At 37.5% G+C, this 72089-nt stretch overlaps 2 protein-coding genes across 2 annotated transcripts; one reads left to right on the top strand and one right to left on the bottom strand.

Annotated features, from left to right (window-relative positions):
* The first annotated feature begins 32353 nt into the window (after positions 1–32353).
* LOC131856720 (uncharacterized) lies at positions 32354–44980 on the top strand. Its single transcript, XM_059208618.1, has 2 exons — positions 32354–32677; positions 44909–44980. Exons 1-2 carry the CDS (start codon positions 32354–32356, stop codon positions 44978–44980), a joined length of 396 nt encoding a protein of 131 aa, XP_059064601.1.
* Positions 44458–62854, bottom strand: LOC131856719 (uncharacterized). Its single transcript, XM_059208617.1, has one exon. The coding sequence runs from the start codon at positions 62728–62730 to the stop codon at positions 45088–45090; it is 17643 nt and encodes a 5880-aa protein (XP_059064600.1). The 5' UTR covers positions 62731–62854; the 3' UTR covers positions 44458–45087.
* Positions 62855–72089: the final 9235 nt, after the last annotated feature.

Here is a 72089-nt window from a genome sequence, read left to right as displayed (position 1 = left end):
TGACCTCAACAACTATGGGATTTGCAATAAAAGTAGGAGAAAATGATGATTCGGATGCCATTTCAAAGAAATACCTGGATAATAGTCGTCGGTTGAAGGGTTTTGATTACTTTTCAAATGACTACTGGAAATTCTTTGGAATGTCTTTACTTGCTCTTGATCACCTATGATTCGCCTTTTCTTTGCTCTGGTTTGCTCGAGTGCTGGGTGAGTGAAAATGAATCCATTTTCCCTTTTTATCAATGAGTAAACCCTAATTTATCATTATCATAAATGTATAGCGATGTGCCCTACCGGATGCCGGTTTCATAGTTTTATGTCGAGTGAACCTCCATCAATGATTAATACCACTCTCCAGATATCTTCTAGATCTCTTCCAGGGAATATGCAAGATTTGCAATGAATTTGCCAACCCCTAAGGCATATGCCTCAGTTACCAGTTGAATTTCTTGTCGGTGCAGGAATGCTCTGGTCTACCGATGGAGTTATAGGTACAGTTACCGGTGTAGTTGTATCTCCACTTGGTTCTTCAGATTTTCTAACCCATCTCTTGGTGTGATCTTGTTGTATTTCATCTACCTTATGCTTTCATTTCTCATTTGTTTTATCATTGCTAACCAGTGTAGACTTGCTTCTGTAGTACTTAGCAATATGACCTATTTTGTTGCATGCATAACATGTAACATTGTTCTTTTGAATTGCTTTGACATATCCGGTGTCATTCCTTGACCTACATTGATTAGCCAAATGACCAAACTTTCCACATGCATGACATTTGACATTCATTTTGCAATCTTCTGACCGATGACCATATTTCTTGCAATTTGTGCATTGACCAAGAACTGAATTGTAGTTTTGATTTGCTCTATTTCTACATTGTCTAGCCATATGCCCAAATTTATTACAAACAAAACATCTACCATTGAATTTGTAAGCATTATATTGCCTTACCGGTTTCCTCTGGTCTGATGAGTTCTGCATACTAGTTGTTTGATCTTCATTTGCAGTACCGTAGCTTTCACCTTGTACAAATCCAAGTCCTTTAGAATCTTCACTCTGCCTCTGTCTTTTCAATAAGTCATCCAACTGTGCAGCACTAATCCTGAATTTTTCTTTATACTCACTTGCAGTAATCAGATCATCTCTTAGAGTAGTTGTTTGTCTTTCAAGCTCTTGTTCATTATTTCCAAGAGTGTACCAAATCAATTCTCAACAAATTATTCTCATGAGTCAATCTATCATATTCATCAATTTTTTTCTTTAGAGATATAACAAGATTTTCTTCTTTCTTCTTTCTATCCTCAATATCTTTTGATAACCTCATAGTTAGGTCTTGCATTTCATTCTTCATGAGCATGTTTGCTTGACTTAGCTTCTGACATTATTCCTTAAGTGCATTTTTCTCTTCATCATCCTAGTTTTGCAAAAGTTCCTTTCTCTTAGCTTGAGTAGATGATAACCTTTCTTGTAGAATAAGAATGAATTCATTAGAAGAATTCAATTCATCTTGTAGTTTCAAGTTCTTCATCCTTTCAGCATCATAGTCCTCAAGTGCCATCTCAAGTTGCTTCTCCATAGCCATGTTCAATGATTTCAATTTCAGGATCTTCCTCAAGCTGTTAAACTTCCTTCGAGGTACTAAGCTCTAATACCAATTGTTGGAATACAATGAACCCAAAAACATTGAGAGGGGGGGTTGAATCAATGTTCTATTGGTAACCCAAGATTTTAACCTTTTATAACATACACATATAAACCGGTAAATGAAGAAACATATAACATGAACCAAATAAACCAGCCACATGAATGAACACCATAACATAAAGAATTTATACATGGAAAACCTCAAAGAGGAAAAACCACGGTGGGATTTGTGACCCACAATATCAATTCACTGGCCATATGAAAGATATTACATAGCATGGGGGCTTGCACATGCAAGAAGTCACACTGCCTAGAGCACACTGCTCAATACAAAAGAGTCTCACTGACTACAAGCTTCTGCTGAAATAAAACAGTATTGGTGAACTCACAAAATGCATCTGCAATGTCAAAAAGAGTTCTGGTTAAACCTCTGTTCTATACTGGTTCATAAACCCTGAACCTTCTACCAGTATCTCCTTTCCTCCAAGAATGCTTTACAAACTATCTACTAATCATAGCATGATATTACATTCGCATACAAATGACCTTCGCATCACACAGTTCTACCACCATGTCATATACATTATCCTCTATCTTGTCCTATATCAAAATGACCTAACAAACTGACTTATATACCCTTTACAAACAATATGCCTTATGTCAGCTTACAATACAAAAGATATTCAATGTCGACCCAATACAATATTTACAAAATGATTTTACAATAAAACCTTTCGGATACAAACTGATGTTGGCTTCACTGAAATGCTGGATGTTGGTGTCGATGCCTGTACCGGTGCTGGTGATGACCCTGAATACTCAATGTTGGTATCCGTCAATATATGCCTCCAAGTATCGATATATGTCGGTATATGCCTTCAATAGAATCTTGTTGCCATCAATGACAACATGTGATTCCAATGAGTGTCAGTTGCCAATAAAATCTGCTCCATGTTGACACGTGGTGCGCTCAAACCTCCTCTCATCTAGGAGCAACTTATCGGTCTCAACTTGGCGGGGTCATAACTTTCCGCTTGGCGCTCAAAATCTGAAACCGCTTACATCGTCAAAAAAGGTCTTGAAAAGATATAGTTTCAATCCCTTAACATGATTCCTTACCGGGAATAGTTTCAACCCCAAATTTTGCTCTGAAGGCCTCTGAAAATGCAAAATGCTGCAACATAGACAAAATACCGAAAATTGGATTTTTGATTTTTCTCACCTCTAATTGCTCTGGATCTCCTTCGGGCTGATTTTGACATGTTTCCATCAATGCCTTGATCCTAAACCCCCAAAAGTGTAGATATAATCTACATTAGCCTAGCCCAAGCCCAGGGGAGGTCACGAGGGGGACCTCCTCCTCAAATGTTGAAGCATTAACGCCTTCTCTTCTGTTTTTATTTTTATTATTTGATCTCCCTCCCCCTCTACTTTGTTCTAACTCCTTGTTCTCCTCTAATCCTTCCTCCTTTCTTTTTCCTCTAATTCCTTGTTCTTCTCCTCTCCTCATTCTCCTTCTTTTTTACTCCCTTCAACCTCCCTTCTCCTCTCTCTGTTTCTCCTCTCCTTGTTTTCCTCCTCTCCTCATTCTCCTTCTTTTTAACTCCCTCCAACCTCCCTTCTCCTCTCTTCATTTCTCCTCTCCTCATTCTTCTCCTCTCCTCATTCTCCTTCTTTTAATTCCCTCTATCCTCCCTTCTTCTCTCTCTATTCCTCCTCTCCTCATTCTCCTTATTTTAACTCCCTTCGGCCTCCCTTCTCCTCTCTCTATTCCTCATCTATTGGTGTAAATTATGCCTCATAATTACACCTTACTTAAGTTGACATAGGGTAATACATTTCATGGTAGTTTGGATATGAGACACTTAGGGAAGTGTGCACATAGGGATTATGTATGTAGGAGAAATTCCACCTTTTGTGGTCTTATCTTGTTGTTACATTCCACCTTCAGTGGGTGATCCACCTTTTGTGGAATATTTTATTATTTCTCGTGCCTACCCTTACCTACCCTTGTTTCTCACTAAGCCACATGTCATGATTGTGTGCTCACATATTCATATTGCCTTGTCTTTATAAGCAAGCTCATCTACATTGTACGTAATGATCCAATTGATCAGTATTTTGCATCTTGATTAGAATACAGTTTATTCTTATCAAATCTTTTGTCTCTCTTTCTCATGCTATTCATTTTGCCCTAGATCTTGGCTATATTTGACAAATTCTTACATGGTATCAGAGTCATCGGGGCTTCATTGAGTAGTCTATTTGGAGACATTTTGGAGCATTCATTTTTTGGATTTGGAGAGATGCACATTTTGGGGGAATCCTATGGCAATTTAGACCTCACCATTGTGTCTAGGAGGTCATTTCCATGAAAATTGAGTATAAATTCATCTATATTTTGTGAAAATTGATTTCGGGCCTTTGGAGAAAAAATTCAACCTATTAGGTTGTACGGTATGATTTTGCAAAAAAAATAATTCTGCGAAATTTATTTTATTCTAAAAAATTTTCATTTTCGTAGTTTTTTTAAATATTATTGTAAAAGAGTTTTGTTTATTTTTAAAAAATAAAATTTGTTTTTTGGTGGGGGGACCCTTGTCCCCACCCCCTTGTACTACTCCCTGTGACAACTTTTTGCAGGGACTGTATTGCATACTTGTCGGCAACCACCATTGTCTTTCCGGCAACTTGCACTGCTCCATTGTTGACTTCATAGGTTTTGGCATTGTTTTTTTGGCAGCTTCTTCTAATTGCTTGGTGGGTTTACCCCGATGTTAGCCCGATGACCACCTACAACTTTCCCAACACCGCCCAACTTCTTGGTCGTCCTAGCTTCTTCTCTGTCGGCGTTGCCTGCTCCCGGCAAACTGCTACCACCGAAAATTCTCCACCTCTCCAACCACTTACCTCACTGCCCAGCTCCTCTACCGGCACTATCGTCGACTCCTGACTCCCGACCATCAACCCCCTTCTCTAGCCGACCACATTGATACACGTGGCACACAATTATTCACCCATGTCATGACTGGTTGGTGCCACATTATCTTGCCATGCAGGTGTACGACAGGCCAGTCATTGCCACGCAGACATTGCACGGACAAACACGTCAGCATACACTCAGCAAGACAAATCATCATTCGTACGGACAGTCATCTGTATGGATATCATAGACAACGCGCACATGTTGGGTTCGTACTTGCCACGTAGACGCCACGTGGTCGCTTTGTATGCTCATTCATATGCCACATCACTGTTTGTACTATATAGACAAGCCATGCAGGAGGTGCGACATTCTGATAACGATCATATGACCATCAAATTTAGCACAGTGAAATGTTGACATCAACATTGTGTCAACCTTTTTTGAAAATTTTCAGCCCCTCTCCAATGAGCTTGTAGACACATAACTCTGTCCACTTAATTAAATGAATATTTAGTATTTATTTGATTATTTAAGCATCAGTTAGCACTTAATTAAATTAATATTTAATTAATTCATCCTCAACCTCTTCTTGTATTAACTAAATAAATTATTCAATTTATTTAAATTATTTCATTAAGCCACACTCTAATTCAATTAAATGAATAAAGCACATTTATTTAATTTAACCCCCTTTCCTCATTTAAATAAATAAATAAAATGTTTATTTAATCCCTAAACTACCCCCCCCCCCCCCCCCCCACCACTTGCATTCTCCTACAAATGCAAGTTGCACCTATTTAGTTGAAATAAATGAATTTTATTTTAATTAAAATCATATTTTCTCTCACCCACCAACCCACTTGCTCTTTTAACCCATTCTAGACTCTTCTAACCCATTCTAGATTCTTCTAACCTATTTCTAATTAGCCTAATCCTATACCCTAATTATTGTCACATTCCTAAGCAACTTGAAGTTACTACTCAAAGCCTCCAAAGTCTTTGAAAAGCATTAAATACTTTATGTCTCCAACAAGTTAACCCCTAAAGTCTTCCAAACCATTAATGGTTCTTACATAACCATTTATGGCTCTTATATAACCATTAATGGTTAATTCAACTTTCCCACATGGTTAGAGGCTTTCCCTCTAACTCAACCCTCATTTAACTCATGGGTCTCTTCAAGCATTTATTGCTTTGACCATGGTTATCCCCACTAACTCTTGCACAAGAGTTTGTCCATTGGATAAAGGCATTATTCATTGGATAAAGGCTTTATTCATTCAACTCAACACTAACCTTACCTCCTAAGGTAACCTTCAAGTCATTTCAAGCATTTAATGCTTCTTCCCTCTCCTCTCAAGCCATCTCATGTTGACATTTGTCATCCTGGGATTGGGTTGAAAGCCCTCACATGGATCATAAACCCATCAATCCTGGCCCTTGTTGAGATTACTCAATCTCAACCATTCATTTATCCATTTTTCCTATAAATAGAGCCCATCCCTTCTTCGTCCAGATCCGAAAATCTTGTATGCATCAAACTTATACCAAATTTGAGAGAGCATCTGGGAGCATTTTTCTTTGTCATTTTGGATAAAATTAACATAGATTAATTAGATACTTTCTTATATTTAGCTTGCATTTACATAATTAGTCATTTTTCATAATCTTGAATCTCCATAAGACATCCATAGTAGTGCAAAAAGTTGAGGGCTACACTCATGTGGAACTTGGAGAGGAGAGGAACAAGCGAGGAGCAACTATGAGCATTTTGGAGAGCATTTGGGAGGGTTTAGTGTCTTTCCTCTATTTTTGTGTGCTTTCTATAATCTATTTGATATCTTTCTTGATATGCATGCTTAGGATTGTAGTTTCTTTTATATTTCGTTTCTACTTGATACTAACAACATTAACGTTTGAATCTTGTGTTCCTAACATCCTTTTTGCAGTGCACCAAAGCTTTTTGATTTTAGCTCCTTTTTTAGTGCAATTTTTTTTTATTTGGGCTAATTTTTCATGCTCTCTATAGCAATGGTAGATTTTTCTAATTTTGAAGGACAAAATTTTCACAATTTTTAGTTTTTCATGACTGTACCTATCCAATCCTCAATTTTGCAACTTTAGAGGCTTCATTCGGGCTCATACGACCTCCTTTTCAAGTGCCATTTTTTTTGAAAGGGCATGATTTTTCATCTACTTTCATGTGGTGCTATCTGTTTTTCACCATTTTGAGTAGAAATTGTACTTTTAGTATTTGGTCATTTTTGGCCTATTGGGTACTTGTATTTTGCTTGGATCTTTGTCTAGATCTCTTACAGTATTAGTTGGAGTCTCTTATAGCCTATTTGAGGCAATTGTAAAGTTGAAATTAGAAGTCCACCTTGCCTTGGTTTCCAAGTGGCCATTGTACACACACTTGTTTGCATTGCACACTCCAATGAGAAATTGTAGGTGATTGAAGGTATTGTCATTGATGGCAACCTTGCAATCCTATGGCACCGACAGACTCTACACCGGCAGATAGTTTACCAGCAGCGACAAAGATGATTATCGACACCCAGGATTTTGATTATTGTATTTTGTATTTAATTGTAATATCTTTTTGTAATCCAACAAGGCATGTTGTAATAAGACTCATATATAAGTATGAGATCTTGTAGATCATTTAAGATGCAGACATGGTTAGATTATTGCAAAAGTAATATGCGAATATTAAGGCAGATTCTAGAGTAAGGTTTATGGTTATTGTATGAGCTTAACCGGTACTGAACCTGGCATAGCAGATGTTGAACTAAAGCAGTATATCATATTGGATTTGCATAATCCATTTTGTAAGTCAGTGAGACTTCTTTTGTAATTAAGCAGTGAGCTTTAGGCAGTTGGCCTTCCTGCATGTGCAGGCCCCTATTGTAAGTAATATCCATTCATTGGCGAGTGAGTGAATATTGTGGGTCACAAATCCCACTGAGGTTTTTCCCACACCGGGTTTCCTCGTTAAAAATCTTGTGTTATGGTGTGCTTTCTATATTGTGTTTATTGTTCATATTTATTGCATTAATTCTTGTTTACCGACACACTGTTTTGGAATGCAATTTATTTAATAAGGTCATAAAATCTGTTAATCGGAAAGATACTGATTCACCCCCCCCCCCCCTCTCAGTATCTTTGGGAATCCTAACAATTGGTATCAGAGCCTGGTCCTCTTTTTTCAAAAGCCTAACAGCTTGAGGGAGATTCTGACACCGGTACATATGGAAAACTTGAGAAAGCAATTGGAAACAGCTCTTGCAGATTATGATACAGAAAAGTTGAAAAATATCAAACTTGAAGATGATCTGAAGGCTGCATAGGAAATCATTCAAGGACTTCAAGAGAATCTTACTATTGCTAGAAACAAAAATAGAGAACTTCATGAGAAGATACAAAATGATGATGATGATGAAAAGGAAACTCTTAATGATCTTGTAAGCAAGATGAAGCAAGAAAGCATGACCTTGAGGAATGAGATGCAAGATATGACTATGAGATTTTGTAAAGACATTGAAGACAGAAAGAAGAATGAAGATGACTTGACTAGAAGACTCAATGATGTTGGAACTGAAAAATCTAAGACTCAGCCATGAAAATGATATGTTAAAGACATATCTGATTCACTTGGAACATGATAAAACTGAACTCATGAGGTAGAAGGATTTCTTGGAAAATGAGTTGGCTACTACAAATCAACACAAAGAGAAATTCAAGAAAAGTTCAGAAGAACTTGATGACATGCTGAAAAATCATAAACCTAATGGAGACACTAATGGTCTTGGCTTTGAAGTTGGTGAAAGCTCTAGTACTGCAAACAATCATGATCACAGTAAACTGGTAAGACAACCTAATGCCTACAAATTTAATGGGAAATGCTTTAACTATAACAAGTATGGCCATAGAGAAAATCAATGTAGATCTAGAAACTATCAGAACACTAATGCATCCACCGGTCAATGTTCAAAATGCAACAAAATTGGTCATAATTCAGAAAATTGCAGAATGAATGTAAGATGTTATGTTTGTGGAAGATTTGGACACTTATCTAATCAATGCAGAACACATACCAGCATAGGATATGGAAAAGCTATTCAGAAAAACAATGTGACTTGTTATGCTTGTAACAAGATTGGACATATTGCAAAATTTTGTAGAACTAAGGCATCACCGACAAATAATAAAGGACCCAGTTTGAAAGGTAAAGAGAAGGTTGAAGAGGTAAAGCAAGAATTTTCAAAACAATGGATTAGAAAGAGAGATCAGAATGTTGATGAGACTATTCCTTCACCGGTAGAGCAGAGTATCACTCCACCAGCAGGAGATTCTTCATCTAACTAGAAAAAAACTTTTGGGGGTATGGCAACTAATTGAAAATCATGCTAGTTTACCCTCGGTTGATGGTAAGAAGATGAAATGCTTCTTTACCGGTAGATGAGTTAAGTTTCACTTAACCAACAGGCATTTATTGTGGTAGTTGAAGGAAATGACATTATAAAGCAAGTGTTTTTCACTCTTTTTCACTCACCGAGCATTCAAATTTCTTAAGAGTGCAAAAAACCTAAGTGAAGGCATCCACAGCGAGAAGTGAAGCAAAATATTTCAAGCATTCAAACCTAAAGGCAAATTAAGGTATTTATCAAAGGCTTCCTCCTCTGCACCTAAATTCATTGCAAACCCTACTGTTGTTGAAGTGGTTAAACGCCCTAGGCCCATATTTAAAATCATACCCGAAGTAGCAAAACAGGATGATACCCTAGGTGCATTCTCTAAAATCCCTAAAGGAGTTGCATATGCAGAAGACCCTAGGATATACATACATTGTCATATTGAGGAACTAGGTGCTGATGAAATTATGAACATGTATAGGACTATAATTTGTGATGAGAATGGTATTGTGAAACCTGAACATAAGATCATAGAAACCCTAGGTTTTGTGGAAATACTTGATATTCCGGATTTTCCTAAGAAAGTTGTGAGAATTGTACTTAGTAGAGTTCATGGGGAATTATTTTGGCTTGATTCCATCCATAAGATCACTAGAGAAGAAGTAAAGGCAGTGACTGGCTTACCTTCCACCGGTAGCAGGCCTGACAAATCTAAGAAAGTTCTAAACAACACTGTGATGACACTAACTGGTGCAACCCATGACAACAGATCCTTGAGAGTCAATGATGTGAAAGATATAAATGTCAGATTCATTAGCATGATACTAGGATACAAAACTACACATGCTAACAAATTAAACTTTGTTTCTAGTTTATGTATCAAGAGTGCTTATGACATGGTGAACAGTAACACTAAGATTGACATATGTGAATGGCTAAAGGATGAATTGATTGATAATCTGAAGAAAATTAAAGGCGATAAGAAAGGTACTTTCAGATTTGGTAATCTACTTGTGTGCCTAATGCTATACATTACTAAGGAAGTTCCTGATATAGGCAGGAAAGAATTTGGTTTTGACATATCGGTAGGTAAACAACTTTTGGATATCCTTACTAGCATGGGAGATGACAGGCAAAACAACATAATTGAATACTTCCAAGAATTTAAGGCTAGAATGAAAACAAGGGAAAGGTTATCTCAAAGCATAGTTGACAAATATCAAAAGGAAATATGTTTTATTATAAAGAAAGATGAAATCTGGATGGAGGCAGTGGTTCCTAGAACTGTTTGGGTGACAAAAATGGGTTATGAGGTTGATGTAGCCATAATTGAGACATATGCTAAAGCCCTACTTGAAGCCCCTAGAGAACCTGAAGAGGAAATATTTGATAGTGCTAAAACTAGTTGAGATACCGATAGTGGATAGTTCAGAGGTGCATACTGAGAAACTGACAGTGAATACTGAGACAACATCAGAGAAACCGGCACTAGAGAGCACTGAGAAACAAACTGAGGTACACACTGAGAAACGGGAAGAGAAAAAGGTTGAGGTACAGGTTCAAACTGAGACAGTGCCACGGGAAATAGCTGAGAAACCCAAGCCTTTGCTAGTTGAGATGCAGACACAAACTGACCTATCAGAGGTCAACACAAGCAAAGAGGTTACTCACACCGACGAAATGCAGATTGTTAAGGTAGTTGGACAATCATCTGGTTCTTCCATGACAAAATTCAAACCAACTAATGTAACAGAGGTATTATTGGATTCAATTAAGAAAATCACAGAGTGTAATGCACTAGCTTATAAGGCTATTGATGATACCATCCCTATTCTAAAATTGATTGCACCCAAGTGCAATGTGGAAAATAAAGACTCTTTAAGTCAATTAGACACATTGTCTAAATATATCACTGGCAACCTATTAACAGTTGATCAGATTAATGAGGAGACATTTAGAGAGAAAATGAATAAGGAAAAAGAGAAATTCTTTAATGAGACAATAAAGAAGTGCACGAAACACATTGACACCCTCCTACCGGCACTAAGCAAAACAATAATGGAATTTAAGGAGTTGTTCAGAGACACATGTAAGACTGATACTTTGACAGTGGATATAGACAAGAAAATCAGTAAAGCACAAACATAAATAAATGATATTGCTAATAATCTCATCGGTTCATCAGAAACCATATCGGTTATAGAGTAGGAAATAGCAGGTTTTGAGGAGAAAATTGAAAATTTTGAAAAAGAAAAAGAGAGAATAAAATTCAAGGCAAAAGAGCTTAAATGTAGACTTGGTCCTAAACTTGACAACCTCATCTCTTTGAGAAAAGAGATCTCAGAGGCACTTGTTCCAGGACTAAAGACACCGGAAGAGCAAATGCACATCCTCACCAGTACAATTCAAAGGACTGAAGCAACATTGAAGGATAGTGAAAGGTTCACTCAGAGCCTAAATTTTGCATTGGTAGATATATTTTAGATTGTAACCAACCGGTTATAGGGTTTAGTTGACATTTTTTACAGTCTTTGTCATTGATGTCAAAGAGGGAGTGGTAGAGATGAGAAAAATGATGGACAGAAGATATCATTTGCTTAGGGGGAGCACACAGTTTTTGGTACGATTTTTGGACTTCAAAGTTTGGATACAATTTTGATTTTTTGTCATGGGTGTTGCCATCAATGCCAAAGGGGGAGATTGTTGGCATTTCACACTCCAATGAGAAATTGTAGGTGATTGAAGGTATTGTCATTTATGGTAACCTTGCAATCCTATGGCACTGGCAGATAGTTTACCAGCAGTGGCAAAGATGATTATCGACACCCTAGCCGACGAGATTTTGATTATTGTATTTTGTATTTAATTGTAATATCTTTTTGTAAGCCGAAAAGGCATATTGTAATAAGACTCATATAAGTATGAGATCTTGTAGATCATTTAAGATGTGGACATGGTTAGATTATTGCAGAAGTAATACGCGAATATTAAGGCAAATTCTGGAGTAAGGTTTATGGTTATTGTATGAGCTTAAACCGGTACTAAACCTGGCATAGCAGATGCTGAACTAAAGAAGTACATCATATTAGATTTGCATAATCCATTTTGTAAGTCAGTGAGACTTCTTTTGTAATTAAGCAGTGAGCTTTAGGCAATTGGCCTTCCTGCATGTGCAGGCCCCTATTGTAAGTAATATCCATTCATTGGCCAGTGAGTGAATATTGTGAGTCACAAATCCCACCGAGGTTTTTCCCACACCGGGTTTCCTCATTAAAAATCTTGTGTTATGGTGTGCTTTCTATGTTGTGTTTATTGTTCATATTTACTACATTAATTCTTGTTTACCGACACACTATTTTGGAATGCAATTTATTTAATAAGGTTTGAAAATCTGTTAACCGACAAGATACTCATTCACCCCCCCCCCTCTCAGTATCTTTGGGAATCCTAACAACACTAAGTATAAAGTGCCAAATAATCATTTTTTTTGGGGGGGGGGGCTCTTTGATTGAGTGAATTTGGGGGGGGGGGGGTTGTCCCGTGTGATTGTGCCTCTTGCTATCTTGTGTTTTTTCATTTTGGTGCTATGGGTTCTCCTAAATTTCCACTTTTAACTCCACATAATTATGCATAATGAAAAATTAAAGCATGGAGTAAATTAATGGAAAAATGACTCATTCATTATGTAAATGGAACAATAACAACACCACCTAATCCTAATGCTCAAGTTGAATGGTTCATGAAAAATACTATGGCACTTGGAACTTTGAGAAAGTATGTATTAGATGACCTAATTTTTCACATTGAGTAATGTACTACAATTAAAGAGGCTTGGGATATTTATGCCAAATTGTATGGTCAAGTTGATGATATTAGAGGCTACAAGCTTGATGGTGAACTCACAACATTGGATCCCAAGAATTTTGATAAAATCCAAGATTATGTCACGAAAGCAAATGAGCTAAGAGAAAATCTTAAGGATTGTGGAATTAACAAAAAAGATGCTCAATTGGTTTACAACTTGTTGGACAAACTTCCATCAGAGTATACAACCTTTGTTTCTAGCTTTTACACCCATCGGTTCGCTCAAGGTACCTCATACACTCCACCATCTTTTGATGCATTCATAGAGATTTTGATACTTGAGAAATCTAAGTTGACCAAGATGGGGATTCTCAAGTCTTCAAAGTCACAAGCTTTGGTGGCTAATAAAGGGAATCAAAGTAATCAAGGAAAAGGAAAGAACCAAAAGCAGTCTAAGCCAAAGCCACGGAGCACAATCACCCTCGCCACAACAAGGTGATTCTACATCCTCACCTAATAGGAAATCATATAAGGACAATATTTTTTGTGCATATTGCAAGAAGTTGGGACATGATGAACATCATTGTTACAAGAAGGATATTGATGAATTGAAAAATCTTCTTGAGAAGAATAGAATTAGTTTACCTTCTAGAATGTGTACTTCGACTTCTTCTTCCAAAGAAAAGGATAAAGGAAAGGATCACATTTTTAAGTCAAAAGGAAAAGGACAAGCTCTTTGTGCTACTACAAGTCGTGATTCAGGGAGATGGCTTCTAGATTCGGAAGCTTCTCATCATATGGCATCTTCGCAGTTTATTTTCTCTTCACTTGAGCCTTGTATCATGCCACAGATTTTGATGGCCAATCATACATACATGGATGTGATTGGGAAAGTGATGCAGGAGCATCCTCGGTTCATAACAATCTTGCATCAACCAAAAACATTTTCCTTTTTGTTTTGCTTACTGTTTGCAGTTTCAGTTTTCCTTTCTCTGTGTCCCGATTTTGGCTCACCGGATACTGTGGACTTGGATTCTTCTTGAAGACTTGATCATCTTTCTTGCTTCCATACCACATCGCATTTAGATAATTTTTCAGCAAGAATATCACTATCGGTTTCCTTGACAGTTTCCTGTTACCGATTGGCAGTTCTTGTTACCGGTTACCTGGACCTATTTTGGTGATCTATCGGAACCCCTTCTGAAGCTTGCGGAGCCTTGGGTGTTAGTTTCAATATTCCTTGGCGTGTGGCAGACCTTTTCCCATGATCTACGTTTCATCCTTTGGATTTTCCAGAGGAATCTCTTGGTGGAGGCCGACCTTGTTATTTTACATGTTAGGTCTTGTTCTTCGGGTTTTGATCCTTTTGGGTCAACTGGATCCTTTGGATCGATATATAATTGTAACTGCACATTAGAATGTAATCAATCAAAGAATCAAGTAGCTAGATTGTGCGTAGAAGATAGATATCAAGATTCAAGGTTCCAGTTATGACCTATTATGTACGTTCTACTAGGCCTGTGAGCCGGTATGCTATAACCCAGTTATTATCGGTTGGATGTAATCAATTTTCATGCAATAAAACAATATGTTCTGCATTGCCTCCATCATATCTTCATGTTTCCATTATGTTTACTCTTGTTGACCGGTCCGGATTGATCTCTTTGAGGTCCCTCCTCATCGGTGACTGCTTCAAGTGGTATTAGAGCGAAATTTCATTCTAGAGGTTGCGTATCCTAAAATTTTGTTGTAGGGTGGTGGATTGCGAATCTGACCTACAGCTGCAAAGGACTAGCGTGAACGATGGCGCGAAGAGGAGCTAGGAATGGTAGAGTTTATGGGAATGCAGACCCTGCTGTGATGGAGATGTTGCAAGGTATAGCAGTTCGGTTGGAAGACATGAAGACAGCCCAAAGAAGAGGTTGACATCTTGAAGATGTAAGTGAAGATGAAGAAGAAGAAGCCTCGACAGAACAAGCAAACCTACTGGTGGTTGTTCCAAATTATGAAAGGTTTTTGAGGGTTTTGAGTAGGGCGAATACTAAACCTCATTTTACCCCACCGAAATATGATGGGAAGTTAGATTTGAATGAATTTATGGATTGGATCTCAGAGATGGAGAAGTATTTTGATTTCAAAAACATTGCAGAAGAGAGGAAGGTGAAATATGCATGTACCCAGTTGAAAGGTCATGCATCTCTTTGGTGGGAACATTTGCAAGTTGATAGACAAAGAAGAGGTAAAGAGAAGATTAAGACATGAGATCAGATGATTGCTAAGTTGAAATCAAAGTTTATGTCGATAAATTATCAAGTGGATCTGTTCCAGAAGTTGCAGAATTTGAGACTGAAGGAATCGAGTGTGAAGGAGTGCACCGAAGCATTTTATAAGTTGAATATCAAATCCGGATATGTTGATGATGAAGTTGAACCAGTTGCAAGATATTTGAATGGGTTGTGGATGTCTATAAAAGATGAACTCAGTTTGATCAAATTAGAGAGTGTTGAAGAGGCTTACCAGTGTGCCCTAAAGGCAGAAGAGAAGTTAAACAAAATACATGAGCAGAGGCAGAGAGACAGAGGTGGAAGGTTTACCAGAGGTAGATTTCAAGGAGGAAGAGGCTATACCGGAGGAAGAGGAACCAGTACTGATCAAAACAAGGACAAGGAAGTGAACAAAGAAAGTAATTCATACCCGAAGGATGATAGAAATTTCTACCGAAGGAGAGAACCAGATGGTTACCGGAATGAGAATTTTGGAAGACAAGACAAGAGGACATTTAGAGGAACCTGCTTTAAGTGTGGAGGAGAAGGACATCGTGCATTTGAGTGTAAGAAGATAGAAACTACTAGAAGAGCAGCAGTGGTGGAAGAAAACCCCACCGGATCAAACAATAAACTGAAAGCTGGATAACCATTGGTGATGAGGAGAGCTTTGTGTCATACCAGAGGAGATGAAGAGCCCTTGTAGAGGAAGAATATGTTCAAGACAAAATGTAAGGTATCCGGTAATTGTGTAAAGTTGTTATTGATACTGGTAGTTCAGATAATCTTATTTCAGAATAAATGGTGAATAAGCTGAAATTGGAGAGATTGAAACACCCTAAGCCTTATCAAATAGTATGGATTCAAGATGAACACAAGTTATTAGTAAGTGAACAATGTTTGGTGAAATTGAAAATTGGGAATTACCATGATGAAGTTTTGTGTGATATTATGCCTATGGATATTTGTCATCTTTTGTTAGGTAGACCTTGGCAGTTTGATAGACAGGCAGTAGATGATGGGATGAAGAATACATACACTATTGTGGCCAATGGGATGAAGTAAACCTTGTTGCCCTTGGAGCAACCTTTGAAGAATGAAGTTTGTACGAATGCTAGAATTTGTTTGGTATATGGAAAGAAATTCCTGGATGGATTGAGACATGAGAATGTGTGTTTTGCCTTAATTCCTAAGAAAACTGAGAAACCGGAACCAAAAGGAGAACACCCGGAAGAGATAAAATATTTGTTGATAGAATATGAGGACAACGTTTTAGATAATGTACCTAATGGATTGCCACCTATGAGAAGTATTAGTCATTGCATGGACTTGGTTCTCAGATCTAGTTTGCCTAATAAAACTGCACACCGATAGAGAACGAAGAACCGAATAGACAAGTGCATGAGTTGTTGAAGAAAGGTTTGATCAGGGAGAGTCTGAGCTCTTGTACAGTACCAGCAGTATTAGCACCTAGGAAGAATGGAGAGTGGAAAATGTTTACTAATTCCAGAGCATAAACAAGATCACAGTGAAATATCAGTTTCCTTTGCCTAGGATGGATGGCATAATGGACTGCTTGAGTGGAGCAAAATACTTTACAAAGATAGATTTGAAGAGTTGATATCATCATATTAGGATAAGAGAAGGTGATGAGTGGAAGATAACATTTAAGACAAATGAAGGACTGTATGAATGGTTGGTGGTGCCTTTTGGATTGACTAATGCACCGAGTACTTTCATGAGGCTGATGAATGAGGTATTGAAGAAATTATTGGGTAAGTTTTTTATTGTGTATTTGGATGACATTCTGATTTTCAGTAAGACAAAAGAGGAGAATTTGTTGCAGTTAAGACAAGTTTTGCAAAGATTGAGAGAAGAGAAGTTGATGATCAACATTAAGAAGTATACTTTCATGAAGGATGAGTTAGTCTATTTCGGATTTGTGATATTTGAGGATGGTTTGAAGATGGACCCTGAGAAAGTGAAAGCAATTGTTAGATGGCCTACACTGACAAGCATTGGAGAGGTAAGATCGTTTCATGGATTAGTTAGTTTTTACCAGAAGTTTATCAGAAATTTCTATTTAGTTTGTAGCCCTATGATAGAGACCATAAGAGGAGATCAGAAGGAATTCAAGTGGATCACCAGAGCCAACAAATTTTTTGAACTATTGAAGCAGAAAGTGACTAAGCAGCCTATGTTATCTTTATCGAATTTCAATAAACTATTTCAAGTGGATTGCGATGCAAGTGGAACAGCAATAGGAGCAATCTTGAGTTAGGAAGGGAGAGTAGTAGCTTATTTTAGTGATAAATTATATGATTCCCAGAGGAGATATTCAGTGTATGATCTGGAGTTTTATGCCATAGTTCAAGCCTTGAAGAAGTGGAGACATTACTTGTTGCCTAAGGAGTTTGTGTTGTATATAGATCATCAGACTTTGCAGCATTTGAACAGTCAGAGTAAGTTGAATCAGAGACATATGAGATGGTAGAATTCTTGCAGAGTTACACCTTTGTGTTGAATCATAGAAGTGGGAAATCTAACAAAGTTGTTGATGCATTGAGTCGAAGAAGGAATTTGCTGACAGAGATGACAATGACAATATAAGGATTTGAAGATTTGAAGACCTTGTATGATGATGACTCAGATTTTGCAGAACCTTGGAAAGCATGTAGAGAATCGATTATGGTAGATAGAAGCAAGTGGTTGGATTACTTCATTCAGGATGGGATGTTATTTAGAGGAGTTTAGTTGTGCATATTGTGTTATGCTCAAATTCATCATTGCTAAATAGGAAATAAGGAAAATCATGAATTCCTTAACTATCTAAGCAATTCAAACATAAAACCAATAAAATAGATGCAAAATGGAATTAAATTAAACAATATGAAACTCTCTATTGTGCATCATGGCTTCCATTGTTCTTCTCTTCTCTGTGGTATGATGGCTCTCAAATATTGCGCTGGCAACCTGCAATTGACACAAAGATTCAAAGTTCGTAGTTCGTGATTGTTAACAAATGGAGATTGAATGCTCAATTTATAGATTTTTAGATGAGAATTGATTGAAAGGTGGAACAGATTGATCAAGAGGTGGAACTCGAGTGAGCTCACATTAAAATTGATAGTTGAACTGTTGATTTAGAGGTGAAACATAATAGATTGAATAGATTAATTGAGTTAACTGATTGAGAAAAAGCTAACTGAAAGAAGAAAAAGAATGATTGGAGGAAATAAAGAGGATGACAAAGAAAACTTTATTTAGAAAAAGCTAACTAGAAGATAGAAATAGAGATTGGAGAGATAATTGAATTAATTAATTTAGCATGTGCTTCCACTTTGACTTAGATTTTCAATTTAATCTTTGCATGAGATTTTAATTCAAATAATTGAATATATTCAATTCAATTTAGTATTTGAATATATTTAGAACTTGACTTTGATTTCCAATTTGATTTTTGAAATCATGCACATGTATTTGAAATTAGAAGAAATTAGAAGAATTAGAAGAAGAATGAAATTAAAAGAATCAAATAGTTAATTAAATAATTTAAAGAAACTATTTAATTATGTAGAAATGAAATTTAATTAAATAATAAAGATTATTTAAATTAAAGGATTAAATTACAATTAATTAAATAATTAATATTTAGAAAAGGGTTAATGATTAGATGATTAGAGATAGAAATTGAGAATATAATTTATTTAAATAATAAAGATTATTTAAATTGGAGAATTAATCAGAATAATTAATTAATATTAGAAAATAGTTAAATGATTAAATGATGAAAGAATAAGAAATAGAATAATTAGTAAGATGATGAGGAAATATGAAATTAGAAGAATAAGATTAATTAACTTAATTAAATAATTAAAGAATTATTTGATCAATTAGAGGAATAATTAGTACATGATCAATGAGACATTTTTAGGTGTCTACACATACCTACGAGTTCTATGAGGGAGAATCTGATAAAGGAGAAACACAATGGAGGACTAGCTGGACATTTTGGCATTGACAAAATAGTAGCATTGGTGAGTGAGCGGTACTTTTGGCCCTAGATTCATAAGGATGTTAAGAGATATGTGTAGAGTTGTAGAGTTTGTCAAGTTGCAAAGGGTAGTAATTAGAATGTGGGATTCTATAAACCTTTGACAGTACTGGTAAGACCTTGGGAGCATATAAGCATGGATTTTGTACTTGGATTGCCTAAGACACCGAGGGAATGATACTATATTTGTGGTAGTGGATATATTCTCGAAGATGGCTCATTTCATACCTTGTAAGAAGACATCAGATGCATTGCATGTAGCAGACCTATTTTTCAAGGAAGTGGTAAGGTTGCATGGATTACCTAAGAGCATAGTTTCAGACAGAGACACTAAGTTTGTTGGCTATTTTTTGAGAACACTTTGGAAGAAGATGAAGAAAAATTTGAAGTTCAGTTCTACTTTTCATCCACAGACTGATGGACTGACATAAGTTGTTAATCAGAGTTTGAGATGTTTAGTGGGAGATAAAACCGGAAGTTGGGATTTGATCCTTGCACAAGCAGAGTTTGCCTACAACAATTCAGTGAATAGAAGTACTGGAAGAACACATTTTGAGATTGTTACCAGAGTGCATCTTAGAGGTATATCAAAATTGAGATACATTAGCAGTGAAGACTGGAGAAATTAAGAAGCAAAAGACTTTGCAGATCACATGGCAGCATTGCATATTCAGGTTAAGCAGCATTTGGAAGACATGAACAACAAATATAAGGGGAAGGCATATGAGAAGAGGAGACATAAGGAATTTGAAGTTGGCAATGGAGTGATGGTATATCTAAGAAAAGAGAGATTCCCGGTTGGAACTTATAACAAGTTGCAGATGAAGAAGTTTGGACCTTGCAAGATTTTGAGGAAGTTCAGTTCTGGAAATGCATATGAATTGGAGTTACCAAATAGTCTAAGTATTTCACCCGTGTTTAACATTGTAGATCTTCATGAGTATCATGAACCATAATTCAGTTAGGACAATGTTGCAAACTTGGAGAAACAGTTTCCCTAGAAGGAACTAGATTAAATTGAAGAGATTTTGAACAATAGGATTGAGCAAAGTACCCAGAGCAGTCAGTATAAGGACTATCTTGTGAAGTGGAAGGACATACCAGTTGAAGATTCATATTGGATTTCTCAGGTAGAGGTAGACCACCTTGGTTTCCCTCCGACACCAGCAAAGTGAGAGGCTCACTTTTTCAATAACCCTGGATGTCTAATGCAGGAACATCCCCGGTTCATAGCAATCTTGCATCAACCAAAAACATTTTCCTTTCTGTTTGCAGTTTCAGTTTTCCTTTCTATGTGTCCCAGTTTTGGCTCATCGGATCATGTGGAGTTGGATTCTTCTTGAAGACTTTATCATCTTTCTTGTTTCCAAACCGCATCACATTTGGATAATTTTCCGACAAGATATCACTATCGGTTTCCTTGACAGTTTCCTATTACCGGTTGCCTAGACCTATTTTGGTGATCTACCGGAACCCCTTCCGAAGCTTGTGGAGCCTTGGACATTGATTCTGATGTTCCTTGGCATGTGCCCAACCTTTTCCCGTGATCTACGTTTCATCCTTTGGATTTTCCAGAGGAATATCTTGGCGAAGGCTGACCTTGTTATTTTACACGCTAGGTCTTGTTCTTCAGGTTTTGATCCTTTTGGGCCGACTGGATCCTTTGGATCAATATATATAATTTTAATTGTGAATTAGAATGTAATCAATCAGAGAATCAAGTAGCTAGACTGTGCGTAGAAGATAGATCTCAAGATTCAATGTCCTGGCTGTGACCTATTCTGTATGTTCTACCAGGCCTGTGAGCTGGCATGCTGTAACACGGTTATCACCGGTTGGATGCAATCAATTTTCATGCAATAAAACAATCTATTCTGCATTGAATCCATCACATCCTCATGTTTCCGTTGTGTTTACTCTTGTTGACCAGTCTGGATTGATCTCTTTTAGGTCCCTCCTCACCGATGACTGCTTCAGAAAGGATCTATGCCATTGGGGATAACTCCTTCAATGATGTGTTGTGTGTACCTCATTTGACAAACAAAATTCTTTCCATCTATCGATCACTCATGGGGCAACAAGGAAAACTATGGAGTTCACACCTGATTCAGTTATCGTAGAGACTTGGCATATTGGTTGTACTCCTTTTCACATTTTGGTCCTATTGATGAGGTTGATTCTTCATATGTTGATCACACTTCTTGTGATGATTTCAATATCGAGGAGAATTTTGGGTACTTGAATTTGTGTGTTCTCACATGTGACCCCATTCTTGAGCCTTGCGTTTCATCTCCTCCTATTGATATCGCATCACCTATTGCATCTGATGATGCAAATATTGCAACAGTTTTTCCTTCTTGTGATTCAGTGCAACAGGGTATTTCTTTTCTTCTAGCTTCAATTCCTTGGGATGACTACTTGATAGACATTTCAAATTTGTTTGTGGAGTCCTACATTGTAGATTTGGGAGACATCATTAATGATATTCATATTCTCTTTGATGAAGATGATCCTTCTCCAATTTTTGCGAGGGAACACTTTGACCCTCTTGTTCATTCTCTACATGATCATTATTTGGAGGTTGACATGATTGTGGATACTTATGTAGAACATTTGGAGGGGGTCTCTTTATCCTTAGAGGAGACATGTGAGTCTTTGGATCATGTTCTCCGTTCATCTCCACTAGATCTTGGATTGCCTTTTTTAGTAGTGTGGATCAGTACACCTAAATTGGGGGGGGGGGGGTAACTTTCAACATTAATGTGGGGACACGAGCATTTTTCAGAAACTCCATTCATCTTGAGTTTTTTTCCTACATCTTCCCTTCATGATTGGGGAGACTTTATGTACACACCTTTGGTTTTGTTTCTTCCTAAGGGGAGGAACGTTGTTTGATGATCGTGGAGCAGTTTCTTCATTCAGTTTCGAGCTTCTACCATTGGTACAAATTCTACATTGAGAGGGGCTACTTGGTCTCTCTTCTTCTCTCTTATGGGGGGACTTTTTCCTCACATGGGGTTTTGTTCTTATCATACCTCTTTGAGAGTTCTTTTGTATATTTTTCATCTCTTTTTTTGGGGGGAGTTTCTCTCTTTCTCCGTCTGTGAGAGATTGCATTGGTTTGCGTGCATTTTCATTTGTACATGGGTACCTAGCATGGCCTCGTAGCCAGGACCCATCTTGCATTGTTGAATTGAGTCTACATTCTCCTAAGTTGCACTTAAGGGGGGGTGTTGGTGTAAATTATGTCTCATAATTACACCTCACTTAAGTTGACTTAGGGTAATGCATTTCATAGTAGTTTGGATATGAGACACTTAGGGAAGTGTGCACATAGGGATGATTTATCTAGGAGAAATTCCACCTTTTGTGGTGTTATCTTGTTGTTACATTCCACCTTCAGTGGGCGATCCACCTCTTGTGGAATATTTTATTATTTCTCCTACCTTCTCCTACCTACCCCTACCTACCCTTGTTTCTCATTGAGCCACATGTCATGATTGTGTGCTCACATATCCATATTGCCTTGCATTTATAAGCAAGCTCATCTATATTGTAATTAATGATCCAGTTGATCAGTATTTTTCATCTTGATTATAATACTATTTATTCTTATCAAATCTTTTGTCTCTCTCTCTCTTGTGCCATTCATTGTGCCCTGTATCTTGGCTATATTTGAAAAATTCTTATATCATCTCCTTGTTCTCCTTTTTAACTCCCACTGGCCTCCCTTCTCCAAGCTCTTTGTTCCTCCTCTTCTCATTCTCCTTCTTTTTAACTCCCTTCGACCTCCCTTCTTCTCTCTTTGTTCCTCCTCTCCTCATTCTCCTTCTTTTAACTCCCTCTGGCCTCCCTTCTCCTCTCTTTGTTCCTACTCTCCTTGTTGTCCTCCTTGCCTCTCTTTGTTCCTTCCTCTCAATTACATCTCCTCTCCTCTATCACTCGATACTACTACCTTTCCCTACTCCTCGTCTCCCTGCCTGTCTTCTCCTACTATCATCCTATCTCCTCTGCATGTCTCTCGTGTCTTTCATTTCTTCCTCGTATGCTTCTTATGTCTTGGAGTTCATGTCTCCTGTCACCACTTGCTGATGTGGTGAACCATTTTTCTGCCTCAGTTGTTGTCTATATTCCTCCTCATCCCTTCATCCTCCTTCCTTCGTATTTGATCACCCTTTCTCCTATCGTCGGTTACCACTGTTGTCTGCCCAGTCATCCTTCATTGTGAAGTCACCTTCAAATTCTATCATCGACCTCCATGTCTCCTATAAGTGGCATGAGACTCGAACACTTGACCACCATATCAACATGGTGTTGCAACAACCGTTGCACTATAGGGTGAACCCCAAAAATATTTCTTTTATGACTATCTTCTTTTAATAAGAATATTTTTTAAAGTTATCTTCTTTTATTAGATATTCTATCTTGTTTTGTGATTTATTCTAATTCTTCTTCTTTTGAGGATTAATTTTCATTAAGTTAGAATTTTATTTTAATTATTTATGTCTTTTTATGAAAATACCAATAATAATTAAAATATATTAGAATTGATTTATTTTATAATTCGTTGTCTTATTAAAATTTTATTTATTATAGAATAATTATATTTGAATTTTATTTTAATCTATATAATAAAATAAATTTTAACTTAAAACCTCAATTAAAGGTTTAGAGCGGGATACTAACTTTTGATTACTCATTTCATGTCAATAATATAAGGATAGCATGCTGTGTGTTGGAAATTGTGAGTAAGTAAAACATGTTGAAAATGCAAATGAACAACCTAAACTACACAAAATACCAACAAACACTCATGATTAAGACACTAAAAAAGGAATCTAGATCAATAAAGGAGTAAGAAAGTGCAAAATCCACTAGTACAAAAACATTAATATATGACTAAAAAAACTACCAAAAATTGTAGATAAATGACTAAATTTGATCACGTGACCACTGGTAGTTTATTGCCAGTCATAAATCAATTTGATCACGTGACCACTGGTAATTTATTGCCAGTCATAAATCAATTTGATCACGTGACCATTGGTTTTTTTGATTGATCAATTTGGTCATCGATTTGGTCACTAATTTAGTCACTAATTTAGACATTAATTTAGTCATTGATTGTTGTTATCTGGTCATCTATTTAATCTTGATAGACACTAATTTAGTCATATATTTAGTCACTAATTTAGTCATATATTTAATCATTAATTTAGTCATTGATTGTTGTTATTTGATCATTTATTTAGTCATGATAGTCACTAATTTAGTTATATATTTAGTCACTAATTTAATCATTAATTTAGTCATTGATTGTTGTTATCTGGTCATTTATTTAGTCATTCTAATAATTAATGATCATCAATTGGTAGTATATTTAGTCATTTTTATTCACCCATTTCTGTCCGTTGGTAGTATATTGTCATTTTTATTTACTAGTTTCCATTAATTGGTAGTATAGTCATGATATGAATAATTTATTAAATACCATAAATTTTATAATGCAAAAATGACATAATATTAAACTTGAACTAAAACATAAAAACAAATAAAAATATTACATATGCAAACAAGCTACAACATGCTAGAATTAAAAGATTGATTCGACATCATGATAAATAAAGATAATCTACAATAAAAATATAATGCAAAAGAAATAATTCTACTCTTTTCTCTTTAGAAACAATACTAGGCCATCACCAAATTATAGAATGTAAATATGTTATCTTAGCTTCTCTATGTTATCTAACTCGTTGCCAACTAATACAAGTGGAATTACACTCAAGATGCCACAATTCAGCATTTGATTGGCATACTATGGCAATGTACTTATATGAAGTAGATCCTAGAATTGGAGAAGCAACCATCAAGTTTACTACAGTGGTGTCAGAAATGCACAAGTACAAAAAGAAAGAATATCATTCTAAAAAAAAACATTTTATTGATTTTCAAACACATTTGTCTCACACATGAGGCGTGAGACTAGCAGTACATTGCTAATGTATGAAAACACAACATATGCATAGATACATGAATGTAAAAAGGGAAACATGATAGGGATGAAACCAGTCATTGCCTGAATGACTAGTGAACTTGTTGTGTTATCTTTCGTTAATGTTGTTGTCCTAAAGCCTAGTTGTTGTCCTCTCCAAGCCTGCCTCTGACCTGGGTACCTGCATAACAAAGATGTAATGAATTAGAACTTCTAGTTCTAAGCAATGACTGATTGCATTCATATCATGTACATTGATGTATGTATGAAGATATTGATTTATCACACATCAGAAGTGTATAGTCAGTCACATATAAGAGATGTAGGAGATGTCGAGCCAACATGTCTCAGAAGGAGAGACAAGTACTATGCACAAAAATAATCATATATTTTTAATTAACTTGTTTGCTTCATGTGCAGGAATAGGAAAAGTATTATTTGCAAATTATAAGATTCCTTGTATGAGTGGGAGTAAATGAGGCTCCCACAAGGGTTGAGCCCAGCTCATCATGGTGTGCATTATTAGAATGCAACGAGATCATTCAAAATACAGAGCAAAATGAAACAAATGAGAGGCATATACCTTCATGAAACCTCTTGTTTCATTCAGTGTATTTGATCAGCTTGAGCTGGCATATCATATGACTAAACTATTCTTTAGTATCTTCATACTAAATCTAAAGAAAGTTAAGGAAACCTATTGTTTCAAAGGTTTCCTGAACCTCATTCAAATCTGGTATGAAGCATTATTGGGATTATGTCCTTAGCTGATGAGGAACTGAAACTAAACAATTAAGTACTATTTTGACTCTCAGTCCTATTGTAACATAAATGCAGAAAAGAATCAGTGTGTGCATCCTATCAGACAAAGTTATATATCCATAGCCTGATGCTTTTTGAAAACCAAAATCAAAATGGAGAAAGCCCAGAAGGAACTTACCTTCCCATATTATGTTTGTTGCAGCAAAACAACTTACAAAAGTTGTTGAATATGAGTGAAGTCGTAGCCACCAAAACACCAGAAGAAGGCAAGAAAGACAAACACATCTATGTTATAACCCTTCTTAGCTCAGAGAGGAAAAAGGATATCACACAAGTGAAATAACCCAATAAAGAATGAATGCAGACAAAAATACTTAAGCATTTACCTGTATTCGAATGGCAAAGAGAAATCTCTATAATTTTCTTCATGCACAGTGTTCTCAATATCGGTTGCTGCCCTATTTTTTTTGAAAAAGAGATGTATTTTCGAAGACTTTTAGTCTTCTATGCTTTTTGCACTTTTCAGATCTTTAGGGTTAGCTTTGCCCTAATTTTTATTTCCTTCCAAGAAGCCCAAAATACATATGCATTAATTATGTAAAGATTAAGTGTTTGTTAACACTTAATTTATTTTTTGCATATTTCCTTAGTGAAGATATCTTTCACTTAAGGTTATTTGTGCATACATGCTATTGTATTTGCATAAGTGTTTTTAACACTTATTTTGTCTGTCATTTAGACTTATAGAGCTAAATAAGATTTTACACATGCATATTCAACCTGCCACTTTGCATTTATTTTTTGTAAACACTTGTCAAAGTTGGTTGAGTTTAACTCCCACTTTTCAAGTTGTATTTCAAAGCTAAGTTGAGTTATAGTTGAGTCTACAAGGAGGTGGAGGGTGATTTGTCTTTGTTTGAGTCAAATCAGGAGTTGTAGAACACCTAACTCATCTTTTACTTCAGTTATGAAATCTTTTTCATTATGACTTCAGTTGGGGAGATTTTGGAGAGATGAGAGTTCAGTTTTGATGAGTTATGATCCTGATTTTTTGGGATTTTTAGTTGCATCCGGGAATCAACTTTTGATAGTTACTCTTGTTGATTTTGTGGAGTGGGTTCTTAAGTTGGTTCCACTTTTGGTGGAGATGCTTTGGGAGAGAGCCAAAATTCAAAATTTTGAATTTTGAATTTGGAGATGAATTTTGTATAAGTGTTGATTTCTTCAATCTATATTTGGGATAAATAATAAAATTACTCTTAGACAAACTATTAATTATTATTATTATTATAAATTAACATTTTTTAAATTAAATTTATGTCAAATTATTTATAACTTTACTTATTTAAAGTAACTTATGCAAAATAAATTATAATCTTAGATTCTTTTTTTATATGCACATTGTGGGATTGGCCCCACTCGTAATTTTAAAATAATTTTTTGAACTAATATAAATAAATATTTTAATATTTTATTAAATATATTTATTTAATTAAAATCATCATAAAAATTTAGGTATACATATACATATAAATATACATACACATATACATATAAATATAACTATTGTTCAAGCATAAATATGATGTTTAGTTGTGTATTTTATTCAACAATCAAGATAGTCATTTATTTAGTCATTTTTATTTGTGTGACTAATTAGTTAGTTGTCTTTTTTTACCCGATGATCAAATTAGTCATTTATTTAGTCATTTTTATTTGTGTGACTAAATATTTAGTTGTGTTTTCTCACTCGATGACCAAATTAGTCATTTATAACTTTCTTATAAAAAATAACTAAAATTTGGTGTCGTGACTAAATTTTTTGGCCACGTAGTCATTTATTGGCCATATATTCTACTAGTGCTCATAAGGCCTTTTTGATTTGGTTGTCCTTGATTCAATGTGTGCTCTTTGGTAAGGGTGCTCGAAATTGCTCCATGATTGTGTAAATATGGAAACTAAGCTATTTTTGGATGCAGGATGTATGTTAGATGTGGATGTAAAATGGTATTATAACACTATGATGATATGAGAGTGATCAATTGTGAAGAAAAATGGCTACCTTAAATAGAAATGAAAGGAGGGATGAAGGAGGCTTCAAAATGTGTCACTTGTCTCCTGTGAAGCCAAGAGGCAAGGCAAATGGTGACAATTTCCCTCTTGGAGACCAAGTGCTAATGCATATGATGACAAGTGGAAGAGAGGCCACATGTCCATTTGGGAGTAAGACACCCAAAAATTAGATTATTTTCCAAATTTGTTAAAATGGGGAATGTGCACATATTCAGATAGGGTTGGTTAAGAGGATAAGATTGGTTAGCAACCACGGGTTAGTTAGGGGGTTAGAATTAGAGGAAGGGTTAAAGAGAGGTTAAAGTTAGGAGCCATGTGCTCCAAATTGGATAAATTTGAATTATTTAATTCAAATTAGGGAATAAAGAAGAATGACAAAGTGAATTAAATTAAAAAAAATGTATTTTTTTATTTAATAGAAGAAAAAGGGGGAATTAATTAATTAAATGATCAACAAGATACATTAATCAATTAATAAGTCAGAGCTTAATTAATTAAATTAATTTTAGCTAGGGGGATAATTAAATAAATTAATCAAATTTAGGTGTCTACGTTTTGCCCCTCTTTGTAGTGGCACTAGAATAGCATTAGTGCAAAGAAAGGAAGTTGCAAACAACTCAAAGAACAAGGAGCGACATAATGCCCCAGATGGAAGGAAAAAACTCACAATCTTCATAGCCAAGGGATGGAGGAAGAGTTAGTGATGCCCTCTCGAGAGGGTGCACGAGAAACGGAGGTTCCAATAGCGTCTTGAAAGAAACATTACCCCAGTGGATAGAGGGAAGGACAACAAAATACATGCACATTCCCAATCATGATTGATTAGGGAAAATAATCAGGTGAATGCAATGCAACGAAGGATGTACATGAAATGATCATGGAGCTTGAGCACCCTTAAAAAGAGTTTTCCATGTAGTGAGCATTTATTTTGATTTAGCATTGTAAATGAGGCACTAGGGTATGAGGAACCAAGGTGAATTCATAACCAATGCATGGACTGATGTAGTAAACGAACACAAAAGGTTAGTCTAGCACCACACTGAGTTATAAGGAACTTTGAGGGAAACGATACTAGAAAAACCACAAGCAGAAGATATGCCCCAGTGTAACATGAGATAGCTGAGACCTCATGAGGTAACAACATGGGACACATCAAGAAAACACACGAAAGAAAAAGAAAGCAAGATCATGCCCGTAGTTTGTACCACTCATAGCGCACCATGATATAAAAGAACGTGGCGACCAAGAGGAGATAAAATAAAGGAGCTCAAACAAAGATAAAAAAGAATCAATGCTAGCATGAGTGTCTCAACATATTTTGCCAAAAGGGTAATTGACAAACTGGATTTTATGTTGTCTGACTTGAGGAAGGATATATCCTGCACAGACTAATGATGGGATGAAAGATAGACAAGACTTGATGACAAAAGACACCTAGGATGATCAAGATAACAAAGCTGCTCTAAGATGATTGTTGAAGGACCAACTAAAGGGACATGATCTTGACAACACACGACAAACACATATGTACAACTAAAATGGCTACCACTAAGCACATGAAGGATGTACAAGATTGTACCGACATATATACAAGACACTCTAACACTGACAAAAACTATGGATGATGGATGAGGACCCAAAGACAAACATGATGTTGCCCTAGAGTCAAGATGAAAAACCATGATAGATTGATTGTTGATGTAGGAACGATATACCCCAAAACAACACAAGGATTGGGAAGGATACATCCTGATGATGATGATGATTGGATTGTGATCAAGGTTTGTATCAAGGTTGGGAACAAGGCCATGGATATGATTAGATGATTTGATTGGTGTTTGATTTTGGATAGTTGGAGGAGATGGATAGGATTGTCATGTGATGGTGGATTGCAAGAAGCATTGGGATTGATGGGATGGTTGTCATTGGATTACACAGGGGAAGCTTAGAGCTAGATATCAATGACAAGAGATGTAAGAGGTGATGGAATGATATGATAGGAGGGATAAAAGGATGGAGGGTATGACAAAAAGGATTTGGAGATGGGAGTGTTACGAGACATGGATTGGGAGGTGGAAGGATTATGGATAAAGTGATAAAGGAACTAGGTAATGGAAGGAATATGTATAAAGGGATTAGTGGATGGATGGTGGGTGTGAGAGGGTGTCCAAGGACTACATCACGAAGGGAAAATATGCCCCCTTTAGGATATGCCATTCATGATGAGGCATTAGTAGGGATGTGATAGGATAAATGATGGGGATGATAGGAAGTTGAGGGAAGTGGATAGAAGATAGGGTAATCGGTGGATACAAAATATGAAGGTGTGTAGAAGGATTATATGGATGGGAGGAAGGCTAATGGAGGAAAAGTGTGATGGGTAAATGGATGCCAAGAGGTGTCCAAAGTATGCATAAATTGTGGCATTCTCTATTTATCAAGATCCAAAAGAGGATGGAGGAAGTGGAATGGATAGGATCTGATGGGTATGATAGGTAGATGAGATGGAGGAGGTGATGGATGGATGACTAGAAGAACTTGCTCTCAAGTGTGGAGAGAAAAAGGATGGAGGGAATTACACATGACACTTGCTTGCCAGGTTTTCATCATGGTTCTTGTCCAAGGTGCCTTTTTTCCAAGTTTTCACTCATTGGACAAATTTTTCTCTTCTTTTATTTTTTTTGTTTTTTGAATTTATTTGGAGGAACTTTATAGATGGATATGGATGGAGGACTCAAGCATGAATTTCCATATCAAGGTAGTAGGATCTGTTGGAGTTGAGAAAATACAACACCACAGGAGCCCAAATAATCTCTGCAAGTTGAAAAACCTGTTACAAGGAGAAGCAAGAAAGCAAATCACAGAAGAAAGAAATACGCAGAAAATATGCTCAAAAAGAGAGAGCTCAATATTCACAAAAATGTGTAATGTAATAATCCTTCTTCTTACAATGAAAATAAAGAACTCAACCTTTAATAGGTCAAGAAACCCTAAAAGGGAAAACCTAGGTTTGCACATAATAATTAATAAAAGAATTAATCATTATGCACCTAAAGTTAGCTTAAGTGTAAAAGAGATAAAGGGAACTTAAATAATTAAACAAATATTGTTTAATTAATCAAGTAAATACCCAATTACTCTAAAACCCCTCCTTAAGCTAGACTTAGGGAGAAGCTAAAACCTAGAACAACTACTGAAAGCAGGAAAGATGGGTCCCGACAACAAGGCCTGATCAGGTACCCAAATACAATGAAATCTCTATGAACTGGAGAAATAGAGAAAACCACGTGGGAAAAAAACCCTACTCCAAAAAGAGATGGAAAAGAACACCACTGAAACATGAAGAACCTGCAAACTCTGTCGAAGAATAACTACTGATCTAAAGAACCTCCACTAAAATAGAACATGACCAGGTAGAGAAGATTGTAATCTGTATGAGTGCCCTTAAATGACACTACTCGAATCAGAAGGCAAACAAGGCAAACAACTGAAATCGAAGATACAGATGGCATGAAAACACCAAAGCCTGAAGAGCTGATCAATCAAACCACAGAAGCATTAGAACCAACAGGACAATCCTCCCCATAATGTTGAAGAGGGAGAGGAACAGGTACACTGAAAAGAACAGCCAAGAAGAACTGCATGACAAAGAACCAGAAACATCAAAGGTGCTGAGAAAAGTACATGGTGTCATGGAAGGAACACTCACTTGACACACATCATGAGGTGAATGTCATGGAAGGAACACTCACTAGACAAAGGAAGATGGCAAACAACAGGCAAACATCAACCCCCTCATAGCACTTTATAAGTAGTGCATGTACAATAAGACACAAGATGTGCAAGATCCCAAGCAAACAATGCATGATGACACTTTATCTCAGTGTGTTTGCATAAATACAATGCTACAATGATAGTAAGACTAGAAATAGAAAGGAGAACCAAGATAGAGACATCCTACCTAGAGAAGAGATCCCAGGACCTGAAACAACCAAGATATCCACCAGAGTGCTGAAAAGCAAAAAACTGAATAAAATATGCATGGAGTAGAATTTGGAAATAAAACTCATATGGCTAGAAAGTACACAACACACGCTTTCCAAAAATATAAATTTTTCAAAAAACGGAGTTCGGATGCTCCTTCTACGTCCCTTGGAGTGCAAAAAAGAGACCTCACTTTGACTGGAAAAAACATAGTCAAACAAAAAAATTGGAAAAAATTACCAATAGGACGAGGTCTGGCTCGGAACCAGCTTTTTGATGCCTATTCATTTTCGAAAAAATGACTCTATATGCCCAAGATAAGGCCAAAAAACTAAACCCCCCTTCAAAACAAGAGGAAGGGGTAGTCTGGTGGCTCTGGTGAGCGGAGGGGACCAATGGGTGGCGCTCCGGTGGCAGCCGGGTGGAGCTCCAATGGCCGGGTGGTGGTTCCCAGTGGTTGCGGGGCCACTGGCGGTGCAGGCTGCACGGTCTGGGTCGGGCGGCGGCGGGGCCGAGATGCCAGCGGGAAGCCGGCGGCCGCAGGGGAGCAGCGGAGGGTTGGGGCGGTCTGGCGCAGACGCAACAGCGGGGGTTGGGGGCCAACAGGCGGCAGGAAGTCGTGGAGAAGCAATGGGACCGGTAGGGGTTGATGGAAGGATGCCAACGGGGTTGGGTGACCGGGAAGGCACGGGGACCGAGGCTTGGGCAGCGACTGGAAGCCGTACTAACACCGACAGGGGCCCCACAGTACCCTGCGTACCATGGGAGCCCCAAAACAAATTTAAAAAAAACAAAAATTTTTTCCAATGCCTTTTTGAGATTTTGTGATTTTTTAAAAAAAATAAAAAAACCGGTCTGCATGCCATAAAAAGGCACAATTTTTTTGAAATTTTTTCCTTGATTTGCGTGTCAAAGTCGTACAACCTAGTGTTGGAGAAAAAAATCACCCAAATGCTCAGAAGTCAAAAATAGATAAATTATATATGACTATAGGGGTTTTCTGACCTTCTAAGCATGATGGCGAGGTCCGTTTAGGCCCAAAGTGCTCAGAAAAAAGGCCTATCCCTAGGTGCATAAAAAATTTCTAAAACCCCATATCTGCTTCCAATGCAAAAATTCTCAAAACAAGAATAGATAGTTGCAGATCTGAAGCTCTGATACCATGTTGGAGTTGAGAAAATACAACACCATAGGAGCCCAAATGATCTCTGCAAGCTGAAAAACCTGTTACAAGGAGAAGCAAGGAAGCAAATCACAGAAGAAAGAAATACACATAAAATATGCTCAAAAAGAGAGAGCTCAATATTCACAAAAATGTGTAATGTAATAATCCTTCTTCTTACAATGAAAATAAAGAACTCAACCTTTAATAGTTCAAGAAACCCTAGAAGGGAAAACCTAGGTTTGCACATAATAATTAATAAAATAATTAATTATTATGCACCTAAAGTTAGCTTAAGTGTAAAAGAGATAAAGGGAACTTAAATAATTAAACAAATATTGTTTAATTAATCAAGTAAATACCCAGTTACTCTAACAGGATCTCATTTGGAGTGATCACAAGATGTTGGTACAACTTTATTAAGATGGGTGGATTATGCTAAGGCGTGGATTAGATGGTTTTGATGGGGGGTGTATGTGGTGTAAGGGATATGGTGGTGGAAACTACTTGGATGGAATGATGGAGAGTGAGTGTGATGGGGGGATGTTGTTAGGACCAATATTGACACATGGTGTGGGGGATGTGGGATGAATGGAGGGGAGATGGATGGAGCATGTAGATACGATGAAGGAATTATGATAGGTAGTTTTGGGAAATAGGGACCCAACATAGATTTAGGAGAGGGAGGGGAGAGATGTTTAGCTTGTGGATTAGCAATTTTGGATGCTATTGGGGATTTTACTATGGGATGCATTGCTTCTTTTTTATTTGGTATCCACATTGTTTTTGCTTCTGCTTTAGTGGGCCTTTGTGGCCTTTGAGATTTATTATATTTTTTTTTATCATATTTTGCTTTGTGGGAGCATGTCCTTTTGAGTGGACATGGTGATATTTGAATATTTGTGAGTGTTTAGCTTTATGCATTGTTGATTTGGCATCCAAATTGCTACTAGTAGCATTGGAAGGAGTGTGAGAAGATGAAGGATGTGGAGGAAATATATATGGAGGGATCAATGTAGGATATTAGATGGAATGTAGGGATACGTGCCTTTGTTGATCTTGATTGGGAATTAGAGGAGTGAGATGTTTATGATGGGTGATAAGGGTAGGTGATGGGTGCATGAGAGGAGTGGGATAAGATGGAGGATGAGATTTTGGGATATAAGGGCCCAAAATGGATTTTGCATGTCAGAGATATGCGATGGTGGATTTTGTGATATAGGGACCCAAAATGGATTTAGAGGATGAAGGAGGAAGGTGGATGGTTGTTTTAGGATGATATGATGGGAGAGGGGGGATGGTGATAAATGGTTTGGAGGAATGATGGGACAATGTGATAGTGGGTTTGGAAGTATGCTTGGGTTTGGTAATAGTTGTACCAACGTGTTTGGATGGAGTGCTTGGGGATATGTAACCAAGATCATGAGATCCTAGATGTGCTTTGACATGGATGGGCTCCAAAGTACTTTTAGCATTTTACCTTGATAGTTCATTTTTTTTAGCATTTTATCCAAAATAGGATACTTGTTATTAAGGGAATAAGATACAAGTCCATTATTAGATGGAGGAGGATGGGTGGTGTATATGAGGTATTCTTTTACTACAAGGGAACCACCATGGATGAATGCAAGTGAACCGAGGGGATAGAGTGATGGTGGTGGGATGGTTTGGATATGAGGTAAAGAAGGATCAAGAAGTGGAGTAGATGGGATGTGAGGATCTCGACTTTGATGAGGGGATGATAAGGGATCTTGAGATGGAGTAGGTGGGTTGGTAGGATCATGATGTGGATGAAGGGACGATAATGGATCTTGAAATGGAGGAGGTGGAATGGTAGGATTTTGATTTGGATCGATAAATATATCAACATCCTTTGGAACAAGATCTTGGCAAGATGGGATTGATATGGATGGTGATAGAAGATGAGTGGATAGACTCTTTAGATTAAATGGATGGAAGGATGGGAGGTTATTCGATTGGGGTAGATGGAGTGGATGGAAGGATGGGAGGTTCATTGGATTGAGTTTGAATGATGGTTGGAGTAGGAGATGGGGGTTGGGGTTGGATGGTCTCAATGGATGGGAGATTTTAGATGGTGTTAGGAAGTGGGAGATGAATGATAGACGTGGGAGGTGGAAGGGAAGTTGCAGAAATGGAGGAGGGAATTGATGGTGGTAATTATAGGATAAGATGACGTGGATGATGGAATAATATATTATGGAGTGGAAGATGGTGGATTGAGATAGGGCGAAGTGGATGGTGGGTTGAGATAGGATGAAGTGGATGGTGGTGATTAATGTAGGATGGGGCAGACGAAGGTGGTTTGATGTATGATGGAGTGGAAGATGGTGGATTGTGATAGGGTGGAGTGGATGGTGGGTCGAGATAGGATGAAGTGGATGGTGATGGATTAATGTAGGATGGGGCAGATGATGGTGGTTTCGTGTATGGAGTGGAAGATGGTAGATTGAGATAGGGTGGAGTGGATGGTGAGTTAAGATAGGATGAAGTGGGTGGTGGTGGATTAGTGTAGGATGGGGTAGATGAAGGTGGTTTGATGTATGATGGGGTGGAAGATGGTGGATTGAGATAGGGTGAAGTGGATGGTGGTGGATTGAGATAGAATGAAGGATTAGGATTGGATGGAGGATTAGGATTACAAATTGTATAATGGATTTGGGAATAATGAGATGGTAGATTTGGATTAGGGATATAGGTGGTAGGTGGAGGCATGGATGTTGCATGAGGGGGATATGTGGGCATCATATGTGAGGGAGATGTGTTTGGACGACATAAGGGACTTCCCTTGTCAAATTTGTGACAAGGATTATAAGTGGATGTGCATGGAGGAATGGTCAGGTAGTTAGGATGAACAGTTGGATTTTGGTATTTGAGACTTGGCGCAAGCTTGCTAAGGATGATGGCATCAAGGTTTTCAATTTCATACTCATCTTGATCAACAAAAATCTCATCATCATTAGAATGGGATGACATGGACGAAAATGAAGGATAGAAAAACTCATCAAATAGGATTGAGACACGATGATTAGTTGATGAGTTAGATAGGGATGGAGGATGAAGATGGATGATACACAAAAGTTTAGAATAGGATTGACAACAAGCTCGATTAGGATTTGGTTTAAACTTGGACTAAGATGTTGATTATGAAGATATAGATATAGATTTGGATGGATGCTAATGATGATACGATAGATAAAAGTGTTGTTTAGACAAAGTGCAAACCTGCAATATGGTGACATAACCCTGACACTTAAAACTTTGGTAGAGTACAATGCAAAGGTGTGTTCCTATTGGAACACAGAGAAAACCTACGATTTGTGACAACCAACCCACAGTTTATGACATCAAACCTGCAACTTAAGGATGATGATAAAGTGACTCTAGCAGAGTAGCATTACCGCTAAAACACAGTGCAAACCCACACTTTCAGATAACAAACCCACAATTTTTTATGAAAATCTTGTTGGACAACAAGATAAATGACAATGCAAGACTCAGGTAGCAAACTCACTAGATTAGATTGCAACTCTAAATGATTGATTTTTGACTTGTTTTTGGCAAAAAAATTTTTTGACACAAACACATCAAGCACAAAGACAATTGTCCGACTCAACTGAAGTATGAGGGCCTAGATTAGCCCAAATGATAATGATCATTGGTTTGAACATGAAAATAGTTGAAGCAATTTACAACTTAAGGCTTGGAATACAAATTCTACTTGATTGTGGAGCTCTTATAATAGAATACCTCAGACACAATGGATAAATAGAGATTAGGTGGTGCTTGCTCCCCCAACAAGGAGCCAACACACCTTTCTCTTACCTCTCAGATTCAAAAATTTTGGAGGAATTTCTATCTCATTAGAAAGGGTACATGAATAATATCTACGAGGTATAATTTGCACACCTTAAACCACCAAGTATGGGTTTTTTGGTCACTAAAACAAGGTATCTAGTCATAATTTGGGGGCTTGATGGCCACTCATTTGATAATGATTCACTTAAGAGCCTGTTCTAGTCCTCATTAAAGGATTTTTTTGCATCTCACACACATGTGGATACTAGGGGAATCGTCGAAGTATGCTTTTCACCAAGAAGACTCCAACTTTTGCCTTTGTCAATTTATATATCAAACCAATTTGAAAGCACTAATTTGAGTCGCTCTTGGGGTGAATACTTTTTTCCACCAAGGTGGGCTCTCTACCAAAAGATAGTACATGTTCTCTTACACCCAATTTCACGTGGAAGTGCAAGGGAAGAGGATACCTGTATGCTATCTTTTAAGGGATCTAATCTAAACACAAGTTGAAAAATTACAAGGCTTTGATCACCCAAGTCCCATGGAAGGCGAGGGGACAACATACACCAATCATAAATTTTTCAAGCACGAAAAACAATTGATTAATTCCCTTAATAAAAAAGAGGTCTTCTTTGAGCTAATGAAGACACAAGATTCATTTTAAACCATTATTTTTATTGTAACTAGGAAAATTGAGCATAAGATTCATAACCTATATTAGCTAACCACAAAGACTAACAAGCTATGAAAGAAATCCCAATACATGCAATAGAAGAAGAAAAAGCAAGATTTCAACATAAACATGCAAACCATATGAAGAAAACTCCTTCCTTGACCTCCATTGTTCTCCTTTCTCCTCCAAATAGCGTATTTGTGTGGATCTCACCTACAAGTGCAAAAGCATGAAGCAAGATTGATTTTGATAGCATAAGGATACTAGAAGCGTGGTTAAAAATGATGAAAAATGCATCCAATTTATAGAGAAATTGGAGAGATTGATCAAAGATTGGAATAAAATCAATAAAATTTGCAATTTACTTCAATCAAGGAAAAAATCAAATTGAAAAAGGAATGTCATGACACACTTTCCCATGCAAGAGGATAAGATCATGTTAAGATAAGATTTCCAAATCCTTGAATTTGAAAATTATAGAAGTAATATCTTCCAAAAAATCCATAAATAGGATAGATTTTAGGAAGGATATTAGTTGGCAAAATCAAAATAGAATGATGAATTAAAAATTAGGAAAATGAGAATAAATTAAGAATTAGAAAGATTTGAAAAAAGGAAATTAGAAAGAATCAATAAATAAATATTCCTTATTCATTAATTCATAGTTAGCCAATTAAATAAAAATATTTAATTGTGACAAAGGGACCTAGGATAAAATAAATAAATTTATTTAACCTAGAAGGATAATGACAAAAGGATTAAATGATTAAATTAGAAAACCCTAGGAGATGAATTAGAAATGCAAGAACGACAATTAGGTCTTGACAAAAGATAATTGATGTAGGGTTGATATGATCATGATGAAAATTGGACAATTGATAAAGTACCGAAGTTGATTGATAAAGATCAATGATTATTTGATCAAAATTGACAAGGATGAAATTGATAGACGTCAATTGATGAGGACCAATGACTAATCGATCCAAATTGACAAGAAATGATGATTAATTGAGATCGATGACGAATCGATCGAAGATTGATAAAAGGTTGACTTAATGAAGTTTTAATGACCAAAGACCAATGACATATTGGTTGCAAATTGATAAAGGATTGATAAATTGATGATTGATAAGGACAAAAACCCCAATTAGACATTGAGAAGGTTTGACGATGTCCAATTGACATGATAAGATTGATAATGATCAAATATCGTAATTGATGATGATGTCAACAAGACCTAATTGAGAATGCGAGAAACACAATTGAAGAGGGAAGAAATGCAGAACAATGACAAGATGTCGACAAATGATGAAGATCAAGTGCACGACATAGAAGAAATGTTGAATAGGACGTGAAAACCCTAAAATAAGGTCACACAGACATGTTAAAGTATGACACCACAAGCGTTGACCATTTTTAGATGCCCACATTTATAACAACCCCTTTTTTGGCCATCCTACAAGCACACGAGTTAGTATTTTTATTTTGGGGCCTCTACAATAAAAAACCTGCACAAAATGTTAGTAGAGCTAGCAAACAAAAACAAATTACTAGATTAGTAAAAATCGGGCGAAGTTATAGATCTAGAAAAAAACAAAAATCATAGAAAACCTGCATTCTTGTTATTTGTCAGTTTGAACCCATAGGTTTCCTAATTTTACTCGCAAACTCGCTATTTATTAGTTCAAACCCATAATTTCCTAAAAAACACTGAAAATAAAAAACTCGAGAGCAGAAAAACATAGAAGGATATTTAGGATTGTGAATCCGTTATTTGTTAGCCCAAACCTGCTAATTATATTTAAAATACTGAAATTTTATACCTATCAATCAGATAGTGAGAATGCGTTCCTGTTGTTTCTAGTAGCATACCTACTGTTTCATAGCTCAAACTCATAGTTTTTAGAAAAAGGATCTGGAGCCAAAACAACTTCTGCTGAAGCGAAAATCGGCCTGTTGGATCACGTTTTTGCCCTCAAGATCTCAAAATCTGCAATAAATGCACTAAAACAACGAAAAACATGAGATTGAACCGTGAAGTGGGTCCCATTGGACATGCCAAATGTGTGCTAGAAATTGTGATTAAGCAACATAGATTGAAAATACAAATTAACAACACAAACTACATAAAATACCAACAAACACTCATGATTAGGATGCTAAAAAGGAAGCTAGATCAATAAAAGAGTAAGAAAGTGCAAACTCATAAGCTCCTTTTGATTTGGTTTTCCTTGATTCGATGTGTGCTCACTTTGGTAAGGGCGCTCAAAATTGCTCCATGATTGTGCAAATATGGAATCTAAGCTAATTTTGGATGTAAGATGTATGTTAGATGTGGATGCAAAATGGCATTCTAATGGTATGATGATATGCGAGTTGATTGATTGTGATAAAAAACTACCTTAAATAGAAATGGAAGGAGGGATGAAGGAGGCTTCAAAATGTGCCACTTTTCTCTGTGAAGCCAAGTGGCAAGGAAAATGGTGACAATTGCCCTCTTGGAGGCCAAGTGTTAATGCATACAATGACAAGTGGAAGAGAGGCAACATGTCCATTTGGGAGTAAGACACACACAAATTAGATTCTTTTCCAAATTTGTTAAAATGGGGAATGTGCACATATTTGGATAGGGTTGGCTAAGAGGATAAGGTTGGTTAGCAACCATGGGTTAGTTAGGGGGTTAGGATTAGAGGAAGGGTTAAAGAGAGGTTAAAGTTAGGAGCCATGTGCTCCAAATAGGATAAATTTGAATTATTTAATACAAAATAGGGAATAAAGAAGAATGACAAAGTGAATTAAAAATAATAATAAATGTATTTATTTTATTTAATAGAAGAAAAGGGGGGAATTAATTAGTTAAATGATCAACAAGATACATTAATTAATTAATAATAAGGTGTAGCTTAATTAGTTAAATTAATTATAGCTAGGGGATGCCATTAATTAATTAAATAACATGTAATTATTTAATTAATAAATGTGACTAAGACAACTAAATTCAATTAAAGTAATTAATCAAATTTAGGTGTCTGCACATGTGGATCCTTGGAGAGAGAGAGAGAGAGAGAGAGAGAGAGAGAGAGAGAGAGAGAGAGAGAGAGAGAGAGAGAGAGAGAGAGAGAGAGAGAGAGAGAGAGAGAGAGAGAGATGCAGCGAGAGGTAAGGAGATGTAGATAGGGGAGAGAGATAGAGATGGATATAATAATCAAATGACATGCTACCCTAATCTCCCCTTCTCTCATTGTCACCCTTTTTTTAATCTCTATTTCTCCCTCTCCCTCTTTCTCTCTCCTCCCGTCTCTCCCTCTCTATCACCCCCTTTATATTTCACAAGTTATATCTACTTTATCTTTCTTTTCTATACCTATCTCTACCTCTTTCTATTCCTACATATCCCCTCCCTCTTTTTATCCCTAGCTCCTCCTCTCTCCCACTCTCCCTATCACTCCCTCTTTTATATCTCTCCACTTCTCCTTTCTCTAACAGACAGACAGACACACACACAATTTCTCCCTCCCTATCTCTATCTCTACCTTTCCCCCTCTCCATCTCTCTCTCCCTCTCTCTAAATATTTATCCCTATTACTTGTCTTTGTCACCTCTCTCTCTCTCACTCTTACCCCCTCTATCTCTATCTCCATATATATCTCTCTCCTCTCCATTTATATATCATTATCTCTACCTTTCTCTTGTGTGATATCTCTATTTATCTATCTCTCTATCTCTCTTTCTCCTTCTCTCTCTATCTCTTTCCATACGTATATCTCTATCTCTCCCTATCCCTCTATGTCTATCTATATTCCCTTGTATCTTATCACTCCCTATCCCCCTGTCTATTTATCTCTATCCTCTCTATCTCTTTATATCCATATCTTTCTCTACTCCTATCTCCTTATATCTCCATCTCTCTCCCTATCTCTCCAAATATATCTTTACCTATCCCTCTCCATATCTCTATATGTGCCTCTATCTATATCTCTCCCTCTCCCTCTCTACATATTGAAATCTCTCTCTTTCGGCCCTCCCTCCATTTGGTTCCCCCTCCTCTATACTTTTCCCCATCTCTCCCTCCGTCATTCCCTCCCCATCCCCCTATCTATCTTTTTATATCTACCTCTCTCTCTCTCCCCCTTTCTCTTCCTGTATGTCTCTATATATCTCTCTTTCTCTTTCAATATATGTCTATCTCTCCCTCTATCTTTCCCCATTTATCTAACCCTCTCTCCATCTCTATTTGTCTATCTCTAGTTCTCTCCATTTGTCCATCTCTTTATCTCTCCCCATCTCCCCCTCCTCTATATCTCCTCTATATCTCCATCTGTCTATCTCATGCTCTTCCTTTATAGATCTCTCTATCCCCCTATCCCCCTATCTTTCTATCTTTATCTCTCCCTCTACCTCCCTCTATCTCTCTATCTATATTTTCCCTCTTCCTCTCTCACTACATCTTCATTTGTCACTCTATCTTCCTCCTCCCCCACTCTATCTCCAGACATATCTCCCTTTATCTATCCATCTCTCTCCCCCCCTCTCTCTCTCATTCTCCCTCTTTTTAGATCTCTATATCTATATCTCTTTTCTTCTGTATATCTATCTCTCCACATTTTTTCTTTCATCTATCCCTCTATCTCTATCCATTTTTCTCTCTATCTCTCTCAATCACTATATCTCTTCCTCTCTCTCTCTCTATATCATTTCCTATCTCTATTTTTATGTTTCTATCTCTCCCTCCCGCTGTCTCTATTTATTTTCCTGATCCATCTCTATCTATTCCTCTCTCCTCTCTCTCTTTATCTCTCCATGTTTCCCTTCTCTCCATCTTCCTCTCCTCTTTCTCCATTTATATCTCTAGCTCTATCTATATCTCTATCTTCTTCTCTATCTCTATATCTTTACCTATCTCTCTCTTGTTGTTCCTCCCTCCATCTCTCCCTCTTTCTAGCGATATCTCTACCTCGCTATCCCTCTCATCCAATTGCAATCATAACATGATCCTGTTGGTAATGAAGCTAGTTTATCTTCTCAATTCAAAGGTTTGTTTTAGTTATGAGTGGATCCTTGTAAGTTGATGCATAGTTGATTTAGTTGATTTGAATCTATCACTTCTCTATTGAGGCATTTGTTGCACAAACAACATCATAACCTACCAATTGACCTTATGTACTACCCAAATTTATGCAAAAAATAGACCAATTTTTTTTCCAACATTCCACACCAATTTGACATACCCATGCACACCAAAGTGCAATTAGTATTTAATACCCAAATTTTGCCTCTCATTCATTTGCGCAAATATATTTTTGGCATTCTTTGATGGGGTTTTGTTTTCAAAGCTCTTTTCCTTCCCGCGGACGTCTCCTTCGATGTGGTAAGGGGCCAAGAGCAGATGCGAGGATAAATCCGGATAATCCTAAAGGGGCAGAGGTAACCCAACCGTAACTGCTTACTTCTTTGGTCCATGTGAATTTCAGCTCGGATGTTGTTTGATAATTATATGTTGTGTTTTTGCTTGAATTTGGGAGTGGCCATGAAATTTTTAGATAAGTAGGCCCGACTTGCCATTATTTGGAATGCAGTTGATTTACAGGGATCAAAATTGAAATAACCACGCGCTTCACCATCCTGATACTAAACGTAATCCTTGAAATGGAAAACACCCAAAATTTGCGAATTCATGGTTGGAACTGAAAATTGCACAACAATTAACTATTACGAGGAAATCCCAGGTAAATCTCTGACAAATCTTTTGAGGTTTGCTAATGGAATCTCCATAACTTAAAGACAGACCTACATTGGCAAGCTTCACTTGTTTACCAATGAGCAAAATAGTTGAACATTTGTGTGCAGTTGAACCCAGGTAAAGCTCTGACAAAATATCTGGGGTCTGCTAATGGAATTTCTATAACAGAAGGGAATACCTTTATTGGCTTGTTTTACTTTTTATTAATAAATGAAATTATTGAATGATTATGTACGGTTAAACGCAGGTCAGATTTAAATGTCCCTCACATTTATTCTCTCACACCCTCGCTACATGTCCGCGGATACTGCGGGTTGCCTTATTGACATGAGGGAAATTTGAACCCGAGTCGGACTCTTATAAATGTAAATGTATCTTTACTATTTACAGTCTTTATCCCTTGGACTGAGCTACATGCTTGTTTGCACTACATAATTGATTTTTGCAAAATCATCAAATTCGTTCTATTTTGAAATTTGCTTTTCGTTAATGCGACTTGGGGCTCAAATGCTAACAAATGCTTTATCAGGACATGGAATTTCAAAACTCCTATAGATAGAATTTCTCCATCTGGGGGCAAACGCAGATCCCAAAAGAGAAGGAAGTCCATGCGAGATGGAATTTATGTAAAAAAATAAAAATAAAATGCAAATGTAACTACCTAAGACTTTTGAACAGTAAAATCTCAATAACCTCACCTTTAGGTACTCAGTAAGGGGATTTTGCTCCACTCTGTTAGGTGCATGCTCAAGCTTCAAGGATATGGGACTTAAAGATGTGCTTCAGGGGTTTGGAGTATAGTAGTGCTTCTGTGATTCTTTTGAGTACAGAAGTTCCTTACAGGTTCTTGAATTCTAGATCCATCAGTTATAATTAGCAATCCTAGATGCCTCTATTGATATTCTTTCTGCCTGATCCTGTCTGTAAGATAGTGTTATAGAAGTATTCAATTGTGCCATCATCGTATTTTATCCAGATATGCATACTATGATTGATTTGAAATGCTAAATTCATTTAGATAGACAATAGATAGACATCAAACCAATTGTCTGCTAGTAGATTTATGTGTGGACTAGCTACTACTGGATTAAATATGTTCATGCTAATTAATATCTATAAAACACTCAGATAAGTAGACTTCGTTGCATTAAACTGGAACCATATACAGTTTTCTTATTTATTTACTACCAAGATAATAGGACATACACACCAGTAGAGTAGCTATAAGCAGCTTCTCGTTCCTGTCATTCTAAAGGACTTAAGTTTAGAGAAGCAGACTGATAGAGCAGCATTGCAGGACACAAACTTAGTATGCTTTCACGAAATCCCATGAACTGATACACTGATTTCTCTTTCAGGAGTGCTTCACTGGGTTTCTCAAATTGAAACTGGTTTATATCTCTGGTATTATAGCTTATAGTCTTCAAACCATTATCCCTTTGGGTTGGATGACTTGCATTCTATCTTTGAAGATATTTCTATGCAATCAGAAGAATCTGCACTATATACAGATACCTGTTGCAGACACTAATTATCAAGCTTATCTTTATGGACTTTTACTTTATCCTATTTTATCATGGTTGGTAATGGAAGAACTTAGAAAAATCATCTGCTTCAACTTTATGTGAGCTTGAGGCATCTTTCTCTTCAACTTCTGGAATTTGAACCACTAGATTGGATCTGTCAGATTCATGCAAGCCTGGGACTTCTTTCTCTTTGAATGAAGGCTGTAAATCTTGTGCAGATTCAAGAGTCTCAATTGAAGTTTCTTTTCAAATCCCTGCAGAAACATGGGTTACAACCATTGGGTCTTCGGTATGCAACATTTGCTCAAGTAGAGAAGCTCCATCCAGCTGAATTGGGGCAGTTTCAGTGTTGGTCATTCTCAGTATATCATTATTCTCCAATTTTGTAACAGGAACAACATTTATCTCTGGGACTGCAAGCACATTAGATTCTGGGGCAGCTTCTGTTGCTTCAACTTCTGGTACTACAACTGTAACATTGGATTTATCAATTTCACACAATCCATCTTTCTCCAAAAGTTGCAAATCTTCTGCTGATTCAGGAGTCTCATTCTCAATTTCCTTCTCAGTGGCTGCAGCAGTATGTTTGTCAACTACCGAGTCTTCTATCAACAACATTTGTTCATGAATAGTAGCTTCAGCTTTCTGAACTGGGGCATCCTTGGTGTTGATCAGAACCAGTAAATCATCGGGCAATCCCACTGAATCATCATTTCTGGGTTCTATAACTGGAGAACTTTTCTCATTGGATTTATCAATTTCACCCAATCTTTCCTCATTTTCGAGTGAAAGTTGTAAATCTCCTGTTGAATCAGGATTCTCAGTCACAGTTTCCTCCTCAGTTGTTGCAGCAATATGTGTCTCAACTACTGGCTCTTCTACAGATGATGTTTGCTCATGTAGAGTAGCTTCAGCCTTCTGAGATAGCGCAGGCTTGGAGTTTGTCAGAACCAGTGAATCATCAGTGAATTTCAGTGGATCATCATTCCTGGTTTTTATATCTGGAGAACTTTTCTCAGGACTCATGGCTCCTTTGCCAAGGGCAGAAAATGCTTCTGTTGCTCCTATTTCTGGAATGGAAACTGCAAGATTGGATTTATCGATATCAGATGAGGTTGAGGCTTCTTTCTCTTCAAATAAAAGCCTCAAATCTCCCATTGATTGAGGAGTCTCACTTGCAATTTCCTTTTCAATTGCTGTAGCAATATGGGCCGCAACTGTTGAGTCATCCATGGATGAGGGTTGCTCATTTAGAGTAATTTCTGCCTGTGCAACCAGAGCAGGCAAAGTGCTGGTTATTCCCCCTAATTTGTTATTCTCAGTTTCCATAGCTGGAGAACTGCCCTGATTGGCCCCTGCACCTATGTCGAAGGTTGAGACCGCTTCTGATGTTGTATCTTTTGGAATTTCAACCATAAGTTCAGATTTATTTATATCATGTGAGCTCAAGGTATCTTCCTCTTCAACATCTGGAATTTGAGTTTGTAGACTTGATTTGACAGATTCATGCCAGCTTGAGGCCTCTATATCTTTAATTGCTATCTGTAAATCTCTTGTTGATTCAGGAATCTCACTTGATGTTTCCTTCCCAATCTCTGCAGAAATATGGGTTACAACCATTGAATCTTCTACACAAGACATTTGCTCAGACAGAGTAGCTCCATCCTTCTGAATTAAGCCAGTCTCTGTGTTGGTCATTTCTGGCAAATCATTATTCTTTGATTCTATAACAGGAATAATGATTTTTTCTGTCACTGCAACCATTTCAAATGGGGCTGCCTTGGATGGTGCAACTTCTGGAACAGAAACTACAATATTGGATATATTGATTTCACACATGCCTTCTTCCTCTCTGAGTGAAGGCTGTAAACTTCCTGTTGATTCCCAATTCTCAGTCATAGTTTCCTTTTCGGTTGCTGCAGCAATATGTGTCTCAACTACTGGCTCTTCTATATATGACATTTGCTCTTGCAGAGTAGCTTCAGCCTGCTGAACCAGGGCAGGCTCAGTTTTGTTCAGAACCAGGTAATCATCAATCAATTGTAGTGGATCATCATTCCTGATTTCTATAACTGGAGAACTTTCCTTGCAAGTCGTGGCATCTGTGTCAAAGGTCGACAGACCTTCTGTTGCTTCTGCTTCTGAAATCAGAACCAGAAGATTGGATTTATCAGTATTAAATGAGTTCGAGGCTTCTTTCTCTTCAAATAGAAGATGCGAATCTCCCATCGATTGAGGAGTCTCTCTTGCAGTTTCTTCTTCAATCCCTGAAGCAAATTTGGTCACAACTATTGAGTCATCTACATCTGAAGTTTGCTCATTTAGAGTAATTTTTGCCTGTGCAACTAGGGCAGGTACAGTGTTTGTCACTCCCACTAATTTGTTATTCTGAGTTTCCATAGCTGGAGAACTGTCCTCATCTGCCTCTGCACCTGTTTCAGAGGTTGACACTGCTCCAAATTTTGTATTTTCTGGAATCGGAACTATAAGTTTTGATGAGCTTGAGGCATCTTTCTCTTCATCTTCTTTAATTTGAACCATTTGACTTGATTTGTCAGATTCATGCAAGCTTGACTTTTCTTCCTCATCCACTGGAAGCTGTAAATCTCTTGTTGATTCAGGAATCTCATTTGAACTGTCTTTTCCAATCTCTGCAGAAATATAGGTTACAACCATTGAGTCTTCTACACACAATGTTTGCTTGAATAGAGTAGCGCCATCCTGCTGAGCCAGGGCAGTCTCCATGTTGGTCATTTCGAGTAAATCATTATTCTTTGATTCTATAGTAGGAATATTGATTTTATCTGATACTGCAACAATTTCAAATGGGTCTGCCTCTGATGGTTCAATTTCTGCTATTGGAACTGCAATGTTGGATTTATCAATTTCACACATGCCTTTTTCTTGTTCAAATGAAAGTTGTAAGTCTCCTGTTGAGTCAGGATTCACAGTCACAGTTTCCTTCTCAGTCTCTGCAGCTTCATGTGTCTCAAAAACTGATTCTTCTACAGGTGACATCTGTTTATGTAAAGTAGGTTCAGCCTGCTGAACAAGGGTAGGCTTGATGTTGGTCATAGCCAAGTAATCATCAATCAAATCCAGTGGATCATCATTCATGGTTTCTTTAACTGAAGACCTTTCCTTTTGAGCCTTGGTGTCCATTTCAAAGGCTGAAACTGCTTCTGGAATTAGAACTGCAAGATTGGATTTATCAATCTCATATGAGCTTGAAGCTTCTTTCTTTTCAAACAAAAGCTGTAAATCTTCCTTTGAATGAAGAGTCTCACTTGCAGTTTCTTCTTCAACCTGTGAAGCAACTTTGGTCACAACTATTGAATCATCTATAGATGAGATTTGTTCATTCAGATTAGCATCTGCCTGTGCAACCAGGGCAGGCACAGTTTTGGTCACTTCCACTGCTTTGTTATTTTCAGTTCTCATATCTGGAGAACTGTTCTGATCTACCTCAGCAGACATGGCAAAGGTTGTCTCTGCTTCTATTGTCGTGTCTTCTGGAATTTGAACTGTTTGACTTGATTTGTCAGATTCATGCAAGCTTGAAATTTCTTTCTCTTTAACTGAAAGCTCTAAATCTCTTGTTGAGTAAGGACTCTCACTTGAAATGTCCTTCTCAATCCCTGCAGAAACATGGGTCATAACCATTGAGTCTTCTACACAGGAAATTTTCTCTAATAGAGCAGTCTCGGTGTTGCTCATTTCTAGTAAATCATTGTTCTCTGATTCTCCAACATGAATAATGGTTTTATCTGTCACTGAAATCATTTCAAAGGTTGAGGCAGGCTCTAATGCTTCAACTTCTGGGATTGGAACTGTAATATTGGATTCATCAATTTCACACAACCTTTCTTCTTGTTTGAATGGAGGTTGTAAATCTCTAGTTGATCCAGGAGTCTCACTCACAGTTTCCTTCTCAGTCCCTGTAGCATCATGTGTCGCAACCAACGACTCTTCTTTAGGTGGCATTTGCTCATGTGGGGTAGCTTCAGTATGCTGAATCAGGGCCAGCTCAGTGAGAACCAGTAAATCATCAGTCAGTTCCAGTGTATTATCATTCCTGATTTTTATAACAGGAGAACATTCCTCATGAGTCATGGCAATCGTGTCAAAGGCCGAAACTGCTTCTGTTGCTTCTACTTCTGGAATTGGAACCTCAAGATTGGATTTACCAATATCATATGAGTGTGAGATTTTTTCCTCTTCAAGCAAAAGCTGTAAATTTCCCATTGATTGAGTCTCCCTTGCAGTTTCCTCTTCAATCTCTGCAGCAACTTGTGTCTTAGTTACCGAGTCATCTATAGATGAGGTTTGCTCATTTAGAGTAGTTTCTGTCTGTGTAATGAAGGCAGGCACAGTGTTGGTCACTCCCACCAATACATCATTGTCATTTTCCATAACTGGAGAATCATTCTGATCTGACCCTGCAGCCATGTCAATGGTTGACACTACTCTTAACGTTGTATCTTCTGAAATCTGATCAATAAGTTCGGATTTATCAGCTTCTGGATTTTGAACCATTTGACCTGATTTGTCAGATTCATTCAAGCTTGAGGCCTCTTCTTTTTCTTCAACTGAAAGCTGTAAATCTCTTGTTGAGTCAGGAGGCTTGCTTGAAGTGTCCTTCCCAGTCCCGTCAGAAACATTAGTCATAACAATTGAGTCTTCTACACATGATATTTCGTCTAAGACAGTAGCTTTATCTTGCTGAACCAGGGCAGTCTCAGGGTTGCTAATTTTCAAGGCTGGGGATGCCTCTGATGCTTCAACTTCTGGAAGAGGAACTGTAATATTAGATCTATCAATTTCATACAAGCTTTCTTCCTGTTTGAATGAAAGTTGTAAATCTCTAGTTGATCCAGGAATCTCGCTCACAGTTTCTTTCGCAGTTCCTGTAGTATCATGTGTTTCAACCAATGCCTCCTCTATAGATGGTATTTGCTCATCTGGAGTAGATTCAGCCTGCTGAATCAGGCCAATCTCAGTGTTGGTCAGAACAAGCAAATTATCAGTCAATTCTAGTGCATCATCATTCTTGATTTCTATAACAGGAAAACCTTCCTCATGAGTTATGGCATCTGTGTCAAAGGCTGAAACTGCTTCTGTTGCTTCTACTTCTGGAATTGGCACCTCAAGATTGGATTTACCAATATCATGTGAGTGTGAGGTTTCTTCCTCTTCAAATGAAAGCTGTAAATTTCCCATTGACTGAAGAGTTTCATGTACAATTTCCTCCTCAATCCCTGAAGCAACTTGTGTCTCAACCACTGAGTCCTCTATAGATGGGGTTTCATCATCTAGGGCAGCCTGTGTCTGTGTAACAAGGATAGGCACGATGTTGATCACCCCCACTAACTTGTTATTCTCATTTTCTGTAGCCGGAGAATCATCCCGATCTGTCTCTGCAGCTATATTTTCTGTAGCTGGAGAATCATCCCGATCTGTCTCTGCAGCTATGTCAATGGTTGAAACTGCTCCCAATGTTGTATCATTCTCTTCAACTTCTGGAATTTGAACTATTTGACTTGATTTGTCAGATTCATACAAGCTTGAGGCTTCTTTTTTTTCAACCGAAAGCTGTAAATCTTTTGTTGAGTTAGGAATCTTACTTGAATTGTCCTTCTCAATGCCTGCAGAAACGCCGGTCACAACCATTGAGCCTTCTGCACATGATATTTGGTCTAAAAAAGTAGCTTTATCTTGGTGAACTGGGGCAATCTTAGTGTTGCTTATTTCGAGTAAATCATTGTTCTCCAATTCTTCAACAGGAATAATGTATTTTTCTGTCACTGAAATCATTTCAAAGGCTGAGGTTGCCTCTAGTGCTTCAACTTCTGTGATTGGAACTGTAATATTGGATTTATCAATTTCACACCATCTTTCTTCCTGTTTGAATGGAAGTTGTAAATCTCTAGTTGATCCAGGAGTCTCCCTCATAGTTTCCTTCTCAGTCCCTGTAGCATCATGTGTCTGAACCACTGACTCTTCTACCGATTGTATATGCTCATGTGGAGTAGCTTCAGCCTGCTGAATCAGGGCAGGCTGAGTGTTGGTCAGAACCAGTAAATCATCGGTCAATTCCAGTGTGTCATCTTTCTTTATTTCTATATCAGGAGAACTTTTCTCATGAGTCATGGCACACGTGTCAATGGCTGAAACTGCTTCTGCTGCTTCTACTTCCAGAACTGGAACTGCAGCATTGAATTTACCATTGTCATATGATTGTGAGGGTTCTTCCTCTGCAAACAAAAGTGGTATATTTCCCATCGATTGAGGAGTCTCAGTCACAGTTTCCTTTTCATGTCCTGCAGCAACTTGTGTTGCAAGTACTGAGTCATCTATAGATGAGGTTTGCTCATTTAGAGTAGTAGTTTCTGTCTGTGCAACAAGGGCAGGCTCAGTGTTGATCACCCCCTCTAAATTGTTATTCTCAGTTTCTATAGATGGAGACTCATCCTGATCTGCCTCTGCAGCAATGTCAATGGTTTGCACTGATCCTAATGTTGTATCTTCTGGAATCCGAGCTACAAGTTCAGATTTATCACTTTCATGTGAGTTCAAGGTATCTTCCTCTTCAACTTCTGGAACTTGAACCATTTGACTTGATTTGTCAGATTCACTTGAGGTTTCTTTCTCTTCAATTGAAAGCTGCAAATCTCTTGTTGAGTCTGCAGTCTTGCTCAAAGTGTCCTTCCCAATCCCTGCAGAAACATTGGTCAGAACCATTGAGTCTTCTACACATGATGTTTGGTCTGAAAGAGTAGCTCGATCCTGGGGAACTAGGGCAGTTTTTGGAACAGGCATTTCTAGTAAATTGTTATTGTCTGATTCTCCAACAGGAAGAATGGTATTATCTGTCACTGCAATCACTGCAAAGGCTGGGTTTGCATCTGATGCTTCAAGTTCTGGAATTGGAACTGTAATATTGGATTTAACAATTTCACACAACCTTACTTCCTGTTCAAATGGAAGCTGTAAATCTCTAGTTGATCCAGGAGTCTCCCTCTCAGTTTCCTTCTCGGTCCCTGTAGCATCATGTGTCTCAACCACCAATTCTTCTATCAATGGTATTTGCTCATGTGGAGTAGCTTCAGCCTGCCGAATCGGGGCAGGCTTAGTGTTGATTGGAACCAGTAAATCATCAGCCGATTCCAGTGTACCATCATTCTTGATTTCCATAACAGGAGAAATTTTCTCATGAGTCATGGCACATGTGTCAATGGCTGAAACTGCTTTGGCTGCTTCTACTTCCAGAATTGGAACCACAGCATTGGATTTGCCATTGTCATATGAGTGTGAAGATTCTTCCTCTGCAAATGAAAGCTGTGTATTTCCAGTCGATTGAAGAGTCTCAGTTGCAGTTTCCTCTTCAATTCCTGCAGCAACATTTGTCACAGCTACTGAGTCATCTGTATATGAGGTTTGCTCATTTAGAGAAGTAGTTTGTGTCTGTGCAACAAGGGCAGGGACAGTGCTGATCACTCCCACTAATTTGTTATTCTCAGTTTCCATACATGGAGACTCGTCCTGATGTACTCCTGCATCTATGTCAATGGTTGACAGTGCTCCTGGTGTTGTATCTTCTGGAATCTGAACTAGAAGTTCAGATTTATCAGTTTCATGTGAGCTCAAGGTATCTTCCTCTTCAACTTCTAGAATTTGAACCATTTGACTTGATTTGTTAGATTCATAAAAGATTGAGGCTTCTTTCTCTTCAAATGAAAGCTGTAAATCTCTTGTTGAGTCTGGTGTCTCGCTTGAAGTGTCCTTCCCAATCCCTGCAGAAACATTGGTCACAACCATTGAGTCTTCTACACATGATATTTGGTCCAAAAGGGTAGCCGGATCCTGGTGAACCAGGGCAGTCTCGGGGTTGCTCACTTCTAGTAAATCATCATTCTCTGATTCTCCAACAGGAATAATGATATCGTCTGTCATTGCAGTCATTTCAAAGGCTGGGGCTGCCTCTAATGCTTCAACTTTTGGAATTGGAGCTGTAATATAGGATTTATCAATTTCACACAAGCTTTCTTCCTGTTCGGAAGAAAGTTTTAAGTCTCCAGTTGATTCAGAAATCTCACTCATAGTTTCCTTATTATTCTCTGTAGCATCATGTGTCTCAACCACTAACTCTTCTATAGACGACATTTGCTCATGTTGAGCAGACTCAGACTGCTGAACCAAGGCAGGCCCAGGGCTGGTTAGAACCGGTAAATCGTCAGTAAATCTCAGTGAATCATCATTCCTTGTTTCTGTAACTGGAGAACTATCCTCATGAGTCATGGCAACTATATCAAAGGCTGAAACTATTTTTGTTTCTTCAACTTCCGTGATTGGTACCACAAGATTGAATTTATTGATATCAAATGATTTTGGGTCTGCTTCCTCACCAAATGAAAGCTCCAAATCTTGCAGTGTTTGAGGAGTCCCACATGCAGTTTCCTCATCAATCCCTGAAGCTTGTGCCGCAACAATTGAGTCATCTTTAGATGAGGTTTGCTCATTTAGAGTATTTTCTGCCTGTGCAACCTGGAGAGGAACAGTGTTAATCACTCCCATTAATTTGTTATTTCCAGTTTCCACAGCTGGAGAACTGTCCTGATATGCCTCTACACCTATGTCATCGGCTGAGACTGTTTCTGATGTTGTATCTTTTGGAATAGAAACCAGAAGTTTGGATTTCTCAGTTTCTTGTGAGCTCAAGGAATCATCCTCTTCAACCTCTGGAGTTCCAAACGTTTGACTTGATTTGTCAGATTCATGAAAGCTTGAGGCTTCTTTTTCTTCAACTGAAAGCTGTAAATCTTTTTTTGATTCAAGAGTTTCAGTTGAGGCTTCCTTCCCAATCCTTGCAGGAACTTGGGTCACAACCATTGAATCTTCTAGACATGACATTTCCTCTAATATAGTAGCTTGATCCTGGTGAACTAGGGCAGTCTCGGTGTTGCTCATTTCTAGTAGATTGTTATTCTCTGATTCTCTAACAGGAATGATGATATTATCTGTCACTGCAATCATTTCAAAGGCTGGGGCTGCTTCCAATTCTTCAAATTTAGAAATGGGAACTGAAATATTAGATTTATCAATTTCACGCAAGCTTTCTTCCTGTTCAACCGAAAGATTTAAATCTCTAGTTAATTCAGGAGTCTCACTCACAGTTTCCTTCTTAGTTCCTGTGGCTTCATGTGTCTCAGCCACCGATTCATCTATAGTTGACATTTGCTCATTCTGAGTAGGTTCAGCCTGCTGAGCCAGTAAATCATCATTCAGTCCTAGTGAATCGTCATTTCTAGTTTCTATAACTGGAGAGCTTACCTCATGAGTCATGGCATCTGTATCAAAGGCGGAAACTGCTTCTGTTTCTTCCACTTCAGTAATTGAAACTTTGAGATTGGATTTATCATCATATGGGTTTGAGGCTTCTTTATCTTCAAATGAAAGCTGTAAATCTTCCATTGATTGACGATTCTCACTTGGATTTTCCTCTTCATTTCCTGCAGCAACTTGGGTCACAACTATTGAGTCATCTGCAGCTGATGCTTGATCATTTAGAGTAACTTCTGCCTGTGCAACCAGGGCAGGCACAGTGTTGGTCACTCCCACTAATTTGTTATTCCCAGTTTCCATAGCTGGAGAATCTTCCCGATTTGCCTCAGCTCTTATGTCAAAGGTTGAGACTGCTTCTGATGTTGTATCTTCTGGAATCGGAGAAATAAGTTCGAATTTCTCAATTTCTTGTGAGCTTGAGGAAACTTCCTCTTCAGCATTTGGATTGTGAAACATTTGACTTGATTTATTAGAATCATGCAAATTTGAGGTTTCTTTGTTGTCAACTGAAAGCTGTGAATCTTTTGTCGACTCAAGAGTGCCACTTGAAGTTTCCTTCTCAATCTCTTCAGAGACTTGGGGCAGAACTATTGAGTCTTCTACACATGACATTTGCTCGAGTAGAGTAGCTCCATCCTTCTGAACCTGGGCAGTCTTGGTATTGGTCATTCCCAGTAAATTATCATTCTCTGATTGAATGACAGTAGTAATGAATTTGTCTGTCACTGCATCAATTTCCGAGGCTTGGTCTGCCTCTGACTCTTCAACTTCTGAAAATGGAACTGTAACATTGGATTTATCAGTTTGACTCAAGCTTTCTTTCTCTTTGGCTGAAAGCTGTAAATCTTTTGTTGATTCAATATTTTTACTTGAAGTTTCCTTCCCAATCCCTGCAGAGACTTGGGTCATGACCGTTGGGTCTTCTACACATGACATTTGCTCTATAAGAGTTGCTCCATTCTGTTGAACCAAGGCAGTTTCAGTGTTGGTCATTCTCACTAAATCATTATTCTCTGATTGTATAACAGGAATAATGGTTTTGTCTGTCACTGCATCAGTTTCAATGGCTGTGGCTGCCACTGATTCTTCAACTTCTGAAAGTAGAACTGTAATATTGGATTTATCAATTCCACATACACTTTCTTTCTCTCCAAGTGAAGGCTGTAAATCTCCTGTTGATTCAGGAATCTCACCCACAGTTTCCTTCTCATTTGCTGCAGCATCTTGCATCTCAACTACTGGTACTTTTATAGTAGACATTTGCTCATGTAGAGTAGCTTTAGTCTGCTGAACCAGGTCAGGTTCAATATTGGTCAGAACCAGTAAATCGTTAGTCAATTCCGGTGAATCATGACTGCTGGTTTCTGTAGCTGGCGAACTTTCTTCACGAGTCATGTCACCAGTGTCGAAGGCTGAAACAGCTTCTGTTGCTTCTAATTCTGGGATCAGAACTGCAAGATTGGATTTATCAATTTCATACAAGTTTGAGGTTTCTTCCTCTTTAAATGGAAGCTGTAAATCTCCCCCTGATTGGTGAGTCTCATTTGCAGTAACCTCATCAATCCCTGTAGTAACTTGGGTCACAACTATTAAGTTATCTATGGCTGAGGTATCTTCATTGAGAGTAACTTCTGCCTGTGCGACCAGGGCAGGCACAGTGTTGGTCACCCTCTTTAATTTGTCACTCCCAATTTCCATAGTTGGAGATCTGTCCTTATCTGCCTCTGAACCCATGTCAAACGTTGAGATTGCTTCTGGAATTGGAGTCATAAGTTCAGATTTATATGAACTTGAGGCATCTTCCTCTTCAGCTTGTTGAATTTGAAACATTTGACTTGATTTGTCAGATTCTTGCAAGCTTGAGGCTTCTTTCTCCTCAGCTGAAAGTCGTAAATCTCTTGTTGATTCAAGAGTCTCACTTGAAGTTTCCTTCACAATCCCTGCAGAAACTTGGGTCACAACCATTGATTCTTCTACATATGTCATTTGCTCGAGGAGACTACCTCCAATTTGCTGAACCAGGGCAGTCTTGGTGTTGGTCATTCCCAGTAAATCATTATTTTCTGATTGTATGGCAGGAATAATGATTTTGTCTGTCACTGCAACAATTTCAAAGGCTGGGGCTGGCTCTGATTCTTTGACTTCTGGAATTGGAATTGTAATATTGGATTTATCAATTTCATGCAAGCTTTCTTTCTTTTCAAATGAAAATTTTAAATCTCCTGTTGATTCAATAGTCTCACTCATGGTTTCCTTCTCAGTCCTTGCAGCATTATTTTCCTCTACTGCTGAGTCTTTTATAGACAATATTTGCTCATTTATAATGTCGTCAGTCTGCTGAACCAGGACAGGCTTGATATTGGTCAAAACCTGTAAATTATCAGTAAGTCCTAGTGAATCATCATTCCTGGTTTGTTTATCTGGAGAATTTTCATTATCAGTTATGGCATCTGTGACAATGGCGGAAGCTGATTCTGTTGCTTCTACTTCCAGAATTGAAACTGCAAGATTGAATTTATCAATATCATATGAGTTTGAGTCTTCTTCCTCTTCAAACGGATGATGTAAATCTCCAATTGATTCAGGAGTCTCATTTGCAGTTTCCTTTTGAACCCCTGTAGCAACTTGGGTTACAACTACTGAGTTATCTGTTGATGACATCTGCCCAGTTAGAGTAGCTTCTGTCTGTGGAACCAGGGCAGGCACAGTGTTGGTGTCTCCCCCTAATTTGCTATTCTCTGTTTTCCTAACTAGAGAACCATCCTCAGTGGCGTCTGCACCCATGTGTAAAATTGAGACATCTTCTGGAATTGGAATTGTAAGATTGGATATATTAGTTTCACTTGAGCTTGAGGCATCTTCCTCTTCAACTTCTAGAATTGGAACTGTAAGATTGGATTTATCATTTTCATGTGATCTGGAGGCTTCTTCCTCTTCAACTTCTGGAATTTGAGCCATTAGACTGGATTTTTCATTTCCCTGCAAACTTGAGGTTTCTTTGTCTTCAATTAGGAGTTGTAAGTCTCTTGTTGATTGGAGAATCTCACTTGAAGTTTCCTTAGCAATCTCTGCAGAAACCTGGGTCACAACCTTTGAGTCTTCTACATGTGACATTTGCCCAAGTAGAGCATCTCCATCCTGCTGTACCAGACCAGTCTTGGTGTGAGTCATTCCTAGTGAATCATTATTTTCTGATTCTGTAACAGGAAAAATGTTTTTGTCTGTCATTGCAACTGTGTCAAAGTCTGAGGTTTCTTCTGATGCTTCAGCTTCTGTAATTGTGATCCCAGGATTGGATTTGTCTATTTCACACAAGCTGTCTTTCCCGTTAAATGGAAGTTGTAAATCTCTTGTTGATTCAGTAGTCTCAGTTATAGTTTCCTTCAACATCTGGGCAGAAACATTTGTCTCATCTACTGGGACTTCTACTATAGATGACATTTTCTGATGTAGAGTAGCTTCAACCTGGTGATCTAGGCAAGGTGTGTTGTTGGTAGGAACCAGTAAATCAGCAGTCAATCTTTGTGAATCATCATTCCTGGTTTCTATAATTGGAGAAATTCTTTCATCAGCCATGGCATCTGCATCAAAGACTGGAACTTTCAATTCTGCTAATTGTGGAATTGGAACAGGAAGATGGGATGTATCAATGTCATATGAATTTGAAGTTTCTTTCTCTTCAAATGAAATGTGTGAATCTCCCATTGATTCAAGAGTCTTGCATGCAGTTTCCTTTTCAATCCCTGAAGCAAACTGGGTCACAACTACTGTGTTATCTATAGAGGATGTTTGTCCACTGTGAACTGCTTCTGTCTGTACGACTAGGTCATCTACAGTGTTGGTCATTACGAGTAATTTGTTATTACCTGTTTCCATAACTGGAGAACTGTCCTTATCTGCCCCTTCACCTGTGTCAAAGGTTGGGTCTGCTCCTGGTGTTGTGTCATCTGGAAGTGACACAAGTTCAAATTCATCAGTTTCATGTGAGCTTGAGGTATCTTCCTCTTCAAATGGTAGCTGTAAACATCTTGTTGATTCTGGAGTGTCACTTGAAGTTTTTTTCTCAATCCTTGCAGAAACATGGGTCACAACTATTGCCTCTTCTTCAAATGACATTTTCTGTAGTGAAGCGAGTTCAGCTTGCTGAACCAGGATAGTTGTAGTGTTGGTCATTCCTTGTAAGTCATAATTCCCCGATTCTATTACAGGAGAATTATTCTTGTCAGTGATTGCACTGGCATAAAAAACTGAGATTGCTCCTGTTGCTTGAGTGTCTTGAATTTGAACCATAAGGTTGGACTTGTCAGTTTCATGTGAGCTTGCAACTTCTTCCTCATTAATTGAAAGCTGTAAATCTTTCACTTTTTCCAGTGTGTCACTTTCAGTTGCTTCCCCTTTTCCTGCAGCAAAATGGTTCATGATCACTGCATCTTCTATTGATAACGTTTTCTCATGTAGAGTAGCTTCAACTTGCTGAACCAGGATGGGCAGAGTCTCATCTGCTTCCAGTAAATCATTATAGCCTCTTTCTATAACTAGAGAACTCTCCTTGTCTGTCATTTTACCTGTGTCAAAAGCCGAGATGGATTCTGATGCTTCAACTTTAGGAATTGGCATGGTAATATTGTATTCATCAGTTTCAAGTGAACGTGAGGTTTTCTCCTCATCAAACGAAAGCTTTAAATCTCTGGATGATTCAGTAGTAATATTTGCAACTTCCTTCACAATGCCTGTAACTTCACGGGTCACAAAAAGTGAATCTTTTGTAGATGACATTTGCTCATGTTGTGAAGCTTCAGTTTGCTTAATGAGGACTGGAACAGTGATTGGAATTTCCATTGAATCATTATTCCCTGTATCTATAGCTGGATAAATATCCCTTGTCGTTGCACCTTGGCTGAAGGTTGAGACTGCTTCTGACTCTTCAACTTTAGGAACTGGAACCGCAGCAACATGGCTCACAGCTACTGAATTTTCCCCAGATGACTTTTGCTCATGTAGAATAGTTTCAGCTTGCTGAGACAGTGCAGTTCCAGCATTGTTCATCCTCGCTATATCATCGTTCCCTGATTCTATAACTGGAGGATTATTATTTTTTGTCATTGCACCCATGTCAAAGGCCAAGGCATCTTCTGATGATTCAACTTCCAAAACTTGAACCATAAGATGAGATCCATCTGTTGTATATGAGCTTGAAGCTTCTTCCATTTCAAATGAACTATTTAAACCTCTTGTTGACTCAGGGATTTTGCTTACAGTTTCCTCCTCAAACCCTGTAACAACATTGGTCACAATTACAGAGTCTTCTGTTGATGACATTTGCTTATTTAGAGTACTTTCACCCTGCCGGACTAGGGCAGGTGCATTATCAGTCATACCCTGCAAATTATTATTCTCCATTTTTGTAACTGAAAGGCAGATACTCTCCTCATTTGTCACTGCACCTGTGTCAAAGGCTGAAACTGCTTCCAATTCTTGTCCTTGAGGAATTGGAGTTACAAGATTGGATTTATCATCTTCATGTGAGCTTGAGGATACTTCCTTTTCAAGTGAAGGCAATAAATCTTTTGTTGGTTCAGGAGTCTCACTTACAGTTTTCTTCTCAATCCCTGCAGCAACATAGGTCATGGCCGTGGGATCTTCCAAAGATGACATTTGCTCATGTAGAGTAGCTTCAGTGTCCTGAACTAAGGCAAGTGAATTGTCGAATATTTTCAGTAAGTCATTGCTCCCTGCGTCTATAGGTGGAGAACTGTCCTTATCTGTAATTGCACCCGTGTCAAATGCTGAGACAGCATGTGATACTTCAACTTCACTAATCGGAAATAGTAGATTGGATTTAGTAGTTTCATGCATGCTGGAGTCATCTTCCTTGTCAAATGAAAACTTCAAATCTTTTTGTGATTCAGGAGTCTTTGCAGTTTCCTTCTCACTTCCTGTAGCAACATTGTCTACAACCACTGATTCTTTTATATATGACATTTGCACATTTAAAGTAGCTTCTTCCTGCTGAACCGGTGAATGTGCAGTGTTGGTTCCTAGTAAATCATCACTCCTTGTTTCTAAAACCAGAGAGTTGTGTTCATCTGCCATTGCACCTGTATCAAAAGTTGAAACTGCTTTTGATACTTCAACTTCTGTAATTGGAACTAGTAGACTGAATTTGTTGGTTTCATGCAAGCTTGAGGTTTCTTCCTTGTCAAATGAAAGGCTTAAATCTCTCGGTGATTCAGGAGTCTTTGCAGTTTCCTTCTCACTCACTGCAGCAACATTGACCACAATTGTTGATTCTTCCTGGTGTTCACTTCCCTCAGATGGCACAATTTCAGAGATCTCTTGAGCCCGTGGAACCTGACCATATGATTCTTCATCCAAGGAAGCTTTATGTACCGTCTCTAAAGGTTGTGCCAGATCAGGAGGAAGATGCTGTGACGTTTGTTCCAGAACTTTCTCATGTGTCATCCATTGCTCCAAGAAAGGAGATCTTTCTGATTCTTCGTGTCCACTTGTACTTTCAGCTGTTTCAGCATTGTGTGTTTTGGCAGTTGCATTTTGATGATTTGCTAAATACTCAGTTCCAATAGGTTCATTATCTTGAACTATATATGTTGCACTTTCAGACCTTCCTTGAGATTCATCACCTGTTGCTGGTGGAAACATTTCTCTTGTAGAATCAGTTTGAATTTTATCTGAAGTTGAATGCTCTGATTGGGCATTGTTCGCTTGTATGTGTGATTTAATATTCTCTTCCTCCTCTGGTTGAGTCTGGACAACTTTAATATTCTCAGAACTAGCTGCAGTTTCCAACTTACTTCCTTCTAGAATGTTATTCTCGTAGAGCTTCATTTCTTGAACTTGGCACTCCTCTGTTTGTCCTATCATTTTTTCTACATAACCATCTTCCTTGTCTGTATGAATTGGAAGCTCAAACCTTGGGGAACTTTTATTTATCTCTTCTCCATCTTTGCATTCAACTGTTGTAGCACCATCAGTAATAGTGTTCGTATCACAAAGAACTGATGAGTTCTCATTGACAGTGGATTCACCATGTTGCATTGGCTGAGTTGTACTCTCATTTATCTCTTGGAGATCAATGTCTGTTGCTACTTTCATGGTCTGAAGCACTTCTTCTACACTGTCAATATCTGTCTCACAATTCAATTTTTTATCTGGAGATTCAAAATTTTCAGTTACAGAAGCATGATCAATATTATCTATCTCATCTGATGTCAAATCATCACTTACTATGACCCGATCCTGTGAGATGGATGTGCTAGCCTCTTCCTGAGTTGGCATAGGTTCATTTACCTCTGGAACATGAAATAACTGCTTCTCATTTGAAGATAATTTATTGGCATTCTCTGATGTGTCCACATTCTGAGATGCAGCAATCTCTAAATTTAATGCTTGTTTAAGGCCTCCATCATCTTTGTTTATGTATTTAATCTGGTTTATCTCTTCATCTTTCCCCTCTTGTGATATCAGCATGTGTTCTGCTATCTGAAATTCTAAACTTGAGATGAGATTTGCTGTTCCCTCTCCCATTTCTGTCTCGTTGATACCTGATGTGGAGTTAACAACTGTTGGTTGGATCACTTGAACCTCCCTCACCTCTTCAGTTAATGAACTTGCTTCTACCATAAACTCTGCCTCTGCATTTGATCTGTCGTACAAAGTTGGTTCTTTTGCCAACTCCTTAGGATGAGCTTCATCTTCTGTTTGAGATTGCAATATATTCACCGAGTCTTCTTTTGAGGGGAGTTCAATTAGAAGTGAGCTTTTAGATGCTTCACAGCTTTCTATGGATGAGAACATTGGTGCTTGTGGAAGGCTGTCCTCAGTGAGCTTCTTTTCTTCACTTTGAAATGTCTCCGCTTCATCCTTTTCTTTTTCCACCCTGCTGTCTTCCTTTACACCTTGAAGTTCTGATTCTTTTTTTACATTGCATGTCTCATTTCCAATGTTCATCTCGACTACTTCAGTAATGGCAGTGTGAGCCTGTTGAAACAATTCAGATGCAGTATTACTCATTCTCTGCAAAACATTGTTGTTCCTAGTTTCAATAGTTTTAGATGTATTTTCATCAGTCATTGCACTCATCTCGAATGCTGAGACTTCTGTAGCATCTTCAGGAATTGGAGCGGTAAGATATGTTTCGTGAGCCTCCTGTGTAAATGAGCCTTCTGGTGCAAGGAGTTCATTATTTGCATCTGACATTGGTTCCTGAATTATCTTTTTTGCCAATTGCTGGTATTGATCATCATCAGCTGGCAAAAGTTTTGAGGTATTATAAACTGCTACAATTGCATTCCCCGAATCTTGATCCAATGAGAGAGTTTGTGCAATTTCTACAGCTTCCATATGATCTGCAGGATGAGGTTGTTGTTGAATTTCCTCTTGGCGCTTCTCTTCCTCAACATCACCAATCAGAATTTCTGTCTGCTTTTGTTCTTGATCTATAATTGCAATAGAATAATCTAATTTTGAGGAAGCTCCTGGTTCCTTTTGCCTGCCATCAGTCTCAATAAGTGTAGCGGCAAGGGCCATGGCAACCTCATTATGAACACTTGATTGTGTTTCATTTAAACCGACTTCATTTTGTTCAACCAGATTAGTTGTATTCTCAGACAGCTTTGGTTCATTATATATTTCTGGTTTGATCTTTGTATCTATTTCTTGATCTTCCTCACTGTCAGCACCTGTTTTGTAACTTGATTCTGTCACTTGAACTTCCTGGTAATCTGAAGTCTGTATCATTTTCTGGAGCTCTTTCGATGTTGAATCCTGTTCTAGCATGGCATTATTTTGTGCATTTGATATGGTCAATTCTTCATTTGATTGAGTCCACACAATACTTGGGCTGTTATTCAGTTTGTCTTCATTGGGTATAACAGGGATGATAATGGGCAATGCTTGTGAAAGAGCTTTTGAGCTTTCTGCAATTTCTAAACTCCCTCTTTTTGGATTGCTGTTGTTTTCAATTTTATCTTCTTCACATTTGATGGCATCCTGTGGAAATGGCATTGTTTGGATGCTCGTAGTTTCTTTTATATGCATACACTCAGCTTCCTCCTCCATATGACTTTGCAAGCTTGCATTAGACCTTGTATTGACAGAGTCTAATTCAATGTTTATGGATGGCTGTTTTGTATTTATTGAATCTGTGTTATTGCCTTTGTTCGTATTTGTGAGTTCAGCAGCCAACTCTTGTTGTGACAGCCAGGTTAACTCACCTTCAGAAACTTCAGTGGTCTTGTTGCCATTGCCTGTTTCAATTGGCCTCCCAATATAGGTTGTCTCGATTTGTTCAGTGAAAGGAGAAGTGCTGTCTGTTTTGGCTCCACATTCTTGCCCTGTAGTAGCATCTATCCCTTCCAGCACTTTTGTTAACTTAGCATTGTCTTTTCCATTTGGATTTTGTGAAATCTGTTCTATGAGTGTCTTGATATTTGTATCTTGTGACTGAGAGAAGTCTACCTGGGACAGGGCTGTCTCGTCAACCAATTCTTTCCTAAGTACACTACCGATATGATGCAACTCTAATGTTTCAGTTGAGTTTATTATATCTTTTGCAACTCTGTTGCTCTTAACGGCATCCTTTTGCTCTTGACACTTCATGTCCAAATGTGATTCTGAATCATCTTGAGTTAAATCTTTGCAAAGTATGATATCAGGTTGACATGATACCAGAGGTTCAGCTTGTACATTTGCATGTTGTACAACGCCACTGTCTGTCATTGTTTGTTTGAGTTCCTCAACTTGGACTTCTCTTATTTCGTGACCTGGTGAGATTTCATAAGCTTCCGGAAGCTCAGGTTGCACTATTCCTTGGCAATGCTCAAGATGTGGCAGATATTCCATGATTTGGCTTATTTTTCTGTCATTGGTTTTTGGGGATGTTATTGGAGTTGTTTCTTTCTTTCTTGAATCTTCAGTAGTTATTGGTGAAATGTCCTTTTCCTCAATAAAAAGGGAGTTTTCTGCCTTAGCATCAGCATGGCTATCTGATTCCCCTGGATTAGACATACTTTCAACTTCCTTAATTTGCTCCTGGTGCAGGATAGTGGCATTCACCAATTTCTCTTTCAACTCACTGTTACTGGCCACAGTTAACTTTTGTAAGGAAGCTAACTTAGCCTCAGTAAGGATCTTCTCTTCCAGGTTTGATATCGTATCTGTATCTGCTGTTTCTTGCGTTGCACAAATTTTAGACATCCCACAACATTCTGACAAATTGACCATTTCTGGTGCAAATGAATCTTCTGGACCTATTTCTTGCTCAGTTTCTGTGGCCTCTTTCAACTGTATAAGTTGGAGTGCTTTCTGAAGATTTACAATGTAGGATTCCGACATTTGTTGTGTTGACCCCCCTATGGTGAGGCTATCTTTCATTTGATCTATCTCTGATTGACTCATGTCTTGCTCCTTGACGACCTGAGTATCACTCTGTAATTGAAGCTGTAGTAAGTCTTGAATTCTTTTATTTACACTTTCAAGTAAGCCAGTAGAATGGATCATTTCAATAATTTCTTTGTCTCTGTGTTCTGGAGTCTGAGGTGCATTAGTGGACAACTTTTCAAATGTTTGTTGAGCTGCCAAATACTCAGCCAATAGTGTGTGTGGCTTTATCTCAATTTCTTTATTTGAAAGGCGAGCGTCACTGTGTTGAACATATTCAAAGCTTTCAATCAAGGATTCTGAACGTTGGCTCGAACTTGCAGTTGTACATATCATTGGATGGCCATGTTTTTCTTTGTCCAATTGAGCATTGGCAACAGAATATGGAGGAGCATTCTCAACCGCTTCCTCCAAATTTTGCTGTGGCACTTTAGTTTTTGTTGATATGGCTACTGCGTCCTGCTGTTTGACCTGTTATTGATTACAGCCAACATGAAGCGGTTCAGGGAACCTGAATGAAATGCTGTGATTAAACTTAACTGATTTACATTGGTTCGCCATCGTAGCATTATGGTAAATGGCCACAGCATGGCAAACTGAAAATGTCAAATGGAATTCAATTATACAGGTTTAGAATGGGAACAAACATTGCAAATCTAAAATTGCTAAAATAGTCATAAAAACATGGCAAATTTAAAATTGCTAGAATACTAAAACCCCCCTTGCCTGCCACCCCCCACCCCCCCGCCAAAAAAAAACTGCTATTTAATCAATTACTATGATAAAAAGTGGTTTTTTCATTCGCCCACAAGTTTTTACTGGTTTGATCCAGGTTCAAACAAGCATTGTCTGGTTTTTAGGTTACCTCAGCGTGCTGGGCTGACCACTGGACACTAGGTGCTCATGATTAACTGTGGGTTATTCCTGGTTATTACTGCTATGGCTTTTTTGGCCTCTATCTAGGAAAGCTGAATTATATCAGTCTTTAGAGTGATGGTAAAATGAAACCTTTACACATGCTAAACTTGAATTTGACCATTGTATTTAATGCTATGCAATTTTTTTTTGGTTAGTGAACTTTTCTTGGTTATTTCTGTAGTTACTCAAGTAATTGATTTAGATAACCCTTTGGAAGGCATGTTGATGGCATTTGAAATGCAATATTTGATGTGATAGATCAGTACTATTTGTTATTAGAGGATATCAATCCCTATTTCTATGCTAGCATGAAAATGCTTGCTCTCGTAAAGAGAAACTGAAAAAATTGAAGTCTACCGTTGTTTTATTGATTACATCTTCATAAATGCTTACAATAATCTTTGCTTGATTGCCTCGAACTCATTTGTGGATACTCTGTTGGATGCATTTGGTTGGATATACCAACAAAGAATCATTTGTAGATTGTTTTATGCAATAAAGTTAGGCAGTTTTGATTTCTTCGTTGTTTATTTGAGATGTTGAAATGCTTTGTCAATTGGTAAATGCCCTCAAATCATCTTTGATTTCTCAAATTTGGAATTTGTATAAATGCATACATGTTTCATATATTTCTTGAACAAGAGCGTGAAGCAAGCCTTCAGTTGAGGGGTTACTCCTCATAATCCTTTGGAAAGTCCATTAATTCAGTTGGAATACGAAACAAGTATAAGCACTTTGAGGAGAAATGAATTGCAGCAAACCAACGCAAATTGATTACTTTTCATTGAAGATAAACGAATAAGAAGGATATGCCCTTTATTAGAATTTAGAACACATGCAAAAGAGAATAAAATTGCATGGCCTAGAATATATGATGGGCATTCTATGCAATTTGCATTCATGATTACTTTCCCTGAAGGATGTCTCAAATTTAGCTATTAAAGCTCTAGCACAGTTGGCATCATTATATCAAGATTGGGTCATGTTTTCCAAGTAAAGCCTATAATCAATGTACACTGAATGACAGTTGTAAATTAGGATTGTCAAAACAAAATTTCTTCAGAAATGAATTCTCAAACCATTACAAATCATTGCAAAATAATGAGAAGGTTAAAAACACTATGGCTGGAATGTTAGTTAATATGAAAAATCAATTTATGAGGATGAGAGGAAAAAAAGACTTAAGATTGAATGGCCAAATTTCAAGTGCCATCACTAGATAAATAAATTTGGAGTGAAGCACCATCATTAGATGAAATTCAAATCCTAGACTAAAATAAATCTTCAATTTCTCTAGCTATTAAGTAGTTTGGTAAAGGCAAAGCTTTATTACTGAGAACAGAACTAGTTTGCAGGTCTGTAAATTACACAAATGCAGGAGGTCATATACTACAAAATTAGAGTAAGAAGAATACACCCCTCTTGCTTATATTACCATATATGATTGTTGTCTAAACAAGCTGTACTAGATAGAAAAAGACTTGGAATACTCTGAGATCTCTATAATATAGTGATTTTGATTCATGGTAAGATTCTGAATGTACTTGTCCCTGATTGGACCCAAATTGGGTCCTGAGTGACAATTATGAGGTGGAGATTGATGCAAATGACCAGAATGTAATACAGGCCAGCTGCTTTGGGCAAGGGTCTCTAGGACAGAGACAGTAGAGATGATGAAGATGGGACTGAGGTAAAAAAGGATAATGAAACTGTTGTTGATATCTCTTCTGAGTGGGGCAATTGTGTTGGGAATGACATTTTGATCATGATGTACAAGCCCTCTGGGCTGCTGATTACAGACGAGAGAGGAGGAAGTTGCATGTTCAAAAACACTTGTATTTTTGTTTTTCTTTAGACTCTAGAGGAATGACAGGTGATTGAGCAGTAGCAAATTCTGTGTTTTTCTTTCAACTCTAGAGGGATTACAGGTGATTGAGCAGGAGTATGATCTGGTTACGCATAACCTTCAGACTCATCTCTAGCTTATCACACTTTTCTGGCCACAGTGGCCGGAGGTGTGTATCTTGTTTGGGTTGAGAGAGTCCTGAAAGATCATATGAATGAGGTGAAATAAGCTACAGGACACTATCGAACTCTCCATTAGCTGATTACACTTCATTGTCCACAATGGTTGGAGGTGTTTATCCCGCTTGGAGAGTCATGGAACAGGAAGATTATGTGAATGAGGTGTAATAAACTACAAGACACCATTGATTGGATTGACACCAAGTAAAATCCCAGAACTCAGCTCAAGGAGTCAGAGGGACTTCGATTTATTGTACAGGGACCTGATAAATATAATCAACATGATACTGTAAATGGCTTTATTTATTTATTTATTAATAAAATAATAAATAGAAAAAATGATTTTATAAACTTCTTGCTCTACATAATTTAACTTCATGGTCTGTAGATTTTTATATAGAATAAATAATAAATAAATTTATTATCAGTGCACCACGGGGATGCGTTCCGCCCCCCACAAACCCCTGCATCTCCAAGATGGGGTGACGGGGATGGGGCGTCCCCTATCGTCCCACCATTGCCACCGGGACGTCTAGACATCTCTGGGACATCTCGGGGACTCCTAGGAGTCTCCGGGCCGTCTCGGCGATGCCCAGAAGTCTGCCATAGCCCCAACTTAGAAATTCGAACCTTAAGCAAAAATGGTGGAAAATTTGTGAAAAAGGCATCCTTGTCTTCAAGCCAGTCTCATTCTATTCATTAGATATATACATGAAATATAACACTTAAGGATAAATTTAAGTTATATTTCATGTATATATTGGCAGGATGTTTGAGTGGTTTCAGATCTCTAGGAGTTATGATGCAGATTCTAGGTTTTAGAAGATTTAAAATTTTTCAGACTTAGTCAAATTTCAGTAATCAGCAACCTTCAACTTTAGGCCTATCTCTCTACCTATTACTCTTCCTCTAACTCCTCTCTCTACCTCTCTCTATCTCACTCTCTTCTCTTTCCCCCAAGATCTAGACCTATCTACATCTCTCCCTTACCCAAACCCCTGGTAGGGGTGCTACCCTCAACCTTGTTTTGGTGTTGGCCCCAAACCCCCATCAAACTATAATTCTAAGCAAGTAATAACCAATAAGCCAATGATGAATCATGATCATAAATCATATTTTCGATATAATAGAAATCTCAAGTTTGACAATTTGATTTGTCAAATTTTATTTAGTATTCAAGAATTCTTAGTATTTAGTATTTGCAATTTTACTATTTTACTAATTTGCCATAGTTTCATTGGAAATATAATTCTTATACATCTTTTCATAACTAGTTTTTCAAGTACTATATGTATCAGCATTGCCCCCCTGCCACCACCCTGTCGCCGTCCCCCCACTGTCCCCAAACTTAGGCCCTTTGTCCACATGTCCCTGTGTCCCCCCATCCCCAATGGCCATGGAACACTGTATATTATATTAATAAATTTATAACTAGCATCATCAGATTCTAGAACTAGCCGATTTCATAAACTATTCATCAAATTCTATTCTTATGGGTGGTAGTTTATTTGGCTGTAGGTTGGAGCTTCATAAAGTGATTGAATTTCCAGAACAAAAATTGTGCAAGACATATGCGGACAGGTATTTTAAGAGATTTATAGGTGAATTTGGAATTATTTTTTGGGGCTCAAATTTAATTGTTTATGTTTCTTTGATTGGAACATTTTTAATATGTTTTGGGCTATTGCCATGTGGACTTGCCTAGGTGACTCGAGTATGCTGCAGGTCTAGTGTATTTGGGTTGTACCCAGGCCATGCTTGTGGTAGACTCCCGAGGAATTTGTGCCCAAGCCCAGACTTAGATCTGTTTGGGCCAAGTATGAGCAAGTATGATAGCCTCTAGGGATGCCTTGATAACAAAGCAAAGGAATATGCTATTAGATGTTGAGTTTTTATCTCAGTTTGAAACTTCTGCACAGGTTCAGTGTCAATGTGCAAAGTAGTTCGAGTTATTTCTATTTTGTAATTCACTTTGGTGATTAAAGTGAAAGTCTTTTATTTAGTTAATTAAGTCTAATAAAGTGTAGATAATCACTAATTATTTAGACATGTCTTCCGAGTCATCTCCTATGCGATAAGATTTCTATTTTGGAAGATTAGATGTTTTAGTTGAAAATTATAATGATAGATGCAAGATAGACATTCAATAATTTAGTTTAGTTTAATAATTTTATACAGTTGTAGTTGACAGTTGTGGAGGTTTCTTTTTAAGCTTTTGAGGGAATGCAAAGCAGATTTCAAGGTGAAATTGTTGTGTACTTGTGATCATTTCCGCAGTTTGAATTTTAATGAGATGTGTAATTAATTTAATGTTTATTTAAGATTTAGAAATTTAGTTTCCCCCAATTGGAATTTTAATATCACATCTTTCATAACGCATAAAGCAATCGATTAAGAAATATTCCACGTATATGGAGAGCAAATCGTTTTCTTGTTTGGAACTAGTTATTCATTAAAAACATAATAAAGTTTGGAACTGTAGATGGAGAAAATATATCTGAAATCTTATGGGATAAGGTCCAGATTTATTTCAACATCCTCAATAGAGTACCTGCAAAAGAGACATGCAAAGCTGAAAACAATCAAAACACACATGCATTTTGAATGAAGCCTCATTCTATTGCACCTCTATCTTCAAGAACTTGCAATCAAGCTTTGTGCTCTCAGATTTCTTTCGAACACTAAGTGCAAGAAGCTATGAAGAATGAGGATTTCAAGAAAAGTAAGATGCAAGAATGCACTAGGGATATCAAAAGATGCAAATAACAAATGCATGATAACAGATGGATGCTCAGAATGCTAAGATAACAGATTTGAATGCAAAGTCTTGGATACTAAAATGGTAGAGGGGCTCTACTCTTATAAGCAATCTCCAGGTGAATCCAGATTGTGGGATGAATGTGGGATAGAAGAATAGGGTTTGAGAGTTTAATCTCACGTGTGGTGTGGATGAAAATAGGTAGATAAAGCATAAATGAATAATGTAAATGCTTATGCATGTATTTGTGAAAATAGATAAATGATATTATTATTAAATATATAGATGATAGATGATAAATAGGTGATAGAATAATAATATTATTAAATGATAAATGGAATAAATGATAATATAGATATTGTTGATGATAAATAATAATATTAATGGATAAATGATAAATAATAATAATATTAATGATGATAAATGATAATAGATGGAATAATGCATGAAAAATGAAGTGTCTACAGGAACCTGTAACCTTTATGATGGGATGAAGTAATCAATGCTTGAAGTATTGACCTCCTAATAAGGCCAAGGCCAAGGCCATGTGCTATCTTGTTTGATAGCAAGCCAAGAGGAATATTGACCCTTCAAATATTAGTTAACAACCCTTACCCTCTTGACATGCTACTATTCCTTTTTTTACCATCTCTAATCTTCATTGTGTTGCCCAACCATGTCATTAGCCTAGGTTCATTGCCTTGTGGTGTAATGCCATCTAAATTCATTGTCACCAACACCAACTTCGATGCTTGGACCAAGTCTACCACTTAATTTTGACATTCAATGTAGTTTTATCACAAATTTGTCACTTAAAGGGTGCTAACCTATCAAATAATGTATAATTAAAAATTTATTTGGGGGAGTTAAAAAATGTTTAGGTGTGAATATGGGAAAATTCAAAACCTTGCCCTTCAATATTTTTTTTGTAGAGATTCCAAATATGCAATAAGTTTTTAAAAAACATTTAATGTAGCTCGTCATTTGAATTATATGAAAAAAAACCTAATATGAAAGGTGAACCACAATTATGAAGCATTGGATTTTGAAAATCCCTTGCTTGGCTATTGGGAACTTGATCCATCATTAGAAGAAACATATAAAAAAGATTTGCCTTCTAGATACTAAAAGGAAGTATTTGTTCCACACCATAACTAGATTTCTTTGCTCTTTACCCTAAACTTTATAATCTTTCTCAAACCTCCTAAGCATTGTCATGGATAGCCCTAATACTATTGTGCCATGGTGGCATGCATTTTAGGTTTAGGCAACTATAGAAAATTAAGGAAGCTTGATGTTATAGCACTTTATATTATGCATGTGTGAGGGAGGGAAAGAGAGGGAGCATTGTTATGGATAGCCCTAATACTATTGTGCCATGGTGACATACATTTTAGATTTAGGCAGCTATAGATAATTAAGGAAGCTTGATGTTATAGCACTTTATATTATACGTGTGAGGGAGGGGGAGAGAGGGAGGTAAAATCATTCTGGGGGGTGATTTTTGTAACCTCTACCAAGGCTATGAACACCTAATGGTAGTAAAGAAATGGAAAGAGTTGAACAATAATCTTGGTTGGTGGCCAAATACCCTTGCAAGTAAATAATGTCTACAAGTCATGAAGATCACATTTATTTGAGTAATTTACATTGTCATGCTTAACATTTATATAAAACTTTGAAAATGTCATGAACACCTAGAATATGTGCACACTTATGAACTTAAGATCTCAATGATAGTTTTCATTTCCAGTTTTGTTTGTAACTCACCTCTACCCAACCTATGTCCATTAAGACTTCAACAAAA

This window comes from Cryptomeria japonica, chromosome 7, assembly GCF_030272615.1.
Source record: "Cryptomeria japonica chromosome 7, Sugi_1.0, whole genome shotgun sequence".
Lineage (NCBI taxonomy): Eukaryota > Viridiplantae > Streptophyta > Pinopsida > Cupressales > Cupressaceae > Cryptomeria > Cryptomeria japonica.
The sequence above is the reverse complement of the archived record's forward strand: the minus strand, read 5'-3'. Positions and strand labels throughout refer to the sequence as shown.

What these genes read in the sequence shown, in the direction of transcription:
- LOC131856719 (XM_059208617.1), bottom strand. Translation starts at nt 62,730, where the DNA reads ATGGCCCTTGCCGCTACACTTATTGAGACTGATGGCAGGCAAAAGGAA.
- LOC131856720 (XM_059208618.1), top strand. Translation starts at nt 32,354, where the DNA reads ATGGCCGGGTGGTGGTTCCCAGTGGTTGCGGGGCCACTGGCGGTGCAG. An exon ending in GGGGCCCCACAGTACCCTGC is followed by an intron (nt 32,678 to 44,908) that starts GTACCATGGGAG and finishes TGGTAATGGAAG; the next exon opens with AACTTAGAAAAATCATCTGC.